At 30.1% G+C, this 72089-nt stretch overlaps 5 protein-coding genes across 7 annotated transcripts; 1 reads left to right on the top strand and 4 right to left on the bottom strand.

The window, feature by feature from the left end:
• Nucleotides 1–25023: 25023 nt before the first annotated feature.
• LOC137818752 (EPIDERMAL PATTERNING FACTOR-like protein 9) lies at nucleotides 25024–26054 on the top strand. The gene is made up of 3 exons (XM_068622348.1): nucleotides 25024–25264; nucleotides 25596–25651; nucleotides 25732–26054. Exons 1-3 carry the CDS (start codon nucleotides 25189–25191, stop codon nucleotides 25912–25914), a joined length of 315 nt encoding a protein of 104 aa, XP_068478449.1. The 5' UTR covers nucleotides 25024–25188; the 3' UTR covers nucleotides 25915–26054.
• An 8775-nt stretch (nucleotides 26055–34829) lies between these two features.
• LOC137819659 (uncharacterized) lies at nucleotides 34830–36798 on the bottom strand. The gene is made up of 2 exons (XM_068623561.1): nucleotides 36258–36798; nucleotides 34830–35727 (listed from the first exon to the last, which is right to left on the bottom strand). Exons 1-2 carry the CDS (start codon nucleotides 36723–36725, stop codon nucleotides 34993–34995), a joined length of 1203 nt encoding a protein of 400 aa, XP_068479662.1. The 5' UTR covers nucleotides 36726–36798; the 3' UTR covers nucleotides 34830–34992.
• Nucleotides 36799–37899: 1101 nt separating this feature from the next.
• LOC137819325 (asparagine--tRNA ligase, cytoplasmic 2) lies at nucleotides 37900–42027 on the bottom strand. Of its 2 annotated transcripts, none has more exons than XM_068623130.1 (8): nucleotides 41499–42027; nucleotides 40786–41016; nucleotides 39678–40280; nucleotides 39154–39339; nucleotides 38984–39057; nucleotides 38749–38875; nucleotides 38613–38671; nucleotides 37900–38254 (listed from the first exon to the last, which is right to left on the bottom strand). In XM_068623130.1, the coding sequence occupies exons 1-8, from the start codon at nucleotides 41961–41963 to the stop codon at nucleotides 38071–38073; spliced, it is 1929 nt and encodes a 642-aa protein (XP_068479231.1). In that variant the 5' UTR covers nucleotides 41964–42027; the 3' UTR covers nucleotides 37900–38070. The 2 variants fall into 2 exon arrangements, with proteins under 2 accessions (XP_068479231.1, XP_068479232.1); XM_068623131.1 differs by having other exon boundaries at nucleotides 38984–39045; nucleotides 41499–42026.
• A 2558-nt stretch (nucleotides 42028–44585) lies between these two features.
• LOC137819683 (exocyst complex component SEC15A) lies at nucleotides 44586–47589 on the bottom strand. The gene is made up of 2 exons (XM_068623600.1): nucleotides 47455–47589; nucleotides 44586–47111 (listed from the first exon to the last, which is right to left on the bottom strand). The coding sequence occupies exon 2, from the start codon at nucleotides 47089–47091 to the stop codon at nucleotides 44725–44727; it is 2367 nt and encodes a 788-aa protein (XP_068479701.1). The 5' UTR covers nucleotides 47092–47111; nucleotides 47455–47589; the 3' UTR covers nucleotides 44586–44724.
• A 1243-nt stretch (nucleotides 47590–48832) lies between these two features.
• LOC137818488 (uncharacterized) lies at nucleotides 48833–62481 on the bottom strand. 2 transcript variants are annotated; one of them, XR_011082079.1, is made up of 15 exons: nucleotides 62108–62479; nucleotides 61205–61314; nucleotides 60136–60198; nucleotides 59859–60048; nucleotides 59211–59315; nucleotides 58982–59118; nucleotides 58291–58858; nucleotides 56916–56981; nucleotides 56692–56768; nucleotides 56148–56420; nucleotides 53664–53988; nucleotides 53434–53580; nucleotides 52474–52860; nucleotides 52324–52394; nucleotides 48833–49238 (listed from the first exon to the last, which is right to left on the bottom strand). XR_011082079.1 is itself a non-coding variant. In XM_068621944.1 (14 exons), exons 1-14 carry the CDS (start codon nucleotides 62363–62365, stop codon nucleotides 49050–49052), a joined length of 3045 nt encoding a protein of 1014 aa, XP_068478045.1. In that variant the 5' UTR covers nucleotides 62366–62481; the 3' UTR covers nucleotides 48833–49049. The 2 variants fall into 2 exon arrangements, 1 of the variants encoding a protein (XP_068478045.1); XM_068621944.1 differs by having other exon boundaries at nucleotides 52324–52860; nucleotides 62108–62481.
• Nucleotides 62482–72089: the final 9608 nt, after the last annotated feature.

Raw genomic sequence — 72089 nt, 5'->3', positions numbered from 1 at the left:
TAGAATATATTTATATATATATATATAAAGAAATTTTAAAAATAACAAATTGAAAAAATAAATTGGCAGGCTAATAACAGACCTGTTAAAATGAACCGAGTTGGTCTATTTTGTCACCTCTATAACAAGACAAGGATCAAAGTGAATCGATTAGAGTTTTAATTTTGGTAACTAGTGTAATTTTTACTAAGGATTTTATATTCTTTTCTTTTCCTTTTTGGATGATTTGTATAAGATATATTATTGGTGAAGGGATTGACATTTAGTGATTTACCAGGACACTCATTATATCTCTAAAATTATCAAAGGAATGTTTAGGTAGTAGGCACACTACTCTAGGTAAGGGGAGTTGTAAGGATCTAGAAAATTATTTTAGAGTAGAAGTGGTATAATTTAAATGGTATATGAATATTTTATTGTTAAAATAAAAAATGTGTCTCTGTTAGTTCAAAGTCCTAGTGATATGTTTGGATCATTGATCAAGAATCCGTGGTGCAGGTTAGATTATCCCTATTTTATTTAGAAGTTGAAACTCTTTTTGAGCATGTCTACTTCTATAAGGGGAGTTAGTTTTACTTTTCAATAGAACTCTAAGTTAGAGGATCTGGATGTGAATGTGAAGGATTTATTGTTGAGTGAATTAGAATGGCTTGATTGAGATTGATTTAAAAGTTTTATATATATATATATATATATAGGAGTTGAAATAGAGTGCATGTCCAATTCTAAGCAAGGTGATACCATTTTGATCTTATATGTTTCATAAAATACAAAATTGGAGTACTGTTTTTGGGTGAAAACTTGAAAACTAGTAAATTTCATAAAGTTTCTTCTGATTTTTTCGCTCAAGCGAAAGATTTTTTCTCATGCGAGAATATAGAAAAAATTACCTTGCTCTCGAGTATATTTTTTCTCAAACTGGAGTATTCTCGCTCAAGAAAAAATAGAGTAAAAAGTTGGCTTACTCTTAGGACTATTTTTGCTCAAGCAAGGAAATTTTCGCTGAAACCAAAGTAGTACTCAAACTAAGCTAGGTCTTAGCCTCATTCTCGCTCAAGCTAAATTATTTTCCCTCAAGCTAAGAAAAAATACTCAAACTTTGAAATTTGTATTTGGAATACTATTGGATAATAGTTTATTATTTTAATTAAATCTTATGTAATTATTTATTTATATATGTAGTTGAAACAATTAGTTTATGTATTTTTGTGATTCTTCTTTTATACCTTTGGATTGTTTTAAAATATAAATTTCTTGTGATTGAATGGTGTACTTAAGTGTAACATGAAATATGAATCATATGAAATTGTGATCGAGACATAGTATTTTATGGAAATAAGATATTGTGTTGAGATTGTTAAATGTGCATTGATTAGGGATTCATATAGAATGAGATATCATGAGTCTACTGATATATTGGAATCATATAGATGAAGATTATCAAGTTGTGAGAGTTTAAGGAGATTCATATGATTGAGTTTGCAGTTTGAAAGATAATTTATATGACCGATCATATGAGTTAAACATGTCATATGAGATGAATTGGTACTAATATTATTTTGTGTATGGATGTGTGGATTTCAGAGTGGGGTAGTATGACGGGTACAAATCTTTGAGTCTAAGTCAATGGCATGTGTCTTCCATAAGTAAATTCAAGTATCTATGTATGTTGGTCAGTGAATTTCTGACATGAGTAATATTGATTATGAATTATTTATAAACATGTGACTATTTTGTTAAAATATAGTGTATGAAAAGTGATTAATAACATCTTTGTGATTGGAAGATGGAGGTGAATTGTTTTTGCAAGATTTTTGCAAAGATTGAAAGTAGAGTGAAAAGATCAGTTAAATCAATCAATTGATTTATATGTTCAACTCGTTTATTTAGTAGATTAATAGTTCTTAAGAAATATAAACCAATTGTTTTATCGAAACAATTAATTGTTTAATGCAGCAAAATACACAGAACAATTTATATAGCAATTTTCAGTGTAAGGAAAGAGAGATTCACACAGAGAATATTATACTGGTTCACTCTTAATCAAGAGGTACATCTAGTCCTGAGCTAACCACTGAGAATCCACTAAGCAATCAAAGCCATATTAAAAATCACACCAAGAATATTGATCTTGAACCCCTCAAGAACACACAACACTCTTAGCCAAAACCACAGTTTCCAAAACCACTTTTTGAAATTGTTTTCACACACAATACAATATTGAAAGAAAGAAATAGAGTACTCGTGAGCTTTACAATGTTGTAGAACAATGGAACAAAAAACCTAAATTCCTACTTCACACATAAGCAATGATCCAAGATGACAACTGTGATTCTCAAAGTTTTTTATCTTTCTCTTAAAAAACCGTTTTGATAAAACTTTATTCTTCTTTTTGAAATAATCACAAAAGCAAAGAAAAATGAAATTTTATTGTTAACATAGAAAACACAAAAATCGAAACAATAAAATATAATAGACTACAGAAATCGAAAAATTTTAGATGTTCTAAACTTTCTTCGGATTGTTGCGAAAAAAGTTGTATAAATATATATTTATTTAATTAATTAATTTTAATTTACTTTTTATCCTTTTCATTTTAAATTCAAATTTTTTATTTAAAGTAGAATTACAATTTAAATATAAAAAATATAATTAAAATTATAAAAAATTATTATTATAAAATAACATAATTAATTATATTATATATATAATAAATTATAAATATAAATATAAATAATAATAATAAATTTATTTTTTAATAATAAAGAAATAAATTTATATAATAATTATTAATTAAAAAAAGTATAGATAAAAATAATAATGTTATTTAATATAAAAATAAGTTATTATCAAATATTTATAATTATAAATATTTAAGTAAATTTTAATTAAAAATAATTATAATTTATAAATAAATAAATAAATAAAATTAATTTTTTAACAATTTGTAAATATAAGGATAGATTTGTAAATTTATATTTTTATCAACTAAAAAAAATACAATTTCAATCACATCCATCATATCACTCACAAACTTTCATAAACTTTCTCCACACTTTCCACTCTATTTACCTTAATCCAAATATCCTAACTTTCTTTACATTTTCTCTTCAAATCATCTCAAATTCACTCTCTCATTTCCACTCTCTAATCCAAACAAAGCATAAAAGAGGTTATAACAGTTTGATCATTAAATGAAATCTATTAAAAGCATTTAAAAGCAATTTGAAATCCATAACAAAATTCTTTTAAAAACACTTGATTGATTTTCAAAACAAACTGATTGATTTCTTTTTATGTTATAAATCTGAACATAAAAAGTCAGTTCATTTATCGAAATAACTAACTATTTTTGCTTTATAGAAAAGAAAAAAGAAAACAAATAATTTTAAATCCTTTCAAAAACTCTAAGTGTAATTCAATCGGTTATAGTCACCAGTTTGAATAAAAAAATTCAATTGATTTAAAACACAAAATAACTAACTAAAATTAACACATATTTTAGAAAACAAAACATTCAAAAGAGATTTAGAATCATATGAGCTTGAATTATAATTAGGTGTAAATTGAACACTCAAAATCTACCTAACTAGCCACACATACACAATAGCATATTCTTCAAGTCTTCAAAGTTGGATTTGTAAATCATCAAAGAAACCTTGTTCAACACAATTCCCTATGAATAGGGGTATATTTTGAAATACTTTGTAGTTGATATGTATATATGTATATGTTTAATTAGATAATTGCATGCATGATATATGATTTAGTTAAGGTTAGAGATGTTACATTTAATGGTATAAGAGCATTTCATCCTTAGGATGACTTGGGTAGTGATTTTGTTGTGTTTCTTATTCTCATAGATATTTGTTTGAGTCTAAATTAAAGATATTCTAAAAAACATTGAAATTGAATTTTTGAAAATATTTTTTTGAAACCATATGTTTACTTGAGTTAAATGTATGTTCTAAATAAAAATTAAAGTATTGAGAATGAAATAATCTTGATAAAATGGTGAGGATGCACCTCCTAACTAAATAAAGATGATTTTCTATCTTAATTCTAAAATTTGATGTTGAGCATATGTTTAATTCTAGTGTGATATGTTTCCTTTTATTAAGTGTTTATTTATTGATTTGGAAGTTGTCTTTTAGATTAATAGTCTCACACCAATAATTGATTCATGTAGTACTTTTATATGTTATAGGTGTTTTGTTATTGTTGATGGACTTAAATTCCTACAAACTGTTTAGTATATGTTATTCGCATCAAACACTTTCTACACCTTTATCTTCATTACACTTGATGTTGTTGAGGTGTTTTCTTCTATTTAGTCTTAACAGATGGGTTGTTGGACTGTCTACTCCATGTAACCCCTAATGATGTAAACCTGGTCTTGAATTCTTGCTTGCTTTGGAGTTTGAAATGTTTTGTGGATTCAATGGAGGCAATGCGAAAGTTGGGTGAAGGTCGAATTCATATTAGAAAGATGGATTTGATTTGTGGAAGTAGAGAATTAGAAGAGATGATGCCAACTTCTAAAGAGTCATAGGCTAGACACATAAATTGGTACTTACATAGAGTGAACTTGAGTCAAGTGAAACAACAATTTGGCATAAATTTCTTACTCACACCATCTTAAAAATAAAAGAGAGGCCCCTTCCTTTTTATAGGAGACTTGGATGTCTAAACTAATAAACTTAAAAGCTCTCCATTGTCAAGGTGACAAGTGACGCCACATGTTTCATGCTCGTGATCCTTTCAAATGGGAGGTTGACAAGTGTCTTCCTCTCATTTGAGATATTCCCCTCAAATGAGAGGTTGACAAATGTCACCTCTTAATTGGTGGGGATCATTTCCATTGAGGAAGAGTCATGTGGACATTCATGCTTTTCATGCCGTGCCCATGCTGCCCATGCCAAGTGGTGAATCACCTTACAATACACAACCATTTTTCTATTAGCCTAAATACAAGGTCCCAAATAAAATCCTACACTTTATACAATTATTTAAACTAAAACTTGACCAAAAAAGATATTCACTTGGTCTCACTGAAACCAGTTGAGTTCCAGTCGTTTTGTAGTCCTCTTACCAAGACTTTAATATTCTTTTCATGGTTTGGAGATCTTCTCTGAAATACTTTATACATTTCCTTATCCTAGAGTTGTCCTTTTTATTGGGTCTACAAAAGATAGACAAAATCCCAATTAAGTCATTATGCGTTAATAACTCCTTAACAATGTTGTAGGTCTTCATCCTCCTTATTCTAAGTTCGTATACAAAAATTCAACCTCAACTTTCAAAAATCATAAAAAATAATTGAAAACTCCACATCTAACAAACCATATATCTATTTTAAATTTCTAAATATATAAAGTCAATGCAATTAGAATCATTCAAAAATAATATATACACACAAAATTATGATCAAAATAAAGACAAAGTAACTTAAAATACAAAACTAAAGTAATTATATATATATATATATATTGAATTCATTACATCTAAAATAATTATTTAAAAACTTATAATTTATAAATATTTTCAATATACAATAAAGTAATAAATATATGAAAAAAATGTGTCATCAACTTTACAATGGAGATGTTCTAATAGACAATATTATATATAATTAATAATAAAATATAAGGAGTTTATACACTCATTACAAAATATTAACATTTTTTAGTTTCAAACGTTTTATTTTTAAAAAAATCTTAAATTATTCACTATAATTATTTTTTTTAAAAAGTCATTGATCACTAATAAAAAAAAAATCTTTCAAAAATATATATGTTGCTTTTTAATTAGTCTCTATACACTTTAAAATTAAAAAAGAATGTATAATAAAATTTATCTTTTAATATATTTCTTATAGCAAAATTAGTTTATTAACATGGCACATTAATGGCTATTTTATTCTCAATTTGATATAACATGTAAGAGTTAGCGACACAAAATATTAAACTAGAAGATTGATATATTGCTTTGAAATACTAATTTTTAATTTTCACCCTCATGAATTAAACTACATTTTTTTAATAATGAAAGGCTATTAACCTTAATATCATTGTAGCATTAAAATCTCAAACACTAAAGTCTATGATTTTAAAATATCACCCAATCTTTTGCCACCATAGATATTTTATAGAGAATCATATTTTATGAAGATGGTGAAACTTGTGGTATTTTACAAAGATTTTGAAACTCATGGTATTTTATGGAGGTTTTGAGAATTCATGGTATTTTACATAGGTTCTTAACCCATGCTATTTAAAAAAGATTCTGATTATGAAAAAAATTTCCTGAAACCCCATAAAACACATTCCTAAAACATATTTAGCGAGAAAAACTGCAACATTGAGTAAATAACTTAATGGATATTTTAATACTAAGTAATATAAAACTAAACCTCATTAAAACTATTTTGTTTAATGATTGTAGCGTCAAAATCTCAAACAATTTATAAATTCAAAATATCGTCTAATCTCATATAAATTCAAAATATCGTCTAATCTCGTGCCACCCGTCTATAAATTCAAAATATCGTCTAATCCTGTATAATTCAAAATATCGTGTAATTCCGTGACACCGTAATATACAATAAAAACTTTAATTTCTTTTCTCTTTCTTCATTTACTATTAATATCTCCTTTTCCCCTCTCTTCCAAAACTTTTCTACAAGTTGGTGATGGCAGATACCAACAAAACTCAAGTTCAATTTAATCTCTTTTTTTTCCTCTTTCTCCATTGATTTTACCTCTTGAAGATGCTTCCGGGTCTTGATTTGAATGCTCCTTTCAACAATTCTCATCCCCTTCAAATCGTAACACCACTCATGGACTCTAACAAAACACTGCTTAATCATGAAAACCAACATGATTCAAACAATCAAGGTGCTGTACCTTTTCAATATTTATAGTTTCTTTTGATTAATTATGTGCTTTTTTTCAAATGGAATTCGTATATGCTTTATCCACTTTTTGAATATCTAATTTTTGAATACATTTAGTGCATGCAAAATTTCCAATTTTGCCTTTGGATATTGATCTGAACATCCCATACAATGAAGCATCAATGGTGGATTCCAATGAAGGATTTGTGAACCATGCAGCCCAAAATCAAGAAGATAGTGACAAATTAACTCAAGGTGGTGTTATTTTTAACTCTTTTCTACACTAATTAGTTTGATGTTTATTTCATAAACTATGTGAAAATAAAAAAGAAGACTTGAGGAAATGAAATGAGTGAAGATGTACTTGTTCAGAGATGGAAATAAAGTAAAATATTTTTATCTAAAAATAATAATAAATAATGATTTAATTACAAAATTATTTATACATTTATTATATAGATGAGAAAAATAAAATTAACAAAAAAAAAACTAGTTTATTTTATAGCTTTTATCCTCTCTCTTCAAGTTTGAATGACTTAATGAAATTTACGATGCATAAAAATGATATTTTTCTATATCGCTTTTTCGCATTGAATAAAAGAAATATTTTTGTTTTATTCTTTTCGTACTCATTTCTTATAATATATATTTTTATAGTTTAATAGTCTTCTTTTATCTTAAAATTGTGATGGTTTTTTAATTTAATTTAATTATTTTGATTATTATTTTATTTATTTTTTATTTCTTTTAAAAACAAGTTAATTTAATCCTTTTACTAAATTAATTTTAAAATAAAAATAATTTTAAAAACAAGATAATAATGTTATACTAATAAGACGTGGTATGAATAGTAAATGATCACTAAAAAATAATTAAATATAAATTAATTTAGAAAAAAAATATAATTAGTCGGATTAAGTTATATATTATTTTATACATTAAAGTAGTTTATATTTTTAATAAAAAAAATTAAATTGATATCTAATATTTGTTAATAAAGTTTTAGTTATTAATTATTTAGATTCTAATTTAATTACCAATAATCAAAGATTAATTTAAAATCTAAAGTGGTTAATGTAAAATGGTTAGTAACTAAAATCTTGATAGCTAATGTTAGATATCAATTTAAAAATTACTTTATAAATTTTTATTAGTAAAAAAAATTATTTTAGATATAAATAATGTCTTAGTTTATAGTAGGTGGAACAATTACTTTGATTACTCTGGAAAAATCAGATTGAGGATTTCTGACATTTTTTATGAAGACAATGCATGTGCTAACAAACTTGCTAACTTAAGATTTATTCATTAGATAATAATTTCATTGGTATAATAGGTTTTCATTAGTCTTTTCTTATATTTTTTTATTAATAGGTATAGATTACCTAAGTATCACTTTTCTTAAGTTTTTTATGAGTTTTAGTCTAGTCCCCCATATTTGTTTGTATTTCCTTTATTTATTTGTTTATTTTAATAATACTTTTTTAATGCGGTGACAAATGATTATTGATACTTTAGGTGTTAGTTTAACTGAGATGTCTAAGTTTCATAGTGATCACAAAAGCTTTTATAAAAAAATATTTAATTTAATTAATAAAATGATTAATTATTTTTATCTCTAAATTAATTGATATTTGATTATTTTCTTGTAACGGATATATTATTAATTAAAATTAACCAGGTAATAAAAGTAATTATGTGACACTAAATAATAATTGTCATAATAAATTTATTAAAATTACATTGATTACTTTTATGAAAACATAAATGAAATTGAGAACATTTACAATATTAAAAAAAAAATTGAAAAATTATCATAAAATAAATTATTAAACTTTTTCTTTGAAAGATTAAATTTCCCTTCTAAAAAACACATGCATGGATTTATAATGTTTATAATATCAATTTCTTTTTATGTACTTTTCACTAGATACAAAGTTTTCAATCTTCCCTTTGGATCTTGATCTCAACATTCCATACATTGATTCCATTGTCAATGACAACGAAGCATCAAACAAAGGACTGATAAATGGTGGAACCCAACATGTCTCAAACAATGGAGGCAATGAAGAAGAAAGAGACAAATTGATTCAAGGTGTTATAATTTTTTTTAATACTAATTTTTGCTTTCTTTTTTCTTTCTATGCCATGTTGAAACATAGCTTCTATATGCATTTATTTAACCTTTTAAACATCACTCTTTTTTTTTATCTCTTTAGGACGTGCAATCATGCCAAGAGACATTGATCTGAACACCTCATATGTTGACAATGAAGCATCAATGATGGACTAAAACAAGAGTGATGTGTCACCAATAAACATTAATGTGTGTCCATTGTATGAAGATGTCTCTAGAAATGAGTTTGAAGATGCTTTTTTTTCAGACGATGATGTAGACAACAACAGTGTCATTCTCTAGATGAAGTTGACACCATGTTTAATTAATGTGAACTTCACATGGTTTTCTTTTAGTTTTATTTTTAGGAACAAAAAATAATCGGAATAATGAATGATTCAGAATTTAATGTCACCTTCATTGAAAGGATTGCATTATTTTAAATTTTGTTTTATTAATTCACATGTTTTGTTTGAGATTTTGTGTTTTCTAAATATAAAGCTAATTTATAGTATAAATTTTATATTTAAAGTTGATTTTGAAAGTTTAGTTAATTTTAATATTTACTTTTTAATGATTGTATCATAATCTTTTAGATTTTTCGTAAGGAAATTTTGTGTTGAGTTTATAATGTCCCTCACTATCAAACCATTTATAAATATCTAGTTACACACAAATTAACAATGCTAAAAAATCTTAATTCACTATTTTTAGAATCCACTATTTTTAAATATTTGATTTCGTTAAGATGTTTGACATAGTTTTTACTATTTTTTTAGTTATGCTAATGTATAATATTATAGAATTAATAATTTATGAATATTGGTGTAATATATTTATTTTATTAAAAGTTTGCAATGGACTTATTACAAATTTTAGATAAATGCAAACTACAACTAGTAAAAAATGTTTTCACAAGGAAAATATAAATACGTAGATAAATAATATTTTATATTAAATTTTAAATATTACTTGAGGGCTTGTTATTGTATTTTATATTGTATCTTATACAATATCAATTATCAATTATATTTTATAAAAGTGATAGTTTTAAAACGACTCAGGAGCGAAATAATATCTTTGGACTTTCTTACTTTTTGTATGGGTTGAGATTATTGTAAAGCTGATAATAAAAAAATAGTATTTAATAGTGTGTGGTTCAAATTGAATATAAGATCAATTTTAAATCAAACCAACTTAATATTTTTATTCGATTTAGATTAATTTGGCAGTTTAAATTTTTTCTATGAATATAAAGTTGATAAATGAAAAAAATAAATTAATACAATGTAATTTAATATTTTTAATAACTAATTGAGTCGTGATCAGTTCTAAAGAAATAACTCATACTTATTAAAAAAATTAATGTATGTAACATGCATAATAAATTTTATTTATGTAATACATTTATTTATGTAATAAATTTTATTGGCTTGATATATAATTTTTTTAATATGGAAAAAATGAAAAATATAAAGTACATTTAATACATTTCAAACCACATTATGCAAACTCCATTATTTATTAGGAAAATATTATGATAATTATGATTATACTAAAAAAAATATTACATAGTTTGTCTAGAAGGAGAGATCACGTGTAACAATATTATGAACATCCAATAACATGGACAACCTATCATTAAAAGAACTTGTAACCATTGTCAAAGTTCTTAAGCTAAAGTTTCAATAAAACGATGAACTAAAGAAAGAAAAGACCATAGTCTTTAATGCACAACAACAAAGGAGAAACACTTTCATAAAAACATTTAAGTAGGAGAGCCATCAAAGATTATGAGTCAAATAATAAACAAAATTGTTATTCTAGAAAGATCCACAATATCACTAATACAAATAATATAGTTTTTTTTATCAATTTTAAAAGATTTATTACATCGGTTTCATCACCGATGTAAATGTTACCGATGTAGAAAATTAATTACATTTTTTTATACCAGTTTTATAACCGATATAATGATCCCTGTTTGTTTCATTTATTGACTTCTGCAAGACATATTACATTAGTTCTTGTTTGAAACCGATGTAATATGTAATATGTCTTTTTTTACATGAGTTAAAATTTTAATCGATGTAATATTTAACATTTTTTTTAAAATACTTTTTTATTTTCTCAATCTATAATTTTAAAAACATAGTAGATATGAATAACAATAACAAGTCACAAGAAAAATTATCAATAAAAATATAATATCAATAAAAATAAATTTTAATTCATCTAAAATATATATGTTCAATAAAGCAAAAATATTATAAAAATCAAATACAAATTCTCTCAATCTAAACTTTCTAAATACTTAATATATTTATCTTAATCTAAATAGTATTTTTAAAATTGAAAACAACAAAAACTAATCTTAAGAACTAACGTATTTAAAATTAAATTACAAATATTTAAACATATACATTAGCATCAAAATTATTAGCTATTAATATAACATAAATAATAAGAGTAAAAGAAGAGTAAAATACTTACCCAGAATTGAAGCAATCCAAATGCAAATCAGTGGACATAACAAAAAATAAGGTATCAACCCAACTCGTTGTAGACACCAAAGCACCTATCCAAGCGACAGTGGAACTAAACCCAACAATACAATAGAACACCAAAGATCTTTGCAATCCAAAAAGACAAACACATAACCTGAAAAACGAGGCAATAAAGAGAGTAATCAGCAGAGACAAAACAAAAAAATGCAAGGCCCCCATCATTTTAAAAAACCAAATCCAACAAACGAAAAAATACAACACGACAACATAGACTATAGTGCGACGTGTTGAGAGAGAACACCAGAAGAAGAAGACTAAACCCCAACCAACAGTAACAAAACTCTCGCATTGCCCACCATCACAATCAACGTCACTGGTGCTTCAAAGAACCCAACACCAAAAATGAAAATGAAAAATGCGACAATTGTGAATTGTACACGATGCAACAAGGGAGAAGAAGCGATGAATGTCTTGCACTACCCACTATTGTGGTCAACGTCACTAGAGATCCAAAGAACCAAACCAAAAATGGAAATGCAAAAAATCGTGAGTATGCGATGCAATGAAGGAGAAGAGAAAGCAAACGAGCGCGTGAGAGGAAAGTGGACGTCAAAATGATGTGATATGTTCTTATTACATCGAATGTGAGTACAACTGGTGTAATATCTATGGCAGAAATTGCAAAAATGTCACTGCTTAAGGCGTAATGATGTGATTTTGAATATATTACATTGGTTGTGAGTACAATCGATGTAATATCTATGCCAAAAATTGCAAAAATGTCACCGCGTGATGCTTTACATTGGTTTTCCTTTAACCAAATTAATAACTTATTGTAATATATGTATTTCACACTAGTGTATGTGGAAAAGAAAGGAAGGGTTTAGAGAAAAGAAGATTCAAAATCAACCCAAGGATTAGAAAGATAGCATATATACAAATCATGTTTCATTATAAGTGTAAGAAGTCCTACCACTTCAAATCATAGTGTTATGAGCAAGAATACAAGGATAAATGACCCAAATATTTCAAGAAAGACTCTTAAAAGGGTCTAATGTTTACATGGGAATGCCTCGATCTAACTAACTCAAAGGACAACAAAGAAGAAGATCATCTCATTTTATGTTTTATGGTAGACCCAATATTAGGTTACTCATTAGATAACTCAAAAAGATTAGATAAATTTCAATGACTTTCACTATATTGTAAAAATATTAATGAAATTTTATTCCAATTCTTCTCATGATGAAAACCCATCCAGCCACAACATCCATAAAATAAGGAGGATGAAGACCTAGAGCTTTGTTCAAGGACTTACTAGCATATATGAGCCTAATTAGGTTTTTGTCCATCTTTTGTAAGCCCAATGAAGAGGACAACTCTAGGAAGAAGGTTTTTACAAAGTATCTTAGAGAGACCTACATACCATAAAAGAATACTAGAGTCTCTTGGTCAGAGACTACAATGAAGACTAGAACTCAATTGGGTTCAATAGGGACAAGTCATCATCATTTTTTTTAGTCAGACTCTAGTTTAACGTAAATAAATATATGTTTATAGTAGAATAGGATTTATTTGATTTGTAATTTTTAAATAAATTGGGCCATGTATTTAGGTCAGGTAAAGTTTGATTTTTGGTCTTGTATTTTAACCTAGGATAAATTAAGGTTAGAGTTATGGTTCTAAACCTACCCAGGGTTTCAATTAGGCTTCCATTGTCCCAAAGGAAACCCTAGGCTGGTCTTGGAACACAAGCTTGCGCCCCAAGAGGGTTGAACACAAGAGAAGATGCATGATACACATGTGAGAAGGCATGAAAAGTGTGACTAGCCACATGTCACTCTCTCTTTGGCTCTTCTAAATATAGGGTTGTTTTTTTTTTTAATTTTGGATCTTTTGGGAAGACCATAACATTGTAAATAAATTGTCTCAACTCATGTAAAATTCAGCTTGAATGATTGTTGTGCTACCCAATTTTGTCTACAAATCTTGTTCTTAAGTTATCTCTAAGGTAGTATTCTTTGTAACTAATCCTAGACTTTTTCCTAATGAGTTGACCTCAAATCTCACTCTCCTAAACCGATTTCTCCACTTCAAATACAGATTTCTATTCCTCTATTTCTAGCAAGCTTCTGCAACTCTATTAAAAAATTCAAAACAAAACAATGCTAGAAGAAGATGATGCTATCATTTTGTATCTAGAGCCATGGTTATGTTGAGATAAGTAGTTCCTCCTCTTCTTCTTTTTTTCATGACTTTCATGTTGTCTTCACTATTTTTTATTTGTCTTGAACATGTTTCAAGTTGATTTCACCGTTTGAATTGTAGTACTTGTCTATTTGTTCAATTCAAAACAATTATTGCTCATTGAATCTATCTTTCATATGTTACTTTTAGGTGTTCTAACATGTTGAAACCATGTGTGTTTTTCTTGAGTCTTTGTTCACTTTAATCGGTTCATTCACAAGCTCTTTATATAAGAAGTGATTAGCTAAGAGCTTAAAAGATCTCTTTTCTTAATAGTTATCTATATTTAAAATAATTGTTTACCTAAATATATAAATGTAATAGAAAGTGTGGGATGAAAAATGTTAACCGAGAGTATGGAACAAGGTAGAAAAGAGAGAGGAGGTAAAAAGAGGTTATTAAAAAATTCATACAAACACTCGTAATCTAATTTTAGTATATCAACTTAAACTCTTTAAAGTAAAAAAATGTGATATTTATCATCTTATTTATTTTATTATTTTATAATTATATTTTCTTAGTAAAGTGTCTCAAATCAATATTTATTTATTAACTTTACAACTATCTTTGCTTAATGAGGTGTCTCCAATCACATCTTATTTTTTTTATTAATTTTATAATTATATTTCTTCATTAAGTACCCCTAACCTCATTTTATTTGATAATTTGGTTACTTCACAATTGTATTTGTTCCCTAATCTCATTATATTTTCTTGTTATTTAATTTATATATATATATTTATATATATTTTTTAATGTTAATAGTTATTATTTTTCTTTAGTTGTAAATAAGAATTTGTTTTCGTTCTCAATTTTATAATTTTATTTAAAAAATAATAGTAATAATACAAGAAAATCATAAATAGTGACAAAAAAATCAGTCATTAAATAAATAAATCGACCACTAATAAAAATATTGACCGATTTAGTAACCAAACAAAATCGATCACTATTTTCTTAGTCACTTATGTATAGTGACGAATTATGTGACCAAATTTAATAACTGATTATGTGACCGAAATAATGATTGAAATTAGTGACTGATTCTGTGATTGAAATAATGATCGATTTATTATCATTAAAAAAATATTGCCGTATAAAAAAAAGTTTTATTATCATTAATCTCCTATTATTCTATTATTACTATATCATTATTAAAATTATGATTATTATTATTATGTCATTATTACTATTAATATAATTATTAATAATAATAATGTTGATATTAATAATATCATTAATGTTGATATTATTATTAATCTTATTATAATTATTATTAATTATTATTAATAATAATTATTATTATTATTAATACTATTATTAATATTAGTATTATTCTAATTATTTTAAATATTAATAATATTAACATTAATAATATTATTAATATCAACATTATTAATAACATTATCAACATTGCTGTTACTGTTATTCTTGTAATTTTTATTAACATATTTAATATTATTATTAACATATTTAATATTACTATTAATATTATTAAAGTTAATTTGGTGGAAAGTGATATAGTGATCGATTTTGTAAATGATTTTTTTTACCAATTTTGCAACTAATATTATGATCGATTTTGTAATTGATTTTTTGTTATCAATTTTGTAACTAATTTTCTGTGACCGATTTTGTAACCGATTTAGTGACTGGTTTTATGATGAATTTTTGTGAATAAAATTGTAGTCAATATTTTGATCATTAAATCATAAAAATAACTTTGGTCACTAATTTAAACATTTTTCGGTCACTAATTTCAGTCACTATTGAACAATTTTCTAGTAGTGTTAATAAAATAAAATAAATTGATGAAAGTGTAGTTGAAAGTTTGACTTTGGAATTTTAAATGAGTAAATATAGCTTAAATAAACTTATGTGTGGTGGGACGGGTGTGTTGTTTTGTTTTTAATATTAGATTATTTTACATAATATTTGTTCTTACTCCCTTATTTTACTCCCTTATTTTGTGTGTGTTGTTGTTTTGGCTTTAGTATTAGATTATTTTACATAATATTTTTTCTCACTTCTTATTTTTATCTAATGAATATGGTAAAAATCAAAATATCAATCTAAATAAAAGAAAGCACCAAATTTTCCAAATTCATTCTCTATCGTTGATGTTCTTCCAGAAAACAATTAGAATGTGAAAATCATTATCAATTCAGTTACTTTTAGAGAGATACGACTATCAACCTTAACATTTGTCTCAAACATAGAAGTCTTGATCATTTTGAAAAAACCAATAATGATCACTTTTTACATGTCTTCCACCATTTACATCAATCTGTCAATTAATATGTTCCCACCAACTATATGAATGAAATAATACTATAAAGAAAGGGAGATTTGTAAATAAATAAAATTCATCATTTCTCTTTAAATAATAAAAAAATATGTAGTATATATATATATATATATGAATTTTATCTCATATTTTAATTTTATTAAAAAATTATTTTTAAAAATATAATTAATTAATAATCATGATATAATAAAACATTACAATCTTATCTAAATAAAATATTCAAAAAAAACTTATTTTAAACAAAAGCAATTACATAATATAACTATCAATAGTCTAAAATATTCCTAACATCCACTACAAGAAAATCATCAAATAGAAACCAAATTTTAGATACCAAAATAATTAGTTGCAATAGTAACTAAATTAGAGACTATTTTAGAAACTAAAAAAAAAATTGGTTTCTAAATTAGTTTCTATTATTGTTAAATATTTTTTAAATTAGTATCTAATTAGCAACCAAGGTTTTAACTACCAATTATTTAGATTCTAAATTTGGTAGTAAAAATCTTGGTTCCTAATTATTTGTATCAGATACCAATTATTTTTTATCTGAATAAATATGTTATTCTCACAAAAAAAATTAATATTAAATAATATTTAATCATTAAAAAAATATTAGTGTTCGAGTAGAGAGTGCTAGAAAAAAGTTAATAAAATATTTTCATATGCATATTACAACATTTATAGTAATGTTCACATGACAAAACATATGCATATATGTTCTTGTATGCACTGTAAAGTTCTAGTCTCTCTGGTTGTGAATATTCTTTGGTATTGATTACCGATGAGTCTCGGTCTTCGGCTTTCATTCAAGAGTGGATGATAACTGTAAAAGGTTCTCCAACACTCAAGTTAGTATCCATATATTAAGTCTAGTATTAAGATATTAAGTATAGTAAATGCTATTAAAATGCGTATCTTGACTTATATGTGGTCAACCTATTTACTGGTTTAGTGTTGGACCCGATTAGCACAAATTTCATTAGTCTGACATACTTGATTAATTTCATTAAACTTGATTAGTTATGTTGATGTTGTCTCATGGGACCAAAATGTATTCGACCATGTGATTTTGTGTCTTTTCTGTTGAAGCTGGAGGAAGCTTCTTCCCTACCAAGACTTGATGTGTGTTTGATGAAGAAAATGGCTTGAGTGCCTTGAAGATTGTAATAGGTTTTTAGATTCATTTGTAATTAGGCTTGTAAGTGTGTATGATTGCCTTTTGCTGTGTAACCTATCCTAGATGCCTAACCAAGTCTAGATTAAGCACATGATGTGGTTAAATGGTTTTTGAAAAGCTTTTTAAAATGTTTTTAACAGTCTTAAAACAGTACACAAATAAATCTGTTTTATGGAGAAAGAATCTGTTTATTTCTTCTCTGTTAAAAGGCTTTTCTAAATTTCTGTTAAGGCACCAAGGGAAAGCTCAGTTCGTTATTTCAGTTAAGCTGAGCTGGCCTGTGTGTTACACTTTAATCTGTTTTACTGTGAAAGAACAGGTTTATTCTTTGGTCTGCTGAAAGGTTTTTCACAAGTTAGTTAGGGCACCAAAGGTACCACTCAGACAGTTATTTCTGTTAAGCTGAGTTGGCAGTTTTCACAAAATAAACCTGTTAAGTTCAAAAATGAATCTGTTGTTTTCTTAACTGCTTTTCAACTGTTTTTTGAAAAGAAGTTAGAAACTGTTTTCTATATAAACAATGTCTCTCTCACATGAATAAGTGCTGAGGAATTACGCTTTTGACAGAGATCAAACAATTTCCATGTGAGAAGAAGGATTGAAAGAGTTTTTGAAAGGTTTTCCAAAGAGATTTTCAAGTGTGCTTGTTCTAGGAAACCTTGAATCTTGGTGAAGGTGCTGGTGCAGTTCTGCAGCAAATTGAACTACTGGTTTTGAGTTCTTGCATCTTCTTTTCAGGTGTAATCTTTCCTTTATTCTGTTTTGTAAAGGTGTAAGTGTTAGTCACTCTTTGATAGGGTTTCTTGGAGTGCAAGGTGTGCTGAAATAGGGTTTTTCAGCGTTGTGTGTGTTGTTCTTGTAGTGTTCAAGAACTGCTGGTTTTGTAAGTGATTGGTACTGTTTTTAGTGAATTCCACCTTGGGGTAAGGTGAGACTGGATGTAGCTCTGTATGAGTGAACCAGTATAAAAACGTGTGTATCTTGTATCCTCATCCCTGCACTCTTTTCTGGTTTTTTGCTTAATTCTGTCAAGAACTAAATCTGTTCTTTTTAAATTGAATCTGTTAATTCTAGGTTAAGTGAAAACTGTTCTTCCTGTTTTGCTAAAGTTTTCTGATCATAAACAAGGTTGCTGCATATAATGGCTTAAGTGAATTGTGAACAAACTGACCATTCATTAAAACCTAAGAAAGGATCATACTTCTTGAAATCTTGTGTTGTGTGATTTTTGGTTGATTTCTAAGCATAGCTGTATCCTTCATCCTCACAATATTAAGCTGATCTGGTTCTGTTATATTTCTTGTTGAACACAATTTTACATTGAACAAAATTCAAATTGTGTCAAGGCTGTTCTGAAGAATCAATCTGTTTCATGTAAAAACAATCTGTTCTTTTTGCCTCTGGAATACTGAAAAATTGTGTGTTCTTGCGAAAATTTTATAAGCTCAATTCACCCCTCCCCTCTTGAACTTAGACACTAATAGACCCAACATTTTCAACCTATACTCTACACTAACTTAGTAAGTTATGATGATATCGTTTCATGGAACCGACATGTATTTAACAATATAATTCTACGTATCTTCGACCAATAGAGTACAATATTCATATAGAGATAAACAAACCATCATATTTTGGGTTCACTTAATGCAATATAACATTATGTTGATAGAAATATTAAATATGTTGAGAAGAAGAAGGAAGAAGAAAACAAAAATAAATTCCACATATCTTAGCTCGACAATCCTACAAATAAAAAATTCATAACAATACTAGTTCTAATTAATTTAACAACACATGTTAACCTTATTGTTGGGCTTATTGTTGGGTCCTACTTTACTTCTTGTAATCTCTTTTCTCTAGGTCGTGTTCTTTTAGCCCATTCATTTTTGTTTCTTTGTTTTTACTTTTGCATACCTTTTTCTGAAAACTTTTCAAGATAGATTAATAGAATACACTTTCAGTTTCTACTTTACTCTTTCTTTTTATCTCTATGTTCTTTTTTTCCAGCATTCTTCACGCTCCATTTTTTTCTCTTGTTCACCATGGATTGCTTGTTTCCTCTTGGTGTTGTTGCAACCTTTTTCGCCTTGTTCTGGAAATCACAATTGTATTATGGTATTAGAGTTCTTCATTTTGAAAAGCTCTACTGTGGAATTTGAATATTTTTTCTTTCATTGATTTTTTGTTTTCTTGCCCTAATTTATTTCTTTATCTTTCTTTAGGTATGGCTGAAGAACATTCAGCGCAACTAACATTGTCCGATCAATAAAGTCAATTCGTGAATAGTTTTCTTTACATGCATCCCAATGGAAATCCTGTTGCTCCCTTGGTATCACCAGTGCTCGACTCTGCAAACTATCATTCTTGGAGCAGATCAGTGGTGACGACATTGAGTGCAAAGAACAAAGTGGAGTTCATTCTGGGTTCACATCTCTTCCCAGCCAAGAACCATCCAATGTATTCGGCTTGGCAAAGGTGTAACAACATGGTTGTTTCTTGATTAATGCATTCGATCTCTACTCCTATTAAACAAATTATAATATGGATGGATATGGCCATAGATATCTGGATTGATTTAAAAGCGAAATATTCTCAGGGAGATCTATCTAGAATTTCTGACTTGTAATCGAAAGTAGTTTCTTTAAATCAAGGGGATTTATCAGTTACAAAATATTTTACTAAGCTTAGAATCATTTGGGATGAACTAGACAATTTTAGGCCTAATCTTGTGTGTGTCTGTCAAACCAAATGTACTTGTTTTGTTGCTTTGGTTATTAGCCTAACAAAATGTGAGGATCGGGCTATTGAATTCTTGTGCAGGTTAAATGAACAGTAGCACAACATCAAGTCTCATGTCCTTTTAATGGAACCCATACCGCCTATACCTAAGACTTTTCCCCTTGTGGCTCAGCAAGAACGTCAATTGGATAAATTTTTTTCTATGACTAATATAAACAATCCTAATTCTAATCGTAAAATTGTTCCTGTTGTTTGTACCTTTTGTGAAAAAAATGGTCACAGTGAGATTGTGTGTTTTCGTAAAGTTGGATTTCCTGGATAAAATAATAGGACTTATAAAAATAACAAAAAAAATGTGTACTCACTGTGGTATAAATGGTCATATGGTTGATAGTTGTTACAAAAAGCATAGATGCCCTGATATAAATCCCAATAGAACTCACAACAAAAATAGGAATTTAGGGTTACAGAACGAAATCAATTAAAAATAGTAACAATATAAAACCTAGATTAAGGAAGGCGTCACAAACAAAGTTTGATAAGCCTAAGGATGATCGCCACAAGAATTAGTGGATTCTTGATAAGATCGCAAGATGCAGGAAAAAACCCTAGCAAAGAAATTTTCTCTCTTAAATTGCCAAAATATTTGTCTATTTGTCTTTCATTCTAAATTCCAACAATGTATAAATACAAATTTAGCTATAGGTCTTTTCTCATTTGTAAGTAAATAAAATGAAAATACAATCTCTATATTTCAAGAAGGATCATTTGTCTCGATGGTTAAGCTAATACTTTGTAACTGGTCTTGGGTTCAAATCCAAATTGCAAGCAAATAATAATATTATTTTATTCCAATACTCCAAGCATGTTGTGCATGTTACCAAAGAGAGGATTGATTTAGTGCACTTCTTATTGTTATAGACATAAATTTGTGGCATCATAGAATGGGATATCTTTCAAAATGAAAGATTAATGGTTTTGAGCACTCAATACCCTTATATTTCTGCTTGGAATTTCGATGTTTGTGATACTTGTCATCTTGCCAAGCAGAAGAAGCTTCCTTTTACTTTAAGAAGTTCTTGTACTTCAAATTTTTTTGAGTTGATTCATATGGATATTTGGGGTTCGTGTTTTGTAAATTCTATGCAAGGTTTCCGTATTTTTTACTGTTGTGGATGATTTCTTTCGCTTTACATGGACCATTTTTTTGCACAATAAATCTGAAATTTGTAGTCATATAGTCGATTTTGTTGCTTATATTGAAACCATTTTAAAACTACAAATCAAACTATTAGAATTGATAACGATGCTGAATTTTCTAAGAAAGATTATTTTTTTGCTAAAGGTATAGTTCATCAAACCACTTGTGTTGAAACCCTTGAATAAAATGACATTATAGAACGCAAATATCAATATCTTTTAAATATGACTCATGTTTTGCTTTTGAAACCTTATTTACCTCATTTATTTTGGAATTTTTTTGTTCAACATGTCCCTTTCTTAATTAACTGTACTCCTACTCCCATCATACTCCCCAATTACAAAATCTTTCTCCTTATGAAAAACTAAATGAAAATCTTTGTGGTCTTTCAAATTGCATGTTTTGGGTGTTTGTTCTACTCTAATACTCTCACATCACATAGAAAGAAATTAAATGCACATTTTGTCCATGGTATTTTTCTTAGTTTCTAGCATATTACAAAAGGTTATATCTCTCTCAATCTTAAAAATCATAGAATTGAGGTCTCAATGCATGTTATCTTTCATGAAACTCATTTTCCATATCAATTGACTAATGATATTCAAAAGAGTCCAAACAATTTGTCTTTACCTCTTCCTCCCAATTATGATTCCAATGTGATCTCTCTCTTTTTCCACTGCACCTTATAAATTATTGGAACCACCAATATTGAAAATGTTGTTGATCCTCCTCCTTGGTGCTCATCACAATCAAGGAGACCTCCAACTTATTTAGAAGAATTTCAAATTGATTTGTCTGCTGTAAACAGTGTAAGTTTTCACTATCCTTTTAACAACTATGTTTCGTACCATGCTTTGTCACCTAGTTTTAAGCATGTGATTATTTCCATTTCATCCCATATGGAGTCATGCAATGATAATGAAGCCTCAAAGCAAACCTGCTAGCAGCAAGCAATGAAAGTTGAGTTAGATGCTTTTGATGCCAATCATACCTGGCAAATTACTTCCCTTCCACTTGGCAAGAAGACTATTGGTTGTAGAAGGATTTGTAAAATTAAATACAAATCAGATGGGTCTGTAGACCATTACAAGGCACGTTTATTTGTCAAAGGTTACACTCAGTTGGAAGGTCTTGACTTGGATACTTTTGCACTGGTTGCAAAATTGACTACTCTTCGTCTCCTTCTTGCTCTTATTGCTACTCACAATTGGATGATAATAATAAGTTCCTACATGGAGATATGCATGAAGAAGTTTACATGCAGCCTCCCCCGGTCTTCTTCTCCCTAACAACAGTGTTTGTAAACTTCAGCGGTCTCTCTATGACCTTCAACAAGCTGGAAGACAATAGTATGAAAAGTTGTCAACTTTCTTAATTTCACAAAACTACATTTTATCATGACACTAACATTACTATTACTCTTGTTTATTTGGATGATATTGTGCTTACTGTGAATGATCATGCTGAGATTGTTCATATAACCATATGGGAGACCTCACCTACTTCTTAGGCCTTGAGGTAGCCCGCAATAGTTCATGAATCATCTTAGTCAACGAAAATACATTATAGATATTCTTCACAAAACGGGTATGCAAGACTGCACTCCTATGCCTACACCTATAGCTCATTCTTCCCGCCTCTCTTCAACTGAAGGAATTCATCTCAATGAAGATGAAATCTCAGGATACCGCAGACTTATTGGACGATTAATCTACCTTACAAACATTAGACTTGACATTTCCTTCAACGTTAACAATCTTAATCAATTTGTCTCTGCACCCACCAAGTTTCATTTAAAAGCTTATAGTGACTCAGATTGAGCCACTTGTCCCGACCCTCAAAAATCTATAACTGTTTTTTCTGTTTTTTTGGGCGAGTCTCTTATCTCCTGAAAGTCCCAGAAACAGTAAACAATTTCTAAGAGTTTCTCTGAAGCAAAATATAAAGATTTAACAACAACTACTTGTGAGATTAAGTGGTTAACTTACATTCTTCCAGACTTTCGCGTAACCTTCATTTCACCAACTATTCTCTAATTTGATAATCAATTAACAATTAAGATTCTCTCCAACCAATTTTTTCACGAGAGAACCAAAGACATTAAAATTGCTTGTGAGAGAAAAATTGCCTTATTCAAGATATCACAATCGTGTTAACACAAACATTACTTTTCTTTTTTTATTATAGGTTTTTCATTAGTATAACCTATGAATGAATTGCAATGATTTAAAAATGAAATGGGTGGCTCAACCCTGGCCATAAGTTGTCGGGCATTTGATTCATTGTCCCACACGCTTAGTCATACACCACCATATCTAAATATACACCTTCACCACATTCTATTTTATTTAAAGACTTAACAAATAGACTCTTAATTTTCTTTTTAATAACTGTAATTAAGTCATATTATTTTTCTAAATTTATTGTAACATTTGTTTCAGTATTTTACTCTTTAACATTTTGAGAAAAAAATACTTTTAAGATAAACAAATATTTATTTTTATATCTTGAAATCTTACCTGTGTTGTTTAATTGTAAGAAGATGCTTTTATTGTGTCAAATCATTTTTAAGATATTTTTATTGTGTCATATCATTTTTAAGATATTTTTATTGTGTCACATCATTTTTAAGATATTTTTATAACTTTTATTCTTATGTCTAAAGATTTTATTTAAGATTCTAATTTTATTTTTATATCATACAAGCATGCTTCTATGAATTTTTTTATAACTTTAATTTTATGACTTAATATATGATTCATACAATAAAAATGAATATAATTCCCATTGTAAGGATTATAAGTTCAAGAGATAAATCATATAAAACTATATTATTAAAATTATTAAAACAAAGATCTTATAATTTTTCTGCTATGAGATTTTAAAGATGAGGGGTATAATTAAATGTGGAGAAAATAGATTAATGGAAGAAAGAAAATTAAGAAGCACCATCTTCCTAAGCTCGTATTTTGTGCACTTACTTATTGTCTGTCGGTTTATGGAAAATGGAAACTTCATTAATTTAATGTTTTAGATGACAACATCACATTCACCAAAATTCAACAATAATTCACATCCATATGATTTCTTAAAATTTTAGGAAATTTATCCTCTGGAAGTTAACTTCATTTTAGATACAAAAGTAAATTTATACTATAATTTATTTATTTATTTAAGAATCCTCAAATATAAGATTCCTCATCTACATGTTCTTTTAAAAAAAGTAATAAAAAATTCAACACTAATAAATCATAAAAATTATATATAAGGAAATAAAATAACATTTCTAATCCAAAACATCATGATAATAAATTTATTATAACAACACTACAAAATTCAACACTAATAAATCATAAAATTTTATATATAAAAAAATATCTCTAATCTAAAATTTTAGGACAATAAATTTACTGATCTATTTTATACACAAACTCCTAGTTAAAATTTAAAAGAAAATTAAATTTCACATTTAAATTTCTTTAAAAAAATATTTATGTGAGTGTAATAATAATGTATATTTTTAATAAATAAATATAGTTTATCTATTTATAGTTTATGCTAATACATGAGTTTTGATTTAATTTTCTAATTTTTTTATATACTTTTTTAATAATATATTTTTGTGTGATAACATATGAGTGTTATTATTTAAAGTATCAGTGTAATGATACTTAACTTAAAATTTTTTATAAAAAAATAAATAATAATACATATTTATTTTTGAACTTAAAAAAAGTCAAATCTAATAACTGGAGTTATGGTATGGGCAATGTAGTAACTGTAGTTGAGTCTAGAATTCCCCAGGAGTTGGTCACAATGGGCTATCTGTCGGCTATGCTTTCTCTTCATCATCTTCCTCTGTCACTTTTGCAGGTTTTACCCTATTTCTTTATTGCTATCAACCCCACCCTTTCTCTCTCCTCCCTTTCTCTCTCTCTAACATCTTCTCCATTTATGCTTACACCCTCTTCAAACTCTTCCACCACACAATAATGGAACAACTCACCAAACTAGCTAAGCTTTTCTTCATACTCTTGGCCTTCACTTTTGCTTCTCAACTAATGCAAGGTCATACTCATGCAAATGCAATCTACTTCTTCTTCTTCTTGTTCCACATCTTCATTTCTTCTTTTATCCTAATGCTTTATCTCTCTGTGCTCTTCATATCTTTTTTTTTATCTGTTATCAGTTTATTCTAATGATTTTTTCCTATTAAGCTGCTGAAACATGCTTTCTGTTGCATGTTATATATTCTCAAGCATTTTTTGTTTGGTTAGAGCTAAATCAGAAGGGTGTGCCATTGTACTTACCCTTTTGGCATTCAACTGTTTGGAGTAACCAAAACTCAGAATCTCTATGTGTTTCATGAAATCTGTGACACTATTTGTTGCTGCTGCAGTTAATGAAACAGAAGCTAGGGTGCTGGAGTCCTCTGAGAGAGATCAAAGAATAAAGGTTATGATCAAATTGAAAAACTTCTTTTCTTTTGTGTTGTTTTTTGTCTGCTAAGTGTTTGTGGAATGATTGATATATAGGGTGGCAATGAAGCATGGAGAATGAGGAAATCATGGAGAGCTATGATTGGATCAACAGCACCAAGTTGCACTTACAATGAATGTAAAGGATGCAAGTACAAATGCAGAGCTGAGCAGGTTCCTGTGGAAGGGAATGATCCAATCAATAGCCCTTATCACTATAGATGTGTTTGTCATAGATGATCAAAACCTTGCTTTCTTCTTCAACAATGTAATCTTTCTTTCACTTCAACCACATTTTGGTTTATCTGCTTATCTTCATCACTCATCAACAATACAACTTTCATTTTTGTTTTCAAACTTTCCATTATATTCTTCCCAAATATCATCACCTGTACAAACATTATTAGAAACTTTAAAAGTGTAGAAAAAATATTAAATTAATTCAATCTTATAAAATAAAATTTACAATTATTTATATATTATTAAATAATTTAATATTATAAAATTAACTTATAAAATAATATTTATATTTAATTATATATTTTTTAATTCGATTTATAAAATAAAATTTACATCTTTATATATTATTAAATAAAATTAATTTATAAAATAAAATTTACATCTTTATATATTATTAAATAAAATTAATTTATAAAATAAAATTTACATCTAATTATATATTATTAAATATATATAAATAATATCAGCTTATGTTATAAATTTTACATTTAATGATATACTATTCAATTGTATATTATTAAATATTAAATATTCTTATATTTGACATTGAAATTTCCAACAACTCTCTTCTTTAATCAAAAGATTGTTATTAAATTAACTTTTCACCTTCTTATTCTATTATTTATTATATTTAATTTAATATTTTTTTTTATTAAAAATAAGTTTAATTATGCTTTAATTAATTCATAAATTTCACTATTTTTATTAAAATGGTTATAATTATTTTAATTCAATCTAGATATTATGTTGTTTGAATTGTTATTTATGTTTTTTCGACTATTTTTTTAATTTCTCAAAAACAAGTTAACGAATAAGTGGTGAATTGGAAAAGAGGAAAGAGAGAAAACCCAAATATATTTACGAAATGAAAATGAAAAAAAAAACATTAAATAGTAATCGGAAAACAAAATGCCCAAAAATATATAAAAAAATATTTTAAACATTTAATTGAATATTTAAAAAAAATAATTAAAAGTATACAAGTTTATAAAATATTTAAAACTTAATTTAGTAATAATTTATTTTTAATTTAAATATATTAATATTTAAAAACCTAATATCATAATTTATTTCTATCCAATTAACCATAACCGTGAAATGGTTAAACATATATTGATGATTTAATTTACTATATTTTATACTAAACCTATACTTACGGTTAATAAAATTAATTTGGTCAATTAAAATATATAGAAAATTCGTCACATTATATGTTTTAGAAATTTATTAAAATTTAAAAAATCACTTTGTTAGTTTTTAAACTGAACTATTTAATTAAATCTTATATTAATAAAATAAAATAAAAAATAATGGTTAAGACGAAAAGATAATTAAATCTATTTAAATACATAATACTCTCTTATTTCAATAAACATTACATTATGAAATTTTATAATGGGAATTATGAACACAATAAATGGTTTACTTATTTTATTGAAACATATCTAAAGTCAATTGTTACTGTATCATAAATATTACATTATGAAATTTTATAATGGGAATTATGAACACAATAAATGTTTTACTTATTTTATTGAAACATGTCTAAAGTCAATTGTTACTGTATAATAAAGGTGGTCACTTATTATCGCACATGAATAATTAAGCATGTATAAATATGATTATCTTTCCACTAATATAAGCATGTATATCATTATTGATGTGGTTAACAATGTAATGAAGCAACTAAAATATTTAACAATGGTTAACTTAATAAATAATTAATACCCTTATGAATTATTGATATATCTAATGTGGTTAACATGGTTATTAACTACTATAACAATTTTATAGTATTAATTATATTAACTTATTATTAATCACTTGTGAAATAAAATTATCCATGTTTATAAATAGTATTATTTGGTGCTAAAAAAACATAGTACAATATGGTCCAAACACTTTATGTTAAAAGGTGTCACGAATGACATTTTAACCAATTAAAGGACAGTCAAATGAATGGAGAGAGAAAAGGAAGTGTTCCATATAACACATTGAATGATTAATGGAAAGTAAAAAAAAATGAGTGAAAAAGGAAAATTATTTAAATTAAATAAATTAGTGTGGAAATGAGGTGGTGAGTGAAATAACTATTTTATTTTATTTTATTTTATATATTATTTTAATAATTTTTAATTATTTATTATCACAATAATAATTAAAACATATAAATAGTAATAAAACATTTTTAATCTAATTAATTATTCTCATAAAATGATCAATTACATCTATATAAATTACATTTTTTACACAAGCGATTACATACTAAAAATATATATTATTGTTAAAATATTCATAATATAATATATTATAATTATTTTCAATTCGTCTTTTTAATGAAAACATTATCATTATTTTGGAGAATGTTGATGAAAATAAATATTAGAGAACAACAACAAATGGTTATTGGAGGATAATAGATTATGTATTTTAATTATTTATTTTGTTAATGAGGAGGGTATACATATTGTGGTATTCATACATTTGAATATCTTCTACCTATTTGTTAGTGATTTTTATTTTATTTTTTAAAATTAAGTGACTAAAATAAATTTATTAAAGAAAAAAATATTAATAATTGAATTTATTTTTGTCCAAAATTATTAGTATTGGTTTTATTCCTTCTTAAATCAAGTACCTCAAGTATTTTTTTATCTAGTAACGTATTTGAGGTACTCACTCTTAAGAAATAAAAAAAAAAATATTATTAACCATATTTGATCAAGACAAATATGAAATATAAACTCATATTTCTTAGTTAGGAGTACTTTAGAAAGGATAAAACTAGTTTTTTTTAAGTGTTTTATGAATTATTATTAGAAATAATGAGTTAAGATATTGAGACTAATTTTTAGGTTGTATTCTATACTTGTTAATAAAGACAAAAAAATTATGATTACACATTCCCCATCCACATCTTTATTTACTTTTAAAACTCAAGATTTCATGGTCATTTATTTAATACCTTGTGTCTTTGCCTTTTTGTGAAGAGTCTCTTTCTTCATAAATAATGAAAAGACAACATAGAAAATTTCAAAAAAAATAAAATAAAATATTTATGGTCATTAAAGCACTTGACTCTGTTTACATGTTACTTTGTATAATCTAAACTATATATTGTTTACTGTAATATATATACATTGTGTTACCTAGTGTATTATCTTTTGTTCTTACCATAGACAATGTCTTATTTAAGTGTTAAAATATATTATTTGCATGTTATTTATAAAAAATAGATCTTTAATTTTGAACCTTCTAATATTATTCTTCATTACTATGTGAATAGTCAAAATAAGTTTGTAAAATGTTGTTTATTAGATAAAGTTAGACTATTAAATTGCCTAAAAATTGTATACATTCCACTTATTATTTATTAAACTAAAAAATATTTCTAATTAAGGATAATTTTATAGAAATAAATAAATAAAATAAAGTGTAAAAAGTAAAAAAACATAAGAAGAGATGATTAAATTATATTTTTTTAAAATTTGGTAAATTTTCGTAAGTATCATATAAAAGAGTGCAGGCAATATGTTTTTATTGGTCAGATGAACTAATAAGAATTTTTTCAAACTAAGTTTTAAAACTTTTCCTTCTTAGATCATTGCAACAATTGTAACATGCAATAGAATAAGATAAGGAAGGAAAGAAATTACTTGAGATATTTTTTGACAACACAAATTACGTCTAGTTTTTAAACAGTTTCAAATAATTGTTCAACTTCCACTATCTTGTAAGATACAAGAGTATTTTTTTGGCTTCTAGTCACTCTTGACTAACATATGAGTATTGTTTAACAATAAGTCAATCTTGACTAACGTTTATTGTTTAACAAGTTAATATTAGCTAAGACAAAGAAATTGTTTTGGGGTCTGATTAAAAGGTCATGAGATTTTCTCACTAGATATAGATTGCGTCTTTTGACATTACAAAATTAAACCCTCTTTTTTGGTTTTATAAAAAAACACAATTGTCTTCTCGTAAAGTTATTCTAGGGCTCAAAAGATTTTGACAATGTTTTTTTCATTTATGCAATGCAAACTCTTTTGTTCTTCTTCTCGATGAAGAATTTTATATAGGCACAAAAGAAAAAGATTCGTTGCAAATCCTTTTTTGACCATTGTACAACTTCATACTTACTTAAATGTCTTCCTTACATTTGATGAACTGGGACGTAGAAGATGCATTAAATATTATGCTATTCTTTAAGTAATATCTTGATAGTTAGATGTACTTATCGCTTATTGGAGAATGCCTTTACTTGTAAAAAAAGATAAAGTTGTCTGAAGCAGATGATATTTTCAGGTTGACAAAGCAAGCACTTGGAAGTTGTTAAAGCAAAACAACTTTAACTTAAGTTTCAAAAAATTATCGATATAATGTAAGTTTTGTTTGGATCTCCTTGATTAGATATAAGAGACAAACATTCCTTATAATATAGATTAAACATATGAATATTCATGAAACTATGCTAACTTAAAATTATACATGTATCATATGTGTTTCACAATGCTTATCAAACATAAAAGCAAGACTGCATAGTATCATATCGTCTGACAGATTAAACACTTATGTCTTACTTAATTTGTACTTTGAACAAATACTTTTGTCTTATAGAGAAAGTATGACCATATTTTATATTTTATTATTTTTAGCACTTAATTAAAAAAATATGTGTTGGACTTTTCTCCAACATAAAGGAAAAGAAATTGAATCTTATTAAAGCTAAAATCAACTTCTAATTTAATTCTTATAAATACAACTACAACACCTAAAAGGCCATGAGAAAACTTATAAATATTTTCTTGGAAGGAAGCTAAAAAATGCTTATGCTTTCAAAGTTTCAATTATTTTTAAGATTTATTTTTGATAGTTTTTTTCCATAAACTCTTTTAGAGGGAAAAAATCTTTATAAATTAAAATTAATTTATGTTAAATTGGTAGGGTTTGTGCACAATTTTACCATAGGTGACTCATACCCCATTTCCATTTCCTAGGAAAGAAGAAAAATAAGTACATACATGGTTAAATGATAACTTGCACATGCAAGTGGTCCAAATATTAAACATAAACGACAATCACATGGGTAATATGTTTGAACACTTCATTTTCACTAAGTGAAAAACTAAGTTCTATGGTCCTTCTACTACATATAAAATTTGAGTTTTTAAAAATAATGACTTATGGGTCAACTCTCATGTAAGAAATATACTATTTTTAATTTAAAAATTTAAAGTGATAGATATCTTTCTCTTTATACTTATTCATCTTTACTTAATTTAAGATTTTGAAATTAACACTTGTAATTTCTCATAAAATCTTTCATATTTATCTCTGATTTACAATTAATATTATACAAATTCTTTTATTATATTTGGATCAATTTACCACTTGCTGGACATAATAAGTATTTGTGAGGGATAATATAACTTGATCAAGATAATTATTTAAAAATTAAGTATTTTTTAAGTGGCACGTAATTTTTATTTAAAAATAAAACTCAAATTTATTTTCACATTTTTTATAAATTTTTCTTAATTTTTTTCTCACCTATATCCTTTCTCTCTTAATATACAAACACAACACTAAAGTCGAAATCATTTTCTTAACTAAAATGAATTCTTTCATGAGGTAACTTTAATACTCAGATTGTATAACTACTTCTTTTTGTGCTTAGAAATTTGCACATATAAAACTTAAAAAAGTTACTTTAATAACTGCATAGTCAAAGACACAAGTTTAGAATCTTTTACAAAATTCCATCCTCTCACATGAACTCACATTTTAATAAAAGATTATTTTTTTCTCCTACTTTTAGCAGTTATAATATAGAACAATCAAGACTCAAACCTAAATATGAGATCTCATTTTAAACAACTTGTTATCCAATTAGGTTAAATAGAAAGCATGAGACATAACCCTAGAAATCATTGAGATCATTGGGAGAATAGAAGGTGATAGAAAATCCTAAAGGAGGCAGTCGTCAAGCAGAAACATCATGTATCTTCTTTTCTTGTTTTCCATGCTTGTAATGGCCAACATGAGTGGCTAATTTTACTCTTTGAGATTGAGAGTAATTTGTTCAAACTCTTATGTATTGAGGTGATATTTAAATATAATATATTTTATTCTTGATTGATGATTGATATTATCATTTTATTCTTAATGTTTGTTTTATCATGATTTTGATCCTTGATTTGACTGAAAAGTACTTCTAAGCATCTAACCTAAATGATAATGCTTAACATATTTGAATGTTAGGAATATATTTGAAATGTTAATTGATATCAAACATCTTCTCGTAAGGATAAAGAGTTTTTATAAATATGCGAGGAATCGATATTTAGGAGACTATCTTAATAATTTTATATGCGAGAAATCAATAGAAATGAATTTTACATGGACATCAATATCAATCAAAGATAGAATATTATCATGTTTTTCAAAATACAAAAGAGTGAAAAGTATGAACCCCAATTTCAATTTTCCTAATTGAATAAATAATGATTTACTTGTTTTATTTACAGACTTGCAATCATATACAACAACTTCCAACAACTTTATTTTATTGTTTAATATTTAGTGAATCTTACACTTTAAAATTCAATTGTTCCTTGTGGGTTCGATATCCGTTCTTAGGGACAAATTATTACTTCTAACATAGTAACTTGTCATAGAAAAGTCATCAATTTACCACTTAATAATTTATATATATGTAGCACACGAGATTTCATCTCCATTGGGTGATCTGCGACAAATAAAAAGTGTCTTGTCTCTTGTTTAGTGATAACGTAACAATTTAAGAATATCAACAATCCACGCAAATTCAATTCAAGTAAAAGAAAAATATATTATAAATCAGACTAAAAATATCATTTACTGGAAATTATTATCACTAATAGCACAATCTATCAAAAAGGAGAGGAAGCTAGATGAGGGATATTTTTCCATAGATTTGAGGTGATAGGAAACTCTTGTGATTGGTCTCAATATTCTAGTGCAGAAATAACATGCACTTGCATAGAAATTATAACCACTTGCATAGTATATAGGTGTTTCATTTAAGTTATTATTTATGCCATCATTTTCTTATCCCTTTTATCCTCTGGGGTTCTAGATCAAAAGAAAGAAAGAAATCAAGTATGAAATGAACTACGGGTAGTTTACTATCTGGTGTTGTGGATTATTATGTTCTAATAACACAATAAGAACATATTATATGCTCTCATCTCATGGTTCATGAAGAGTTGACAATGTCAATGAAGAGGAAAAGAAAAATGAGAGGAACTCATATGAGCTTAAGCTTTTTTCCTCAAGGTTAACAATGGTATGACTCCTAGTCACATGCACTCTTATTGAGTTTTTCTCAATGTGGAACTTGGCAAGGATAGAAGTTCTACTTTGCAACATATTGTCTCCAAAGGCAACTCCACTTTCTCTGCCTTCTTATAACTGGTGTAAAGTAAGTACTTTTTTCAAGTTCTCAAACAAAAGAAAAAAAAAATGTTTCACCAAGCTTGCATTATTTCAACATGGCATGGCAATGAAATAAAGGGATGCATGAACTTATTGTGAAAGAAAAAACTACAATAAGTGAATATTAGTTTAGTATGATGCCAAAGAATGTGAAATAATAGTTGGGAAAAGTAAAATTTAATTAGCATATTTATATTTTCTCTTGAGCATGTATTCATTACACTACTGGTAGATAACTCTCTATACCTTGTATCTGTAATTCGTTTTCATTTTACCCAATCTATCAATTGGTCTAACATTATATACTAATTGAAAAATCGACAAGGTAAATTGACCAAGATTTTTTGTGAGATAAAACCGTTGTTCCAGTTACACGTACTTTTAACAACATATTCAATTCCATGTAATTTTCAACTCTTTGGAACTAATTTATAATTATCAAAATTCACTTTGCCAATTTATGAACAACCAAGAATTACTAAACATATGCAATTCGAAATTCACATTCGATTTTTCGATTTAATTTCTCAATCACATGCAATACATTATTTTATAACTTATAGTTTTAATATTTGGATAAATCCAAATCATGGGTCAAACAATCTTAAAATTCAAGTATATTCTGATCTTTATTTTCAAGACTGTCACATTTTGTATATCAAATAATTTGCATTTTATTACTTTTAAATTTGATTATTTCTAAAGTATGAGTTAGAAAACGAAGAATCAATGGTTATATAGATAGTGCAAACAAAGGATAAATAATGCAAACAAAGTATAGATAATGATGACAAACAAAGGATAATAGACATAAATAATCATAACGAAGAAGGAAATCAATAAAATTGAATTAGGATTCTAATATTTTTAGCACGGAAATTATTATTTAAAATAATAATTTCTAAAATGGTTATTATACTGAATTTTCTTATCCGTGATCGTGATCATGGATACTGGCCACGAATAAGAAAATTTAAACATAATTATAAAATAAAATATTTATTAAAAAATAAATCAAATTCTCATATTTTTAAATTTTATTGTAGGGATAAATTGGATGGGGTTAATTTTATAATTATGCATAATTAAATCGTGGAATAAAAAAATATACAATTTAGATTAAGTTTTATTTTATAGATAGATATTTTAAAATTTACAAATTTACTTAAAAACAAAATCATACTATATCAATTTTTTAGTAAATTAAAAAATATTTATTATTAGAATAAAATAGTTTCAAAAGATTTAAATTTTAAAAAAATTCTAAGATAAGATCAAGTGAAAGAAAATCCAAAATACAACCTTAAATTATCCTAAAAAATAAATGATTTTCTTTAATTTTTTTAAATGTATAAGCTAATTTAATGAAAAAGTTAATTTGTTCTTATTTTCTTGTTTAGAAGTGTTATCTGTCAAAACAAATTCATACCCAAATAATGAAAAAATGGGTATATTACACACTAATATTAACAACAGAACAATCCTACAGAGTCTGATTTTTCAAAACATCAGATTCAGTAGGCTACAGAACAGACTATAATTTTCTAAAAGTACAGATCAAACTACCATAGCAATTAGACAATAATTTTCACTAGAAAGAACCTATTCACTTTCATCTTCCAATTGAATGTCATCATCGTTATCTTCATCAGAACTACAGCAGTTATCCATGACATTGACTTGCAACTCACGAAATTTATTGATAGCATCTCTAGCTTCAGAAACCAAGGCAAATTTTGCAGCTTTAACTGCATCCTTTCTCTTTATGCTTCTTCCTTCGCCAATTATCTTCTCAGATGCTGCTCTTCTCCTAGATTCCCTACAGCGCAATTTGTTTACATATTTCTCATGCAATACCCTGTTCTTTACTTTCTTCAGTACTGGAGGACTAACAAGATCTGTAATGTGGGAGCCACTAAATCTTGAAAGTAGCTTATTACCACTTGAAGATGATGTTTCAGTGCAACTTTGCAGGAACCCTTTGTTTTCCTTTAGCTGCTGTGGAGTAGAAAGGGATTCACTGGGCTGTAAAGCATTAGTGGACAAATCTATTTTTGGTTCAAGAACAGAAAATATGTCCCCTGCGCGGTCTAGATCATCTGTAAGCAGTAACAGCTTCTCAACAGACTTCTGGGTAGTAATGTTCTTTGGCTTTAGAACATTAGATCTTCTAACTTTTATGTCAATAGGGTTGAGAAGATTACTTGCAGATAAAGAAAATTCCTGAATGGGTGATGACTTCAATGTCTTTGCCCTTGATCGAGGCTGCAATAGAACTGGAGTCACATGGTCAAAGTGAATTCTATCAAAGCATTCCTGTTGAGACTTTCCAGGCACCTGCAACATATTTTGAATGGCAATGGTTCAACCAATACAAGAATAAAACCTTTTGTGTTCTTGGAACTCATTGGAATTCCTATTACTTGAGTAACTAACATGATAGGATACAAAAAATATGAAACCTAGTTTGATCCCATTCTACATCACTGCATTCAAACACAAACAGCTATCACCTTTCAGAACTAAAGCTTTGCCTAAAAGAGTACAATAACTTATTCACTGCAATTCTTAGCGGAAAATAACATGCAAGTTCTGACCGCACACTTAAAGCACCATATATGTTTTCTAACAATTCAGCAGACAACAAAACAAATGCAAAACAAGACAATCATCAATCAAGTTTTCAAAGTATAGCAAACTGCTTCATTTTCTGAATCCATTCTTCCATTATCAACAATCATATTAAAACTCGTTAAACTGTAAACCAACCACAAAGCAGTGAGCTTTCAAGGGTTACACAAGCCAATCCCAAACATTCAACTTCAGTTAATATTTTCTACTGCATACACACAGAGCGGGATGCATACCAGTTTGGAAACGTTTTTCCAGAAATGTGGGCTAGGCTTTGCAGTAAGATATGCTCTTTGAAGAGACAAATCTTGTTCCTTCGTCCACCCTTTCCCTATTTCATCGCCATTGCGCTTTCTCTTCTCTCCATTTCCCCCATTTCCCCCATTTCCACCAAAACCCTCATCACAAACAACATAATTTTCTTTTGTTTTAACTCCAATGATTTCTCTATTTTCACCCTTCTTACTTCCCCGACCAGCACCCTCGTTGTTGAACCTGGGAGATCGCCTAAGAGATGAAAACCCAACGTCCCCATGGTTAAGTCTAGGAGATATTCTCGACTCAACAGTACAATCATTGGATTTCTTTACGGAAGCGGTGGCAGATTTGGGGTTGGGAGTGGTGTGGTTTAGTTGGGGGAGGAACCTGGGTGACCTTCTTAGAGTGAGGATTTGACTCTGTACATAAGATTTTCTGTCTGGCATTTTCTCGAACACTTGAAGGTGTCGCTTCTACAGTGAATTATATGCGCCTTTTTCAATTCAAATTCTAATTCAATGATAATGAACAAAAGAGTTATGATATTTTCAAAACCAACACCAAAATACAATTACAACAAATATTAATATTTATATTAGAAAAAAAAAATCTATACATAAAATATAAAAAGTTAATTTTTTTTTCAAAACTAATAAAATTGATAAAAGTTAATTTTTTTTCAAAACTAATAAAATTATCAATTTTTATAAATAATTAAAATATTAATATTTATTAAGTCGTAGATGAAACACATCAGTTAAATAAAAACATTAATCTAAACAACATGCTTTATAAATACTTTCTTGCAGCTATAAAAAATAAGACAAAATCATAATAAAAAATTGGATACATTATACTGATAATAGACTTTTTTGTGAGTAAAATTAACTTTCTTACACCTATGGATGGAGTTAAAATTTCACACGCACATACAACGAAGAGGAAGTAAACTAATTAAGAGTGTAAAAATTACGAGAAGGATTAAGAGAAGGATTATTAGATACCTTTTACAATGGTTGTTGGTGGAAAATTAAGAGAAGGATTAAATTAAACTTTTTAAAAAAAATTGAGATAAAATTGATTTTTTTTTAAAAAATCATTATAGTAAATTATTATTTTTTTCAAATCACCATAGTAAATTGAATTTTAATAAAAAAAATATGAGGACAAAAAAGTAATTAAATCTATAAAAAAATATTCTGTTATTATAGATGAAAAATACATGAGCATACACGCATATATCTTATTTTTTTTTTAATTTAATAAAAAATATTTTGATAAATAATTATGGAAGTTAATTATAAATATTTGAATGTAATAACCATATTATAAAATAATTAAGAGTAAAATAGAAATATTAAAAGTTTATTTTCCCTCTATATATCTATAACAATATATAGAGAAGATTCCTTTGGTGTACACAAATTTTTTTTTTTCAATTTTACTCTAAAAAAATAATATTAGTTTAATATATGAATTTAGTAACTTCTCTTGAAATAATTTCAGGCTCCCCACAGTGAACTTTCAAACCACAGCAACAACTCTTTTGAGAGTTCAATAAATCAAACTTTAGTACTTCAAACAGAAACTTGGGGAGATTAATTGTGCACAAGAAAGAACTTCACAAGACTTTTGAGTAAATTTCATTACTTACACATTCCTTATATACATCAGTCACACAAATAAACAACTGATATGTTTTAACTGTTGTTTTACACAAGCATATTGGAATTTTGATGCCAATAGCCTCCAATGCAACTTCAATATTCTTAGTTTGAGCTCAAAACTTGATCAGTTGTTGGCTTTTCCATAGCTTCTTGGAAAAGGGATAATGTCCCTCACATTGCCAAGGCCAGTTGCAAAGAGAACCATAAGATCAAACCTCAGGGTGAAGCCAGAGTTCTTCACTGTTCCATTTCTACGAAGATCTAGGTACCATTCATACTTCTCTCTTGACAAACCTAATTCATCAATCCTGCCATTCAATACAAAAGAAAAGAAAAAACTTTACCAAATATGTTGTTAACAAACCTGGTATCACCAAATGTTAATTGTCCCCACCAATTTTCAAGTGATGCATGATTTGATTTCCATTTTACTAGAGTTAATTGAACATGATTATGTATCATTTAAACATTATGTATCCTGATATGATTGTTCAGTTCATCAACAATCAAGTACATTTCTTTTACTATTTCTACTATTGGCCTCTTAACATTCACAGTTTTCAAATTCTGAATTGTGAACAAACTTGCTCTCCTGCTACATCTAATGGTTCATCAACCATTTGGCTGTAAATTTTCCAATATGAAGACATAAAAGAGAAGTAGTACCTGGAGCTTATCATGTTAAGACGTTCCTCGTTTTGACTCCCAGAAATTAGTGCTCCAAGCTGCAAAATGTTTCTGAGAACTTCAACACATGTATCAATACATACTGCACTAGTAGTAGTCACATTTGGAGACATACCTTTGGGACAACCAAGTCAAATGCAGCAACAGTTCCATCCTCATTCTGGCGAACGTAAAATGGCTTAGCTTCTTTTGGATAATTGTATATTATAACCGGATTCATGTAGATGGCTTCAGTGAGATAGCTACCAAGAAACAAATAGAACCATAAGCAACTGATAATGGTGAAGGGAATACTTCTTCTCTTAGTTAGAAATCAGCAGATTCAGAATATGATGAAAGTATCAATATACCTTAGGTGCTCTGAAGTGAGTACAACACCTGACTCAAAGTTTGTTTCAAATTTATCTTCAAACTGGAAGGATGACTAATTAGCATTAAAATGGAAAATAATTATCTTCTCTTTGAGAAGAAAGATCACAATGGCAGAAATCAAAATGAGATGTTCATTAGGATTCGGTACCTTTCTAAGAATCTCTACAGCTTCATGGTAGGTCAACATTTCAGGAGAAGCTGTAATAATCTGCTGAAGACGATTGGAACAGGTGTTGTCAATTCTTTTTTCAACAAACTTCATTTCTTCAGAGCAATTATCTAAAACCCATTTGCTGAGGTACTTGAGAAAGGCAGTAGCACAGTTCATGGAATCCTGCAAGTAACACAAAGTGCATCATGCTACTAAATGATACAAAAGCCTTTCTATCAAAATATAAGAATTTACAAAGTGTTGATCTGGAACATTTTGGTTCTACTAAAAAGGGTAGTGGAACCAAAGAAAACATAAGAGAATAGAATGTTCCATTCTGTTCTATCCATGCATCAAAAACTACCTGAAGGAACGTTGAACCAAACTTAATTCAGAGGGATTGGAAACCAATCCTTAAGTAACATTGAGTCAACTGGAATAAGATATTTGAATGTTTAACTATACTAGGAGATAAATTAAGCAATTTATTATGATTGCACATGAACAAAAAGAAGTGATACCTTTAACTGAGAAAAAGCCATTTCCACCTCAACCATCCACATTTCTGCAGCATGTTTAGCAGAATCCGTTTTATCTGCTAGAAATCTAGGTCCAAAAGAGTAGACATTTCCAAGAGCACATGCATAACTCTCCAGATGCAAGCGACCAGAGACAGTCAAATAAGTTTGGGTAGGGAAAAAATCCTTGTAAGAGTCTACTTTATCTTCCTTAAAATATTTTCCTAACTTTCTGTTTTCTCTTGCTTCAAATTGTGATGCCAGGTCATTTGTTTTCTTCAGATCCTGAACTGCAGCAGCCAGTGCTTCCCTATTGCTCTCAGTTCTTTTCAAATGCTCAACTATGTTACTTTTCTCTTTTACAGCTGCCTTCACATGTTCAAGGCTAACACCTTCATTCTCATAAATGGTGTCTAGTTTCTCCTTCTCTGCTTTCTGATTCTGATTCTGATCCTGATCCTGGGTGGTAACCTTGAACATGTTGCTAAATCCTTCTGAGTCTGTGGTAGTTATAGTGGGTACTTGCACATCAATGAATGCATGTTCATTGAAAAATGTGTGAGTTGCAAAAGAGAGAGCACTACGAATCCGCATCACAGTTGCCACCTAGAAACAGAACAAAGTCAATCTTCTCATCATACAAAACTAACATAAATAGACAAAATAATGTATTGCTTCTTGCATATCTCACATCAACTAAACATTTCATAATATATATAAGTAGGTGCAATCCTTCCATAGATTAAGTTAGGCTTAAAGTTCACTTTTTAATATGGTATAAGGTATCAGGTGTCGGTTTTATACGGTTGAATTATGCTTAAAGTTGCTCAATTATGCTTAAAGTCCACTTTTTATAAATAGGATCTTGCTTGTAACATCAAAATTGTGACACCAAGTTACATTTTCACAAAACATACTCAAATCCCCAGTGATGCTACATCAGCTAAGAGCCTAAGAATAATAAGGTATGTCATGTCATGTTGGCTATCTCAGTTAAGAAAGTATAATTAACTTATCACGTATCAGTTTTCAGAAAATCTGATGTGTTAACATGCAAAAGTTGTAGCTATGGAAGACGAACAGGACATTATAATGTGAAGTTGAATTTCACCGTGGTTGTTCGAGGCCGAAACTGGGAGTACTCTCTCAATGTATCTAGTGGAATTCGTTTCTTTGATAATGGGTACTTGTCAAAATCAACTGTTCCAATGTGAAGAACTTTTTCAGCTTTAAGCTGAATACGATGCTTCCCTTCTGCACGTTCTAGTTGACCTTCCACTAACAGACATGTCCCAGTAGCCATAACCCTGCTTGGGCTTGCTACCGAGGAATCCACAACAACCTGAAAGTGTTTAAATAACCATAAAAAAAACCATGAAAAACAATGAACAATTCAATTAAAACATACAAATCAAAAGTGTTTCATTTCATGGTTAAGTTACTTTGCTTTATAAAAGGCTTGAAAGCCATAAGTTTGTAACTTTAGTTTAGGCACATAATAAGCCATAAAATTCCCCACTTAATGATTTAACTTCAAATAAGGAAATTTAGGTGTAGAAGTTAAGCATATATATCACATCAAACAAATTCCATAGAAAAAGTTTCTTTTTATGTTTTGAGAGTGATGATAAAAAACCAAAGGCTTTCACTTTCAAGGAAATTATATGCTTCTGGTCTAGCAGACAATATTATAATAATGAATTTTGATTAATTAACTACATGAATATTTTAACTAATGGAGTGTTAGGGTGTGTTGATATTGGATCCTTTGAAAACGCACTCTAGAAGCAAAACGAAACCACAGAGCCAAACAGAGCATTAAACCTGAAGGCTTTGAACGCATGATCCATCTGTGAGAAGCAAATACACAACAGAAGCTTTTGGAGGCAAAAGCTTTGCATGATTCGGCTCAGACACAACAGACTCATGTTTCTTGCGCTGCACGTAACCGCTTCCTCCAAACACATCCAATATGCTCCTTATCAACGGTATCCTCGACTGCAGAATCTCCACACACGACACATCCTTGTTCCTACCTTGTCCGGCAACGCCACGTTCGTTGCCGTGAGTGTTCACGGCAGCTAATGGCGTCGCCAGCTTCTCCACTTCCTTGGCTGATTTTACCCATCCGCCAACAGTTACGCGTTGTCCCACCGCAGTTTCAAGTCGGACCAGTAGCGTCTTGATCTGGACTCGGCTCGAATATTTAAGCGGTGGGACATGCGATGACTCGAGACGGGGAGGAGCCAAGGAAGTTTGTTGGTTTGTTGTTGGTGTTGTTGTTGACATGGTGGTGAGGAAAGCGTGAGGAGTAAGGGTGTGTTTGTTTGTATGAGTGGAGGGGAAGAAGAAGGCATGGTGGTGATATAGTGAAGAGAAAGATGCTTTGCTTAGAGAGGGTTTTGAGGTTTGAAGGAGAAGGAAAGGGATTGTTTGTATTTGGAAGTTAGACGAGGTTGTTTTGTTGTGTTGGGTTTTGGGTTTGGTATTCTTTTGTGACCGGTAATTGGGCGGGAATTAGTTTATTCTGTTGCCTGTCAAAATCCAGTTATGAAGACTTCCACTTAGGTCACGTGAATTATTAAGAAAAAATATTAAAAAACTTAATTAAATTTTAATTATAGAAAAAATCTAGATATTTTTAATTGAGTTCCAATTAAAAGAATTATTTTATTAACTTTTTTATTTAAGTGTTTTATTGCTTAATTTTATATTATTATTTTTATTTTCTTATGTTTTTAATTTCTTCCAACTTATTAATCAACTCGTTATTAAGGAAAAGAAAAGTCAAATTGATCAAGTTAGAAGAAATTAAAAGGAGAGAGAACGAACAAGTTAACAGATGATTTAGATATAAAGGAAACTTCAAAAATCAAATGATAAAATACTTAAATAAATAAATAAAAATATTTTGAACATTTAATAAAAAAAATTGATAAAAATTCAATTCAAAATACTTAAAATTATAAAATAATTAAATCTTAATTAACACTAAATTTTTTTTTTTAAAATTAATTTAGGTTAGGAAAAATATCAACCTAACATCTTATAATAACGTTGTTAAAAGGTTTATATATATATGTATGAGTAGTATAATTTTCAATATATTTAGTTTACCCATCTTAAAACAAAAACAAAATTACAATAAAAATGGAAAATATTTATTTGAATTCAATGAGATGTTAGACTTATTCTTAGGAATTTATAATTAGAATGGAATAATCAAAGATTATTTATTTCTTTTAAAAAATATTTAATGAGAGTTGATTTCTTTCGTTTTAAAATTGTAATAATTTTTTGTAATTTTGTGAAGTTTTATTTTTTGAATTATTTTTTTATACTTTACATGACACATTGTATCTTACCAAAACATCCAAAAAGAAAGAAATTACATAGATTTTATTTAAAAAGCATCATTATTTAATTAAAATAAATTATTTATATTATTTTTAAATAATTGAAATATTTAATTCGTAAAGTAAAAGTCAATCTAAAGTACATATTTTCATAAAAAGCCTTACAACAATTTTAAATACAAATATTTATTATTTACTTGGCATAAAATAAAATATGATAGACCTCAATGTCAGAAGAACTACCATTATCTGCTGCAATAGAGCAACTTTTGGCAACCTACTCTTTCTAGCTTTTCACTATAGCAATACCTATATTCTCCCTCACATGGTTAACAGTGTAGTGAATCAAAAACTAAAAATCTTCTGGTTTAATTCTCACTATAGCAGATAAACATGTAAAGAAGGAATAAAATATCTCACTATAGCAGATAAACATGTAAAGAAGGAATAAAATATTGGTCAATGTACAGAGAAAAAGAACTCTTGTCAAAGACACTCAGCCAATTGATTTCTGAAATGAGCAGACATTAACTGTCTGTCATTACTCTCTTTCACCACTCATGTCATGTGATGAAGAAATTTTTACAGTTCTTTGTGTTATTCTTTGCAGAGGGTTCTGGATTACCAAGAATCCTTGAATTGGAGAGAAATTGATCTTCTTTTCTGATGTGTATTACTCTAGCCACATAGATCTCAGCTAGTTAAAGATACTCCCTAGAACACTTGCACCTGCAGGATCCCTATTGATAAGGAACACGGCTGGTTTCTTTGCCATTGGTCTTGGCGAACTCCTCAAAGAAACTTTCATATTTCACCCTCCTGATGAAACACTTCCTCCACCTGCTGATCTGATTTCAAATTTAAAATTTGTAGCCTTGTCATTGTCAATCCCACCAAAGAAGGTCCCTTTTTGCTTCCCTAACCCGACCCAACTCTTCAGATTCTTCAGGTTTTAGAACCCCAATACTAAAAAAAGTTTGGAAGCAAAAGGTGGGGGCAGTTATCCCAATAGAGAGATCTTTCAATGAGTACCAGAAAGACCAAGCTCGTTGCACTATTTGCTGTAGTGCTTCCATCAAAGTAACCTCTCAGCTGACCAGTATTGAGTATAATTTGCAACAAGATGTTGGATAAAGATTTCACTTTCTGTAATTAGATCCAGTTTCTATCAATATATAACAAGATGCTTCAGTTTAACTTGCAACAAGATTTACACTTTCTTTAAAAACCTTGCAGCATGCTTTTATGAACAAAAGGGTCATGCTAGTTTGAGTTTAATTTGCAGCAAGATGTTTGATGGCCACTTCCATTTGCCTGAGCTAGTTAGAAAAATGTAGGATAATGAGAATAGCTAGCCCCAAGAAAAATAGATTAGCATGATCTGTCTTTGTACATGCAATCAGTGTTGGGATCTATCAATACAAGGCAAAAGTAACTAAAGCAGTGAAAATGAAATCAAAAGCAGATGACAAACTTTGATTGAAACTTCTTCATTCTAGTGGGAGAAACATTTATTTGTGTGAAAGGCATGGTGATATAGTAAATAAACAAACTAAAGACAGAAATGATTTTTTATTATATGAAAAAAAATCAGGCAATACAGAACACTAATCAACTGATAGTTAAACATCCATAATAGAAGAACACTACAATTATACCCTAGTTGAAATGAAAGAATAATATTCCAAGTCTAGTCAATTGAAATCCTTTAGTCGCTTTTTGAGCATGTCCATTGATTTCTTTTTAGCAGTTTGCTTTGTGTTTTTATTTGAAAGACTTCCAAAGATTCCATCTGCAGAATCCTTGAATTTTTCACAAATGGATGCTACCCTCTTATAATCCAGTGCATAGTAATTTTTCTCCCTTATAACAGGATTCATGAAGTTCTCAGGCTGACTACTTGACAGAAGATTGATTAACTGTCGTGCTTCTATCAGACAGCTCTTAAAACCACCTCCTGCATAAGTTTCACACAGACCGGAAGAATAAAACCGGTCATCTGCAAAATTCTCCAACATTTTAACATCATTGTTGATATTCATAACTGCATTTGCATTAAACCTTTTGATATTATCACTAAGGAAAGCTCCCACAATTGTGTTGGAAATATGCTCAAGTGCACTGGTCCCAACCATGTACATAGCATCTAGGGGTAAAATCTGTTGTGCTGTGGACATAAGTGAATCTAGGTAAAATATCACTTCATTTATGTAGTCATTTCCACTTGTCTTTGTCTCCTCTGTAGTCCAGTTGATACATTCTATAAGATTCATATACTCACCTAACTTTGTGTTGACCAAACTCAGCAGAGTAATATAAGCTGCATCCCTCGAAGTTTTCAGTAATACCTTTGCAGTCAAATTAGATTGGGGCTTCTCAGCTGTTCGAACGGGTATGCAACACTGATGAGCTGCATGTCGAAGGAAAAAATCACAAGCTCTTTCAAGAACAGTTATGTTTGCAGCAAGCTGCATGGCCTGAGACACAGAGATACTTGCACTATTGATGATGTCAAGCAAAGATTCATTCAATACTTCAATCAGGAGCTTGTCCAAATACTTCCTCACAATATCAAAGAAACCGCTACGTGGACCATAAGATAAGTAATCAACAGAGCCTTTGATGAAGGATCTCACAATGCGACAAGCATCAGGTACCATGGAGGAGAATGATGCAACATATGGAAAAGCAGGCATAATATCTGATGTTTGAAGATTATATGACAGAACATTATTCTCATAATCAGAATCCTTTTTTATCACCATCTGCTCATATGTGTCACTGCCAAGAATCTCAACGATTTGCTTCCGACATTCTTCCAAAAGAAGAATATGGTATTTGTCACGGCTATTATCAAGCACATCAAGAAGTTGGCCAATGTCATATCCATATTGTCTAAGAGTAGACCCAAGAAGTGTAACATAATCCTTAACCAGGAGAAGATGCGTGGCAGATTTCATATGGGAGAATTGCACCTCTAACATTGATGTTACTTTTGCTAAAGCAGTTTCCCACATAGTTTCAACCTGATCAGGCTCTAGAAGCCCACCACCAGTCCTCAGGACCCTATCTTCCACTATGAAATACCCAGCAATTTGAGCCAAAAATGTCTGATAATACTCAATAAAGGGTTGCATTGAAGATATCTCCAAATCCGAATTCAGTTGTAACAATCTATTCTTGTAGTAATATTCATGAAACTGCTCTAGGATCCCAAGGCAACTATGAATATGACAAGCACGATAGAGGGGTGTGAGATCAAATTTCATGGCAGAATCTTCATCTTCTTCAACCACCAAATTGTAAGTTTGATCACCAACTACTGAAATATTCAATCCTTCAGACCTTCTCTTCCTTTCCAGCATTTCCTCATCCCTCTGGCGATTCGATGCAGCACGACCAATTGCCGTTTGCCCAATTATTTTACAAGAACTTCGAATTTGTACCATCCATTCATTAACTTGGCTGCATACTTTCTTCTCGATGTGTGACTTTATGGAAGGAATTCTTTTCTCTATCACCTTTTTGAGAGCCTTGGCAGGAATATTCTCTATGTAATTCTTCTCAAGCAAATCAACAGTTTTCAATGCAGGATAAAACTCGCCTTCAGAAATATGATTGTTGCACTTCACACACAACTCCAGCACTTTCATACAGTTCTTTGACATTTTTATAGCTTCAGTCACATTCTTCTTCACTGTATATGATACAAAAAGCTCCTCAAGCTTCACAAGAAGGGTGCTGCCAACCTGCTGCAACTTGAAATTGTCACTTTGGAGTTCACTCTTGAGCTCTTCAGCATCAACTAACACACCACGAAGTTCATCAACTGCAAGGATGAATTCCTCATAGTGAGTCTTGCACATTGCCTCAATTTCAGCTTCCTTTTTCTTCACCACAAAATCCAGTTGGCGTAGGAGCCCCATGGGGCGCCCCATTTCGAAGGCATGCCTCACAAGAGGACTAATGTCATCTCCATTGGCAACCAGAGTTGCCAGAACCAAGTCTTCTCCTTCATCACCATTCTCTACATCAACTCTCCTTTTTGTTTTCACATCCATTGTTCCTTAACTTCCTCAATCTGAAAACATATTTCTTGTCACAACCTCATTGTATTACACCAATTCTTATGCAACCAACCTCTCAAGAAATATTAAAAAAAATGTTACGTTTAGGATTCAAATTGACCAAAACAAATGGTATGCACAAAGCAAAATTGAGGATTTGACTAAAATTACAAATCTTGGCAATGCACTACGAAATTTATTGGAATTATTCATTACCCAAATTATCATCAACATCAAATTTTAGTTGTAATCGGAGAACAACAACATGTGTTGTCTATATGAATGATAAGTAGATGATGGGAGATTGGGAAATTAGAAAGAGAGATTCAGAAAAAGGTGAAGGAGAAATTGGTGTACCTGATGGCGGTGACAAAGAAAATGACAGGAGAAGTGGAGTGGGTGGTGGGAGAGGAGAGGAGACAGTCGGGTGAGGTTAGCAGCATACGTAACAGTCTCTTTGTGTTTGTAATCATGCATGGCAATGCCACCGATCCAGTCTTACGTTATGATTAAGTTTTAACCTTTTTTAGAGACGGCTTTCCATGATAAGCGTTGGAGAGAAGGAATTTTTAAGAAAATAATATTTTTTTAAAAAAATATTATTATTATTATTATTTCTTTAAGAATGTTCCAAATTTTCAATTGTTTTTTTGGAGGAAGTCATGGATCTTATTATATTATTGTAAAATAGTAAAACTAAACAAATTTAAGATGTTGATTGAAAAATGGAGAGGTGTTGCTCTATGATTAGTTATCTTAAAACATGAACGTTGGATAAAATATCGAACCCTTAGGTAAACTATTGAGTTTTAATAAATATTTCTTTAACCATTTAAATGCTTTACTTTCATTTGTTAGGTGTTGCCAACTTTATTATTTTGTTGGTGTAAGTTTTATAATTTTTATGTATATTTAGATTTCATTAATCAGATCCTTTTAAAATTATTCTAGTGATTATGCATATTATTTAAAATAGTTACTGGTAAACAGATATACACTTTTACCAATATATATATATATATATATATATATATATATATATATATATATATATATATATATATATATATGTATATATCCTTCGATAAAAATACTATATATATAATAGTCTTACAATAGCTATTAGCTGTGAGAACTAGAACAATAATGTGAAAAGAAATTTAAGGGAGAAGAGATAACGACGAAAAATAAATTGTATAAATTTGTAATACATATTTTTTTTGGTAAAAGCAGTATGTGATAAATATATTTGTATTGTTTTACTTTTTAATAAAGTAAACTAAATTATAGCTAATAGATAATTTATGAGTTAACATGGTTTATAAAATTACAATTGTCAATTACGAGAAATATTTATTATTTAAAATATTAAAAATGCGGATCAAATAAAATAATAGCCTTTAGTTAGAAATACAATTCAAATAAATTTTACTATAATTCCCTCGGAATATACAAGATTTTGGATATATATTTTTTTAGTTTTAATAATATATATATATATATATATTCGTATAGTTTTTCATTGTTTAAATTTTCATAAACTCTACTAATAACATAATGAATACTTAGGGAACATGACTAAGTTTTGTCCCATTGGTCATTTAGTTGGTGACATTGGACTCTTTGAAATAAACATGGATGATGCATTCACACTATTTAGCTCAATCAGCACAATTTCATTGGACACCAATCTACTTGCATTTTTACCATTCCTCACCATATAACAAACTCAAAATTCAAGAATTAAAAATAATTTAATAAATAAATGAGTGAAATATGGTGCTAGGTTGACAAATAAATTAAAATTTGGGTTCGTATACTTTTCTTCTATCTATATCTATGATCTAGTTAAAGAATGAAATCCTGATAGCAAAAATTAATTGAGCACCGGGAAGACAGGATCCAACTTGTGTTGAGCAAGGCCCGGGTCAATTGTAAGGAAAAATTGGTCCTTAGGGCTTCCTCAGGGCAGATGCTGCACCCATTACAATTGCTAGGACAAGGCCAAGACCAGCACCAACAGATGCCCCCACAGCAGCAGAATTCAATGAATTTGCCTTTGCTCGAGCATCTCTACTTGCTTCAATTGACATTGCTTCTTCTCGTGCCAACTCCATCGTAAGCCTATCTCTTGCAAATTCCTGAGGTCAAATCATTAATAAGTAATCCAATTTGTTAGTGTGAACTTTTATACAAAAATAAATCAGACTGTGCAATGAAAAACATGACCACAAGTTGTGCACCAACAAAACAGCAATGAGTATGTATGATTAATGTTGGAAGAAATCCAATATCGATAGTGACGTGACCAAAATAATGTGTACTAGTGGAGAACAGCCCATCCTTATCATACAAGCAGATTTTCTCAAGTTTGGTGAGGTCCCAAACCCAAATTCTAAAATAATATTAGAAATTATCATACTGATGATTGCTTTATCTATCAGGCAGTTATCAAACTCAGCTGTAAATATTTAATCCTGAAAAAGTTCAGTCATTGAGATGAAAATGTATATTGGAGATCCCACATTGACTATCATTATGACCAAATTAGTATATATAAGCGAAGAACAATTCTCCCCATACAGGTTAGTTTTGTGAAATTGTATTAGATCTCAACAAAGTTTCACTACCTGAAACATGGGATCTTGAGTATAACAAATTGAACTTCTAACCCAATAGAACTGCTTGTTTAGCAATAACTCAGAAATTTTATCATCTTCTTGATGTAGAATGTCTAAAGAGGGAGCCTAATAACTAAACTTCTATTTAACCAGATTTCCATCTTTTATCTTGAGTGAAGTATCTAAAGAACTGCGTCATTACAAGATTCACCACACACACATTGTTTAGTGGAAGAACCTCACTGGAAAAAGGCACCACACACCCTTAACTGCAAAAGCAAGGGCCATCATAACATCAGGAGTAGAATCTGAAGATGCTTTACACTCGTTTGGAAGTCAAATTTTCAGTTTTCACTATGCAGAAAACAGAGAACGGAACTGTCGCAATTCAGGTTACCCAAGAAAAAAAAAGTGGACTCCAAGGTTATGGTTTTGGTAAAAAGAAATGGGTAGAAATCTACTCTGATGCCAAACATACGTCAATGGCTTGAGCCAACACGAAAGTTCTTCTGGGATGGGCTGCATAAGTACCTCAACGAGGATACCTCATCATAAAAAAAATGTATATTTATACAGGTAACTATTGATTATATCACTCATAAGAAGACAGGTAATTTATCTCCTATGATAAAATGCTGTCATGGTAACCTTTTTTTGCAAGCAACTTTTCCTGATTTCAGAGAAAAAAAAACTTTAAAATTATCTTTGAAGGGCTTTAACCCTAACAATTTCTAGAAAACTTGTCTAATTATCATAATTGGTTTTATATTTTTAATTATAAATCATTTTCTTAAAAAATACAAAAAAACAAATGGCTAACTCTACATGAATATATTAACTACCAATATATTTTAGTGTAGCTGATGGGCTCAAAACACAAGGGAGTAGATGGTATTAAAAAGCACTGGAAATCTTAAGCAAAGTACATGAGCACATACTTCCAGCAAAAGGATGACCTCTAAAGGTCCCAATCTATTATAGCTCAAACTTTAACATTACATAATGCCGCCAAGGATGGAAAAAATGTAAGGGGGCCAAAAATTTCACACATAGTAAAAGAGGTGTGAAGATGGAAGTTGGAGCTTTAAACTTAAAACACTTGAAGTGAAAAGATAATTTTTTTATAAAATTACAGGGTGCAAAATTAAAAGTGGATGTTAAAAAGAAAAAAAATAAAGGTATAAGTAAATGTCATATAGGATAAGAATCCCTTTGAGTGAAAATATGCACCTTTCCATTTAAGTCAACTAGTCAATTTCTTTTCCAGTGATAATTTGACAAGTGATTGGTAACACCATTATTTGACACCTCTTACACCGAAATTGGTACTAATGTAATGTTAATCTATGTCTACGACACTAGATACACGCCTTTCAAAATCAAACCACAAAAGTTTGTAAGTAAATAAGTAATATATCATCATAATCCACATCAAGGTTTACATGAGTTGACTTTTTCCTCTTATAGTATTCTTAGTCAATGTTAGAGAACTGGAATATTTGAGCATCGCTTACCAAAATATAGTAAGCTGGATCTACTGCTTAGTTGGTTTTTTTTGTTTATAAAATATAGTTTGAAAGAATTAGAGATGTATTATGTGAAAGAGCTTCAACAATATGTTGGTCATGAACTCTATATAGAGCAAAAATATAAGAAAAATTCAAATATTAGTATTATCTTAATCTTAGAAACAAACTAATAGCTTCCTAAATTTAGATTATAAAACCCGTATCTTTCTCTTTCTCTGAACAATATATTAAAATTTGAAACATACCAAAAACTCCTAAAAACTAATTTAATCCACTTCAAATTAAAAATATTTAGGCAAATATTTTCAACATGCACCAAATGAGTTCAATTTTTTAGTATAGACTTGTACTACTTAATAACACTCAGAGGAGGATCAATGTTATGGCTTATGCAACCTATAAAAAGGAATTCAATATAAATAATCTAAATAGTTGAGATACTTACCTAATAACTAACCGTTATATCTATACAAATACTACAACTACATCAAGACCCAAATACCCTCTATCTTGGGTGCACCCTACCTGAGCAATTATTAACTAGTCTATAGAGCTTTCCTAATTGTTCCTTATTTGCAACGGTTAACAATTGACTCTTCTATACTTTTAAGCTTTTAGTTGAAAGATCTGAAATAAAGCTTATTTTATATATGCTATTTATTGAACTTAATTTTGAAGAGTGGGGACAATATCAAATATTCTTTGGCAATCAAAGCTTTTCAAATATGTCAATGACAATGACCAACTACGCTAAAAAATTTCAGCATTTAGTGAAAGCTCAAGAATGAATATTATAAAAGCATGTAACGTACCATTCTATGATGATAATATTTAGATCAAAAGCCACAATAGAAGTGCTAGAAACATATCCTCTAATATCCTTTATTATTGATTGAAATTCATAATGAGTCTTGTCAAATAGCAAAGGGGAATCTCAATAAATTTTAATTAATAATAAAGTCTGTTATTCTAATAACCATAATCACAGTTTGAAGTGAAATATAAGCTAAAGAAAATTATGTAGTAGTAAAAATATTCAAAAAACACAAGATTTGATATACTAAAGATTTTCCCACCTGAAAGGAAGACTCCTCGCGACTTCGGAGAATTTGGTGAATTTGCTGACAAAGAGAATTTACTCCTTCTACTGGAAAAACAATCTCCCTTTTAAGGAAAGGCTTCCTAATGAAGTTAATAGGAGCAAATATAAACTTTTCAGCACCCACCCTTTTAGTAGAATTTGTATTGATTGCGTCCAAAGAAATAGAAGCCCCAACAAATCCAGGCATAACATATGGACAAGAATTTAAAACTTCAGCCGTGCTAGGTGATGCTTGGTATGCTGTCAAAGCAGCCTCAATTGCTGCCTTTTGATGGTGTGCACTAACAGCAAATTTATTTGTGATTGCAAGAACCCAAGGAATTCCAAGAGTTTTAGCTTCATCCAAGAAAAGTGACAGGACTGGCCTTTGTTGATTATCATTTGAATTACTACATCGGGGTATGCTATGGGATAAGTTATGAACAAAAACAATCAAATCTGTCTTTTGACTTAGATCACGTATTCCAAGCCATAGTTTATCCCTGAAGCGAGAAGTTTCCACATTTAGTTCCTGCAAAACAATTTAAAAAAAAACTGTTTACTTTCAATCTAACATGAACAGAAAGCTACTAGTGTTCATGGCCAATCTCTTACAAGCAATCATAAATATGCACCTCAAATGTTTGCTTAACTTCAGTATTTGACACCACTCGGTTATAACAATATTTTTCTACAAAATTAAACTGAGAAGAATCTATATCCAGCTCAAGTAGTTATGTATTAAGAACACTAAAAATAGTGAGTTTGCACACTGTGTTGACTAAAATGTTAATCAGAATTCATTGAAACATGAAACATATAATACACGTAATAGGTTGATAACAACACCATTACCCTCCTGAATATAAAAAAAAAACGTTCTAGGATTGCTTCAACACTTTGGCATTCATAAAAATAACACAGACCATTGCCATAAAGTAGAAAACAAATATAGAATGAAACTAGTACAAGCAACAGACATTCAGCTGGTTAACATTAGGTTGCTTGACCTATAGAGCAGGCAACTTCAGAAATGAAGAACATCCTTGTTTTTTTCTATGAATAATAATAATCTGACAAATAAAAATAATGGAAAATGGAAAACCTGCATATTTATTCCATTGGAGTCACAATAGCACAAACCATCAGCAATAACTTCTCTCACAACCTCTGAAACTGCATCATCATTGGCAGCAGTATTTGGTTTACATTTATTCAAGACAGCCCTTAAAAGGGTAGTTTTACCAGCTCCCTGCACATAGCAAACTCATGTAGGTCATTAGACAGATAATAAAAGGAGTTAAATGATCTGCCCCTAAGAAAAATTGCCTATACCTCTAACCCAATTAATCGTACTCTGCGGGTCCTCACATGAACTTCTTTGGAAACAGTTGTAAAGTCACTGGTGCAAAATATTACAAAGTTGTTTAAACTTTCTGGACGGATGAATTTATCCTTGTCAACAGGTGCTGAACTACTTGCAGTCTCAGAGTCAACAGAAGTAAAAGCAGGCATCAATGAGTCTAACACAGTTTGATGTTTTGGTGGACTTCTTAGCGGAGGACCAACTAATATTCTCAACCTCTGTATCTCAGGCTGGATTCCTTGATTTGAAGAATAGTTTGGCGGAGAAGGAAATGATTCAACTGTAGTTGAACACCTAATGAACATTAAATAAATGTCACACACCTCTAGACGTATTGAAGTTATTTTGCAGAAATAATATGTAATGAGAAACAACAGGAAAGGGGTGACGTTTAGCATATTTTAATTACTATGTTGAATTACATAGCAAATATATTAGTTTTGTTCCATCCTAGGTCACTAATAAAGCAATCTAGATTATAAACATTGTGTTTGGTAGAGAGGAGAGAAATAAGTAAGATGGAAATGAGATGAGAAATAAGAAGCGAAAGTATTTGGTTCAAGACAAAATAGAGAAGAGATGGAAAGAGACATAGATACAAGAAATAGGTGACAAATAGTACAATGGGTCCCACCATTTTCTAAAATTATTTCTTTCCTCTTTCATTCCTACCAAACATCCTATTTTATTTTCATCTTCACCCATCTACACAACCAAACAAAGGCTTTCAGATCAATAGGAAAAGCAAAACTGCTCTAATATAATAAAACAAGGTCATTGACAGCTCCAGAAACCACCTATACTCAAGCATCCATAATATATATGGTTACATATGTAACCAAAGCTTTACATGAACCAATTGGACTAGAGAGATGATATTGGAAAACTTTGATATAGTTTGTTCGTGCAGAGGAACAGGATGGAAGGGAATGGAACGTCCTCCAACCCATTGAAATCCAATCCCCAGGATTTGTAATGATAATGAGTATCTTGAAATTTCATGAATCTACTTCCCAGCCCATTTTTATTATGAATCACTTAATTCAGAAACTTTTTTACATAGCCTGTAAAATGTATGTTTAACTTTTTTCCCCTGTAATATTATAGGCCCCAGCAAATAACAGCTGCACTTGGCCTTGGAAAAACTGCTTTTCTGAACACAAATTAATCATCTCCAACAAAAAGATTAAACACATTCAGATAAGATACGTAAATTTTCAATTCAAACTATGACATGGACAGTTCAGAAGAGTGCTCATAAAAACATAACTTTAAAACACTACTAGAAAAATGAGACATTATGCACTTTAACAAAAAAAATAAGATGCTTTCATGCACTAAACCAAAAATATATTAGCAATCACAACAATCAATGGAGATGGAGTAACAAGACAGATGCTACTAATAACAAATATGTCAAAGAAATATTAAATACTGTTAGGAGGATTTAAGGGTTAGCATTAGGTTATTGAACTTTAAGAGTGCATGGGATTTGTTAGGAACATTGAGAAAGATAGTTAAAGCTAATTAAAGTCCAGGAAAGAGAGAGAATAATGGAAAAAATTGGAATATGCCCTTTACTGTGAAAGAAAGCATAAGAACCATACAAAAGAGCAATCTCCTTTCACACTGGGATAAAGCCCAGTCCAAACCCTCCAATTACACACGATTCCTCTATTACACTTTAGAGAGTTCACTTGTAAATTAGCTCTAACTGTCTGCTAACTACCCCAAGACAGAAAGCTAACAAACAGTCTAGTTACAATTATTGACCTTTTTCTTCCTATTGTGAACTCGCAAGACCTTTGCCTCTGGTGGTGATTTATTTGCTTGACAAACATGATTGGGTCAAGCCTGGGATATTGTACTAAATAGTTAATCCTGTTATTTATGACTCTCTCATACTTGTTTTATATGGTACAACAAACTTACTGCACCAGCAAGAGAATGCCAGATGAGATTGTTCTTATGGGTCCAAACCATGTAAAACTCCATTGAAGCAGGTACGAATCTTACAATAGATCTCCTTGAGCAAGTAGGGTTGATTGTGGGCCAGTGACAATCTTTCAATTAAAATTACTAAGCTTATTTTAAATCAGAGAAATTTAGATAAGAAATAGAAAAAATCCTATTTACTGTAGTATAGATGCTGTATACAATGACAGGCCGTCCTGTTTAATATGTTCAAAATCCATGAATATATGCTAGCTAATGTATTCTTTTGTTTCGTTCACAAATCACCAAGTGATATCTTGAAAACCATGATATTTTCTGGTACTTTAACGGTTTGTATTTCTGACCGTTATAATATAACTACTAATTCTTTCTCTGCCTATGGCCTACTCCTGTTTCCACCCACCACAAATCTAAACAGATCCAATTAGTCTTGAGAAATTTTATCAAAAGAAAACTAAACCAATAAGTAGTGATGTTTCATGGGGTAATGACAATACCAGTTACCATTCACTTGAGCATGAACCAGTGTACATAAATGCAACCCAAAACCAGCAATATCAACTTTCAGAGGTTCTCCATTTTTTGCTCCTAGTCCATCATTCCATCCTAAAGGAACAATTGAGGTTGCAGTTCGAATAACAGGGGACTCAACTATGTGACCAAGCTCCACAGTGCCAGCAGCTGCAAACCCAAGCCATTGCTTCAGATGAGGAAACTGATCAATCCCAGAGAAAGCTGAGGAATCATCATTCATGTAAAGGTCATAGATTCTGCAACCCAGAAAGGAAAAGAAGTATTATTCCTCTATGAAACACCAATTAATGTAGAAAAGCATTATTAAAAACTTCAAACAATAATTAGCCCATTAGATGGAATTCAAGAAGCTTAGAGGACATATCCTCGGAAATATTTACAGTAGATAAGATGATTTGGGCATGAATCTTGAGATGACGTAAGTATATGATCATTTAGGTGTGCAATAATTTTGGAAACTATGTAAACCCAATTCTATTAGCGTAACCTGATGAGACAGATGGTTACCTCTGAAATCGAGATCGATATGATTTCATTGAATGTGATTGAAGTCTTTCCCTCAATTCAGTAATCACAGATCTGACCTGAAAATGTCTTTGCCAAACGAAAACAAAATGAGAGAACTTACACTACCATATTCATAAATATAAAGTTGGAAGATAAACCCTAAGCCTAAAATGGGACACTGGAACTATATCAAAGATTGATAAGCAATGAAGAAAAGCTCATACCGATGTCAACTTTGAGTACTCTGCACCTGATAGAGACTCTACAGCAGAATTTCCCAATAAATAAAGCTGTCTTACATGAAACAAGTTCCAATGAGTCCAAAATTAATTAAAAGAAACAAAAAATTGGAAATAAAATGTATATTAATTGAGGAAAAACACAAGATATGGGATCATTTTACTCCTTTGCTTTTGGTCCTGTACATTAAAAATTGATTTTGCATTGTCAAGTGCATACAATTTAAAGCCTGGTTGATATTGATTATAGAATCCAATGCCTTAATCATTAGGTTTTCCTAAAACACTAACCTTCAAACCACTGTAAAATAGTGGCTTTAGCAGACAAAAGGCAGCAAGAAAAGATAACAGAAGATGAAGGTAAGAAGAGAACAGAAGGGAAAGAAAGAAGCAAAAATTGGGAGAAACAAACAACATTCAGGACAACGAATCAGAAGACTGAAACAAAAAACGAAGTTCTTGAGATCAAGAATGAGACTGATAGAGATGGATCATTTTTGGGAGGAAAAGAGGAGGCAAAAAATTGAGGGAAGCCTTATGTTTGATACAAGGAAAACCAGGGACCAATGGCAACAATGGAGGTTTTGGGTAGTACCACCAGCCCACCAAAGGGCAATGAGGTGAAGGATATTAATAATTATTAGCTAAAACCATGTGGAGTAGTGCAGATTGCAAAGGGAGCCATGGGATCTTAGTAAAATTTAAGAGCCACTGATGCTCTGTTTCAAGGCCAAAAATACCATAGGAAACTCAACGGAGGACTAACGGAGTACAGGAGTATTCATATGTTTATGTTCGACCCAGGAGGACTGGAAGATATTCTTGTACTAAAGGGTGGAATTGGGTTAGTGAACATGCTTCAATCAACTGAACAACAATTTCAAAAGCCATAAGCTGTTTACCTCGAGGACCAGGTGAAGGTTTAGGGGGAACTATCCACATGGGGAATATTGACAGTTCTGTTATCTATAAAAAAAATAAGTCAGTTGATTACAATAATTATGAAGATGGGAGGAGAGGATGATCGAGTTAGTTGGTGAGAATTAATTTTCGGTGGGAGAGACCAGGCTCTCAAATTACTGGTAGTTCATTCAGTCACTCTTGTGGATTTTGCTCTTGTCCATTCTGCCATCATACTCGTTCAGATTGGCAATTAAGGATTTGGTAAAGAAGATCTAATCTCATTCTAGTTTCTGATCTAGTTTTTTTTTTATCTTATAGGACAAATCAACCAATCCTTTGCATGCAAGCACAAAAAAAAAATAACATGCAAAAGCAGTACACCATGAAAAAGCAAGAAAGTAAAAACATATATAGAATCTATGGTGACTGCAAAAGAAAACTGAATCAAATCAAATACCTGTCCAAATGGCACATATGAAGGCAAATAAGGCCCTCTTCGCCACTTTTTCTCATCTCCAGTCATCACATTGTTCTTTGTATCTGTTTTCCCATTCATTGGAACCTCTGATGAATGTTTATCAGCTTCAGGTAAAGGCTTGAGTGATATGCCATCAGAACCCTCTTGTATTTCAAGCAACTGCGGTGCAACTACTTCCTCCTCAATCAAAGTATTTGCAAGAGAATCAGGCAGTGAATTTCTCTCATCAGAACTGATCCCTCTTTCTCTGCCTGTACTAAATTGTCTCCGTAGACCTTCCAAAGGAACTAGCCTTGAGAGTCGCCAGAACGATTTCTGCACAGGCCCTACCCCCAAAACCAACTGCTCTGTGTCCTTCTCTTTTGACTTCCCTAACCCTTGCTCGTGTTTTCTCAATAATGAGCTGTTAGTTTCATTTTCAGAAGGTCCTGGCTGAGTCTGAGCATTATAATGGTGAAAATAAGCAGGAGATAAAATACGGGGAACCAAATCTTCCGGAATACAGTAACTCTTAAAATAATGCTGCCAACCTTTTCTATTAACATAGCTGCAAAGAAAAGCAAAAAAAAAATAAGAAATAAACAATTAATATTCTAGTTTTGCAGGTTTGAAAAAGAACAAGCAGCTAACCAATTTAGAAATTGAGAAAAAAAGTACAGGGAAAACATACTCCTTCAAAGCAGCATTTCCAACAGGAGGTTGAGAAAATGTAATGCATTTGATAGAGACATTTTCATTTTCCTTTGATGAAGATGAAGATGAAGCAGCAATTACTCTCAAAATGGCAAGAGTAGCTAATGCAGCTACCTGTGTAGAATACAAGGAACTTCGCACATGTAATTTGTTCAAACAATAATGAAGCAATGCTTTAAATTCCAAAATGGATGAATCAAACTCACTGCTCCACCAAGTGAATGACCACATAGAACAAGCTTGCGTTTCTTCTTTTGAGCAAGCCTATATAATTCTAAAGCAGGTATTCCTTTAGCACGAGCCATGAAACCCTGAGATGTAATATAAATTATGAAGGAAATTCTTGAAATCCGACACATAAATATTTACACAAGTAATATTGCTATAAACTAAAATATCCAGAAACCAAGGTTGCAATTTTACTGTTGAATAAGATCCTAAGATTATATAGAGTTTAACAGTTGAAAAATTATAAAGCAGAATAGATAAGAAAACCATAGAATTTAAACTATTATAAATTTACCATATAAAGAAGCAACAATCTATAAGAATGACAAAATAGTTAAATTAATCTACAGGCTCCTTTACATTTTGAAAATTTTCAATCAAGTCGTTACAGTTATGTATCAGGTCCCTAAAGATTCAAAATACTACTACTACTGATAATAATAATAATAATAATAATAATAATAATAATAAGCAGACTGGATTTAAGGAACTCATTAAAAAAGTTTATGAAACTATGGGATCCAGTCAACCTTTTAAACTATGAGCCCATTTAAAAATCTCCAGGTATAAGAGTCTGCAAGTTAATTTAATAAAAATATATATTATATTGGATAACAGTCATTTACCCTATGAGCTGCAGGTTTGTATTTCTTATTCGGTTTCTTAGACCTCGACTGTAGAGGATTCCACATATAGTCTTTTCCACTATGGTTTTCATCATTGTCAGATTCAGCTGATGCATCTTTTTCAGATTCCTCTACAGCATCATCATGAAAGATGGCACCTTGAAGTATATTTGCATCAGCAATTACATCCCTTTCATCAAAATAGAAACAGGTAAAGATTCTTGAAATTAAAATGAATTTTGAAGGCTCACACATAGAATCGTATGAAACAACTCACTTGTACTGCTTTGTTCCTATAAAGGAAGCAAATAAAGTGTCTCCTGCCTCTGCCAACAAATACCTTCAACAACATAATAACCAAATAAGTATGACACAACAACAGCAATAACAACCAAGTCTTATTCCACTAGTTGGGTTCAACTACATGGATCAAACAATTTAAAAATGTTCTATCATAGATCATGTATTCATGTCTATGGAGTATTGACAAATTGTTGACCTCTTAATCTTCCATAATAGTTTGATAATAGTTTTTCTCAGTCTCTCTTTACCACTAGAGTTGCTAATCTCCATCTGATCTATTTGAATTATTGTAGATCTTCTCCACACATGCCTACGAAAAGCATATAAGATGAGCTTCTACCATCTTCCCCAAAATACTGCCCCAACTTCTTCTCAAATGTATCTGATCCTATTCCTATCTTGTACGACTAGTGTAGTACATGCCTTCATACAATGCAACATTCTCATTCCAGCTACATTGAGTTTATTCTCTTGTCTATTATTTTTCTTAATCATGAGCAACATCTTTCTGTTATGAATAACAGCCAAATCCCTCCTCTATTTCATCCACTGCATAAGTCAAATAAAAGAACCCTAAGGAAGACAGTCCAGCAAATTTGAACCCAACACTAAATAAACTTTTAGAGCCTAAGAGAAGAAGCATAGACAAAATACTTCAATGCACAATTCTATTTTGAGAGAGAATGCAGCAATCTAAGTAGTTACCAATAAGGTAAGTGAAATTAGTAATTATTTCTTCTGGCAATTTGAACTCTCAAGAAATTCACAAGCTAAGTTGTAAAAAAACACTAAAAATAACAATCCAAAGCCATTACATTAAAAAACAATTATTAAAAATGATGATCACTACCAATTAATGTGAACAAATCCAAATAGCCTATTCTTTACCCCCAAAATACAATCCAAATATATTTTAGAATGGATGAGAACAATAACAAAAGATAAAAGCCTCCTAATATAAAAATATATAATGGCATATTGGAATTATGCAAATAATATAAGATTAGAAGAAGGATTAAATTCTATAAAGAATGAATGAACACCTATGAGGAACATGATCCGATGATGGTTGCACCCTCTCCAAAGCAACAACTTGTCCACCAAAATCTGCCTTAAACTTATTTACAGCTCGAATCATCTCAGCAGCAGGTCTCTGTGATATAATAAGTCAGAAATAACAAGGAGTAATAAGTTAACCAACTACCAAATATTCATGCAAAAACTCTCCCAAGAAAATTGTATTAGTTACAATGTTGCTATAAGCACTTGACAGAAACCACAAACACCCCAGACAGAAAAACTACGTACAGTTCTATACATGTTTGTCTTGTTCTTCAATTAGAATTAATTTAATCCCAATAATATGCATAATCCCATAATTTAAACATTTTTCCGCACATTACCAAGGTAAAACTCCAATTCTAATTGAAAAACAACATATACACAACTGTACGTAAGTTTTGTCCAAACTCAAATAGGATAAAACTTGCAAGCACTTCTCTATGTATTGTTCTCCAATTAGAATTAAAGATTTTTCTCAATAATACCCACAGATCTTTACAACAAAACCTTCTTCACGTACTAACAACGTGAAACTCAAATTCTAACTAGAAATATGCACAGGCAACCGTATGCAAGGTTTGTCCTATCTCAAAAACCTTGACAATGCCGTCGATATCACAGTCACATGCCATTCTTTAACTAACAAACTAAGATATCCAAACAAATTTAGAGTTCCACCTCGGTAATTCACTTAAAAAAAACATTTCATCAAACGTCAAACTTCAAAATCGATTGAAAAACAACACCGCGAGTACAGTAAGAACAAATTGAAGTACACATTGCTGCTCTCAAATCAGAATTATGTACACCGCAATCCAAACAAACATTTTACGATTCTTATTTTAATTTTGAGAAGCGTGATAAATTGAAGCGAGGAAAGTGACCTTGTAGACGCACTCGGAGAGGACCATGCAGCAGAGGAGGTCCTGCAAATCGGAGACGGAGTCCGCCTTGAGTGCGCGGCAGAGCGTGGTGAGGCGGTTGTACTCCTCCTGGATCCGCTTCTTGTGCTCGCGGTGGGAGGCCCACGGCCACTTCATCCGCCACTGGAGTGGGCCCCACGACACCTTGTCCTTGAGGCCTAACAGCCTCGCCCGCTGGTCCTTGATCCATGGCTCCACGCGGCTCTGTATGAACTCCATAACTGCCCTAACCAAACTCACTCCAAGAACAGTCACAACAACGCGTTGCGTTTTGCGTTGCGTTGTGTGGTGTGGGAGGGAACTACAAGAACCAAATGGGCTATGCAAAACTCTACTATTATTGGTTGAAATCAATTCTTTCACAATTTATATCAAAGTAATAAAAAATTAAGGAATCATAAAATTTGGGACACATTATCCAGCTTAAAAATTACTTTAATTTGTTTCAACTTATAATTAATTATTGACTTAAACACGTAAAAAATATTAAACCTGTATTTTTACCAAAAATTTAACTAAAACTCGAATACGTTGATATAATTATTGAAATATCTTTATAGAATATAAATTGATGAAAACTTTATTTTATAAATTGTTAGATAAGGTTGAATTAATCTTGTATAGGAGTAATTTAAAATTTATTATAGTGAAAATTTGTTTGTCTTATCGACAACTAATATATAAGTGAGGATACAAATCTCATCTTATAGAAAATGTAATTGTATGAGATTGTGTTAGACTTAAAAACTATTTTTAAATAATGATTTTATTTATAGTAATTAATTAACTAATCACCTAAAATTAAAGAAAATAGTTAGACTAGAATATAAGAATGTTTTTGTTTCTATACTAATTGACAGTCAGCATATTTTTAATTTATACTATTTTATTCTAAACATAGTTAATATAAAAAGTAATATGAATTGGATCTTCTAAAAAATAAAAAATATTATTTTGAAGTTATGTTTGATAATAAAAAGATAATGTCCTGAAAATAATATAAGTTTTAATAGGTTTTGGAATTATGTTAATAATAATGGGAGAGAATAAGATGTGATTGTGTTGATTTGATTTGACGTGGGAAAAAAGAAAAGGAATAAGTGAGGGAATATCCACTCTTCATAATAAAAATGAAGAAAATTGGAAGAAATGTTTCACAAATCTGATGAGAATATTCGAGTTCAGAATTTGTGAATCTTTTACAATGAACTGTGTATCTAATTAATTGATGTGATTAATAGATAATTGTATCCAATTGATGTGTATAAAAAGTAATATTTATTATAAGAAGAAGTTGTTAAGTTAGGATAATAAATGTCTGTGAAAATAAATTGGGATCTACATAAAAAGACAATATCAAAGTTAAGGTCATAAAAACAATACATTACACAAAACATGTCAAAGCTAATAAACTACAACAAGATATGTATTCTTGGATTTTATATCTCTGAATAGAGTTACAACTAATTTTTCAATGTAGTGTATGTATGAAGAAGTTATAAAGAAAAGAAAATTATATATTTAAGTTTAAGCAGTCAAAAACTTAATTTTTTAAATATTTAGTTGTTTTTAATTTATGTTTAGATATGTCTAAGAAGAAAGCTTAATCTTACTTTAAGATTGGGTGAATGACCTAAGTTTGAAGATACTTGACTACAAAAAATAATGATTTTTTTTATAAAAGTTTTCATGTTTTACAAATTGAAACCACAAATTTGAGATTTCAATGTAAATTTTGAAAGACGAGTTACAAATTTATGATTCAATTTCGGAATGATAGATTGAAAAAATTGGGGAACAAATTTTCAATCTAGAGAACGCTGATTTCAGATGGATTTTGGTTCCATTTCATAACTTTCAAGATTTCGATTTCGACATGGTTTGGATTTCAATTTCACAACTTTTACACTTTCAATTTGGATTCTCGATTTCTCAAACAAACAAGACTAAACGTTTGAATGTTTCAGACAATGAAACAAGACAAACTCGTGTATTTGGAAACATATAAAACATGTTTCCTAATTAAAACATAGATTTTTTTGGTATAATTTTTATAATCTGTGGATTAATAGCTTTATCCAATACTCTATCTTTACCCACCCATTATAGTTGGTAGGTAAAAAAAAATTGTGTTTACTTGACCCACTTTTTTCTCTCTTTTTTGTCAATGATAGTATCACCCACCAAATATGATGTGAACCCAAGAACATGATATGGATATGATATGAACATGTTATGGATTCAATAAGAGTTGGAATATGATTAGGCATTTTTTAAGAATTGGATCAATGTTCTTAATCATTCAAGGACTCACCAAAACATAAGAATCAAGCCAAACTCACATAGAAACCCATCAAGAACAACAAATCCATGGATAGAAACTCAAAAAACACAACATATAGCATTTATACCCATGGAGACTGTGACCAAAACAGCAAGAACAACCAATTTGCACCAATTAAAATTGAATATAAGTGCAGCAAATGAAAGAGAACATCATAAGGAAGTGATTGCACCGAAAACAAACAAGTAGAACAAAAATGGATAATTTGGAAAGTGAAGGGGAAAATGGACTTATGTGGATGAAACTCTTGGAATTGTGCATGCCACTTGAAGGGGTGGATTGACTTCAAGATAAGTGTTGTCGCCACTTGAGAGCCCAAGATCTCCCAAGATAAGACTAGAAGAGGAGAAGACACAAGTCTCTCACACTCACTCACCAATTTGGTAGAGATTCTTTACTTCTCAAAAATCAGTTTCAACTTGTTATTTCAAAGACCCAAGCACCCATTTTATAATAGAGAGAGTTGGTCACAAATGTACAAAAGAAAAGGCTCATGTGCATAGTTTACGCGTCCATGTGCTCATCTGGGTCGGTCGTGCCATTAGGGGTGGCAATGCGGGCTGGCCCGCCCCGCATAGAATTTGCGGGCTGATTTTTCTAACTCGCCCTACATAAGGGTTGGCCCGTGGGCCTGCTCGCATAAGAAATATTTATTAAAAGCAACTCGCCCCGCGTTTTTTTAATGGGCTGCGGGCCGGTCCGCCCCCACTTTGCCACCCCTACGTGCCATCATAGTGATCCCTATTGAAGCCCTTCTATTTATCCGGCAGGGGAACTCTGATGATAGAATCGGTGAAAGGATGTCGGCTCACCGAATTCAGGGTCCCAGTCGTGCGGATCAACTTGTTAGGACAAAACTCACCATCCATCTCCTGGGTGGGATCTTGTCCTTGGTTTTTTCGATTGCCCTCGGGTTGGGAGGGGATGTGATTGAGCTACCGACAAGGTTAGTCGGCACAACAAATGCTCCTCCCTTGACCAACTTCTTCTTCATATCCTCGTTCTCCCTCCGGAGAGCTTGGATCTTCTGCTCATTCTTCCTTGTAAGCTCTCCATTCCTCCTCTTCAACTCAGTCATCTCTCTCTGTAGAGACATCAACACTGTCAACTGGTCAGCTTCGTCATCCTCTCTCTTGTCATGTTGCGGGTTGATACCATCTACTAGCGTTCTTCACTCGATTTCTCTCGGCCCCACGGTGGGCGCCAATTGTTCTCAAACGGGGGTTAGAGCCCAGAGAACTATTGAGAGAATTCTTCTTCTACCTTCAGTCGGTCATATTATACTTCAGCATCCTTCCTCGCAAGCTCCTAACTCTTCCTTACTCGTCTCACTTCTCGGTTTTCTCGTAGTCCAGACTCGGAGGGTATTTACAGAAGGCACTATGACGCTCAAGTCAGTAAAGGTGTTCGACTTGGTTGTCAGAGCATTGTAGATGATGACGTACCTGAATCTTGGAATGTGTTCTATTTATATTATTATAACGGGCCTTTCTTACTGGGTCGGATTTAAGGAGTTGGACCGTGTTTAGTAATACATTACCTAGATCTTAACATCTAATTTACTTGATTAATATTGCTTGAGCATAATTGAATTTGTGTTGTCAGTCAGTCCATTGGTGTGGGCCACGATCTCAATCGACCCAATGATGATGTCCGAGACATGACATCAGTCGTACGACCCTTACCGATACGTAATCAATTTTAAGTACATATCAACATTTATATCAGCATTTGTATATAATGAAGAAGAATGAAGTGTATACATTTGGAAAGTACATGCCTATCTTTATTAGAAATAATTAACTTTAATGTCATTATAGTAATATGAATACTAAACATGTTGCTTCCCATTATAAAGAATATGAGAAACCTTTTGTTTTTTTCATTAGTCCTTCGATATTGAAGATATCAACATCCAAGTAAACATCTATTCGACTTTTATCAATTACATATTTATATTCATTCTAATACACTTTAAAATTCGACAATACATAACATATTAATTATCAAAACAAGATAAGAAATAAAGAAAATAATTAACATTAATTATTAAAAACTTACAAAAATAATATTTGATCTTTTACTCATACTCCCTGCAATACTTGATTAAGATAACAAGATAAATCCATTAGGTGATTAGAAAAGAGAAAGAGAAAAAGTAGGGATTGAGAATTTGTTTGCATATTCTCCATGTAAATTAAAACATGATTATGAAAACATACATTCATGTTCACATATAGATCTTATCACATCATGATTTTCACACATATTCATACAATCAAGAAGGAATAGGCACTTACCTTTATCCATGACACACACTTTCTTCATGACTAACAATGAGACAACTATTATTTGCAGAGACAGAACCCTATTGCCCTTAACTCTCAATCTCCATCAGATGTAGGTTTTCATTAGGTATCACCGGATTTATATTCTCACGTTAACCAACTGGCCTTTAATTCTATTATTATTTTTAAATCATATTTGGGCCCAAATCTCAAACTTTATGTCATGCGAGTCACTTTATAGAAATTAATTTACATAATTTCTTACATTCTCTCACTTGACTCATATAAGTTATAATACTTTCATGATTTAATAATTACATAAATACGCATTTAAAAGGCCTTACGTAAATTGGTTCTATCATCCATCAAAATCAAGGATATAGAAATAATAAGAATCATGGCGGTTACATGTCATTTCAATCAACACATTTCCTTCCATGTACTACTATTATATCATTTTTTTCTCCTTAATATGACTTTATAATGAGAAATCCATAATAGGTTTAAACATAATGTCATTTTTCATCAATAACAAAATAATTTGTTTTCCAGAACAAAATTTACATGCATATACATAAAGTAGAAAACATAAATTTCAGAAACTTTATTTATCAATGAGCTCAGAGTGTCAAATAAGCATTAATAACAACATTTATCATTCACTAGTAGACATAATGCTCATATTTACAACATGACCAGTAAATGTTTTGGGTGGTAACCCTTTTGTTAAAGGGTCAGCAATCATAAGATCAGTGTTAATATGTTCTATTGACACTCTATGTTTCTGAACTTCTTCTTTAATGGCAAAGTATTTCAATTCCATATGTTTAGCACCTTTGGAATACTTGTCCTTTTTAGAAAAGAAGATAGTTGCGGAGTTATCACAATAAATTATCATCGGCTTGGCAATATTGTCAACAATTCCAAGTCCTGAAACAAAATTCCGCAACCAATTAGCCTGAACTGTGGCCTCAAAACATGCCACATATTCAACCTCCATGGTGGATGCAACAATGACTGACTGCTTCGTACTTTTCCATGAAATCGCTCATCCGGCTAAAAGATACACATAACTAAATGTAGACTTTTGTGTATCCACACAACCAACAAAATCTGAATTTGTATATCCAATCACCTCAAGATGATAAGATCTTTTATAAGTAAGCAAGTGATCCTTTGTTCCTTGTAAGTATCTTAAAACTTTCTTTGCAGTTTTCCAATGATCCAATCCTAGATTACTCTGGTATCTACCAAGCATACCAACTGCAAAACTAATATCTGATCGTGTACAAGTTTGAGCATACATTAAACTCCCAACAATAGATGCAGAAGGTATATTCTCCATCTGTTTGTCTCCTTAAATCATTCTTTGGACATTGCATGAGACTAAATTTGTCTCCTTTCTGTATTGGAATAGGAGATGTTGAACATTTATCCATTCTAAATCTCTTTAAAACTTTATTAATATATGTTTTCTGAGACAAATCTAACAGTCTTTGTGATCTATCACGGAATATTTCAATTCCTATCACAGAGTATGCCTCACCCATATCTTTCATCTCAAAGTTATTAGAGAGAAACTTTTTAGTCTCGTTTAATAGACCAAGATCATTAGTTGCAAGCAAGATATCATCAACATACAAAATCAGGAATATAAACTTGCTCCCACTGACCTTCAGATATATACACTGATCAACGATGTTTTCCTTAAATCCAAAGGACACAATAGTATCATTGAACTTAAGATACCATTGTCTATAAGCTTGTTTAAGCTCGTATATTGATTTCTTAAGTTTACACACCTTGTGTTCCTTTCCTTCTTCAATGAACCCCACTAGTTGGTCCATATAAACATCCTCTTCTAAATCCCCATTCAAAAAGGCAGTTTTGACATTCATCTTATGCAACTCAAGATCATAATGAGCTATTAATGTCATGATAATTCTAAAGGAATCTTTCTTAGAAACAGGTGAAAATGTTTCCTTATAATCAATGTCATCCTTTTGAGTAAATCCTTTTGGCAACAAGTTGGGTCTTGTAACATTCGATATTGCCATGAGAGTCACGTTTAGTCTTAAAGACTCATTTACACCCGACTTTCTTGCATCCTTCTGACAATTCTATAAGGTCCCATACATCATTTTGTGCCATTGATTAAGCTCATCTTTCATGACATCTAACCACTTATCAGAATTATCATTATTGATGGCATCTGAAAATGAAACTGGATCATTATCAATACTTAAGTCATTTTCTGACTCTTCTAGATAAACCACATAATCATTCGAAGTAGCAGACCTTCTTTCTCTTTGAGATCTTCTTAATTCTATTTCTTGTGGTTGTTCTACTATAGGTTCAGTGTTAACCTCGTGATCATTAATTTGTTGTTTTTCATCATCGTTGAGTGATTCAACTACATTACGAACAACAATACTTGAAGTTGAAGTACTAGTTAAAGGAACTTGTACTCTAACTTCCTTAATCTCCAAATTTTGTGAAGTATCACTCCCACTGGTTTCACCATTTTCAATTAACCGTGCATTTCCAGATTCAATAATTCTTGTGTTATGGGTAGGATAGTAAAACATATACTCGTTTGACTTTGTTGGATAACCAATGAAATATCCGTGGATTGTTCTTGCATCCAATTTCTTTTCTTGCGGATTGTATATTCTAACTTTTGCCTGACATCCCCAAACATGCAGGTGTCTCAAACTGGGTTTCCTTCCTGTCCACAATTCAAAAGGTGTCTTTTGAACTGCCTTACTAGGAACCCTGTTTAACAAGTACATGGCAGATTTTAAAACATACATCAACAATGAAACATGTACAGTGGACTTACTTAACATGCTCCTAACCATATCCATTAAGGTTCGATTACGCCTTTCTGAAACATCATTTTGTTGTGGTGTACCTGACATTGTGTATTGAGCACAAATACCACATCTCTCAAGGAACTTAGCAAACGAACCAAGGTGTTGTCCATTTTCATCATACTTTCCATAATATTCACCACCTTTATCTGACTAGACAATTTTCACCTTTCTATCTAATTGTCTTTCCACTTTATTTATATAAACTTCTGAGGCATTCACTGCTTGTGATTTTTCATGCAATAAATAGACATAACCATAACGTAAAAATCACCAATAAATGTGATAAAATATCTTTCTTTATTGAAATAATTTACATCAAAAGGTCCACAAATATCAGTGTGTATAATTTCAAGAAGTTGAGTACTTCTTGTGGCTCCCTTCTTTGTGTGTTTTGTTTGTTTGCCTTTAATACAATCCACACATACATTCAAATCGGTAAAATCTAAACTTGGAAGTATTTCATTCTTTACTAATCTCTCCATCCTTTCTTTGGTAATGTCCCAAACATTTGGGCCACAAAAAAGCAGAACATTCATTCACTAAACTACGTTTAGTGCCAACATTATGATGCAAGGTCATAAGAGTTTCAACATATAAATTATCAAGATTAAATCAATATAATACATCATAAAGAGTACCAGATCCAATCAAATAGGTATGCTGATATAAATTGAAACATCCATTCCCAAATTTAAAAGAGTATCCGACAACATCAAGTTTAGACAATGAAACTAAATTCCTAGATATACTAGGTACATAAAAAGTATCCATCAAGTCTAAATAAAATCCAGTGTCGAGGATTAAACGATAAGTCCTGAATGCTTCCACTGGAACCTTCTCTCTATTTCTCATGAAGACAAACTTTTCATTTGGCTTTATGGTTCGGGTTGAAAGGAATCCATGCATCATATTAGAAACATGAGTTGTGCATCCAGAATCAATCCACCAAGAATTATGTGGAACTTCAGTTAAGTTTGATTCAAAACATACATAATAAGCATTATGCTTACCCTTCTTTTCGGATCAAGCCTTACGTTTCAGACAATCCTTTTGGAAATGTCCTGATTTCTTGCAAAAATGACATTTGTCATTCTTCTTTTTGAGCTTAGTAGAGGACTCATTTATCTTCAGTGGTCATTTACCCTTTCCATGTTTCTTGAAGACTTTCTTTCCAACTCCCTGATTGTTCACATAATGTATGAAGTGGTTTCCATGATTCTTCGGTCTGATCTCTTCCTAAACTATAACATGCTATGCAATTCATGCATATTCCACTTATCTTTCATAGTGTTATAGTTCATCTGGAAAGAATCATACTCAGACGGTAAAGAGTTCAAAATGAATTGCACGAGAAAATTATCATATACTGCCATTCCAAAAGACTTAAGTCTTGCCGCAGTATTAGTCATTTCAATGATATGTTCGTGCATAGTACGAGAACCATCAAATTTCATGGTGGTTAATGTACTCATTAATGTGCCAGCAAGAGCCTTATTAGCTTTTTGAGAGCGCTCTTCCACAGATTTCATAAATTTTTTTGCACTATCATTTTTGGGAAGAGCAGACTTAATACTACTTGCTATGCTCATTCGCATAAAGATACAGGAACAGATACTTGATCACAGATACTTAACATAAATACTTCGAGTCATAAACCAAACATACAATACATATTCAAAAAACATTCTATGCATACTAATGTTCTCCTTTGGGAGAAACATTAATACACAAAACATAATGATGCTAATAATATTAACATTAATTGGCAAGATATATGCATTAACTATAAACACTTGTTATCTTTGGATATACAAGCAAAACTAATAACACATACTCACTACCAACAATCATATCCATTAATTATAAGGACAACTAATCAACATTTGGGTGATCCAAAATGTCATATAATAATGAATTTCCATTTACCCATATATAAATAATTTAGCATCCATTCTATAGGTAATTGAAATAAAATTTATTAGTAATCTGTAATTAAATAAAACTTAAAGATTTGATCACTTTGGTGATTAACAAATCTATCATACAAATAATTCCAAAATTTCAATTTAAAATTTAATACATAAAGCGGAAAAAATAATTTTCCATTCCTCACTTTCAGTCAATTAATTAAACTTTAATTTAGTGCAAATTTAATTACATTATAACATAATAAAAAATAATTTTAAACAAATGATGACATAAGGTTGAATTCTAAAAAAATGGGACCAAATTGCTACCCCACATATTATTCACAATCAAAGGTGTATCCAATTAATGACGTAAGGTGCACATGTGATTCATTAATTGAATTAAAAAAAATGATGACATAAGTTGCAGGGAATAATTCACAGATCGTTTCTTTTTCCCTCTTGCTAAAGCCCTAGAACATAATCACCGCCACCCTGCGCCATTCGGCTTCTTTTCAATTTCACCAT

This window comes from Phaseolus vulgaris, chromosome 10 (assembly GCF_000499845.2).
Source record: "Phaseolus vulgaris cultivar G19833 chromosome 10, P. vulgaris v2.0, whole genome shotgun sequence".
NCBI classification, from domain to species: Eukaryota; Viridiplantae; Streptophyta; class Magnoliopsida; order Fabales; family Fabaceae; genus Phaseolus; species Phaseolus vulgaris.
Note: the sequence above shows the minus strand (reverse complement) of the source record. Positions and strands in the feature narration are given on the sequence as shown.

Excerpts from the sequence above, each read along its gene's own strand:
- LOC137819683 (XM_068623600.1), bottom strand. The coding sequence starts at position 47,091 with ATGGATGTGAAAACAAAAAGGAGAGTTGATGTAGAGAATGGTGATGAA.
- LOC137819325 (XM_068623130.1), bottom strand. The coding sequence starts at position 41,963 with ATGTCAACAACAACACCAACAACAAACCAACAAACTTCCTTGGCTCCT. Across the intron at positions 39,058-39,153 it reads CTGTAGAGATTCTTAGAAAG|TCATCCTTCCAGTTTGAAGA; the intron begins GTACCGAATCCT and ends AATGCTAATTAG. Across the intron at positions 38,255-38,612 it reads CTTAACATGATAAGCTCCAG|GATTGATGAATTAGGTTTGT; the intron begins GTACTACTTCTC and ends ATTGAATGGCAG.
- LOC137818488 (XM_068621944.1), bottom strand. The coding sequence starts at position 62,365 with ATGGAGTTCATACAGAGCCGCGTGGAGCCATGGATCAAGGACCAGCGG. Across the intron at positions 56,982-58,290 it reads CATATGTGCCATTTGGACAG|CTTTATTTATTGGGAAATTC; the intron begins GTATTTGATTTG and ends CATGTAAGACAG. Across the intron at positions 53,581-53,663 it reads TACGATTAATTGGGTTAGAG|GGAGCTGGTAAAACTACCCT; the intron begins GTATAGGCAATT and ends TGCTATGTGCAG.
- LOC137819659 (XM_068623561.1), bottom strand. The coding sequence starts at position 36,725 with ATGCCAGACAGAAAATCTTATGTACAGAGTCAAATCCTCACTCTAAGA. Across the intron at positions 35,728-36,257 it reads GGAAAAACGTTTCCAAACTG|GTGCCTGGAAAGTCTCAACA; the intron begins GTATGCATCCCG and ends AATATGTTGCAG.
- LOC137818752 (XM_068622348.1), top strand. The coding sequence starts at position 25,189 with ATGGAACAACTCACCAAACTAGCTAAGCTTTTCTTCATACTCTTGGCC. Across the intron at positions 25,265-25,595 it reads TGCTTCTCAACTAATGCAAG|TTAATGAAACAGAAGCTAGG; the intron begins GTCATACTCATG and ends TTGCTGCTGCAG. Across the intron at positions 25,652-25,731 it reads AGAGAGATCAAAGAATAAAG|GGTGGCAATGAAGCATGGAG; the intron begins GTTATGATCAAA and ends ATTGATATATAG.